The sequence below is a fragment of the Apium graveolens genome, chromosome 4 (assembly GCF_009905375.1).
Source record: "Apium graveolens cultivar Ventura chromosome 4, ASM990537v1, whole genome shotgun sequence".
In the NCBI taxonomy this organism is placed as follows: domain Eukaryota; kingdom Viridiplantae; phylum Streptophyta; class Magnoliopsida; order Apiales; family Apiaceae; genus Apium; species Apium graveolens.
In genome coordinates this window covers 304,518,778-304,590,866 of record NC_133650.1, presented here as the reverse complement: position 1 = coordinate 304,590,866, position 72,089 = coordinate 304,518,778, and the positions used below count along the sequence as shown (strand labels likewise).

The following is a 72,089-nucleotide window of genomic DNA, read 5'->3' as shown; positions in this document are numbered from 1 at the left end:
AGGATCATGATCGACAATTCGTGGTCGAAAAACCCACATTCAGGAAATAATGGCCCTTAATTCGGTCAATATTTGGTAAAGACTTGAAATCCTGACCGAACTATAGGCCAGGATCCTGATCGAAGGGAAGTGATCTAATTTACCAATGATCAGGATTAAACAAGCCCATAATTCGGTCAAGAATTATTGAAAAATAAAAATCCTGACCGAAGTAAAAGTTGAGATCATGGTCGAAGGCCTCTGATCGAATGAACCCACGACCAGGGTTAATTAAGGCCTTAATTCGGTTAGAACTCGAGTCAAACGCGAAAGTCCTGGTCGAAAGGTTCTAATTAAAATTCCCACGACCAAAGTAAACTAGCCCTTAATTCAGTCAGAAAATCATAAGTCAGACACTTGGATCCTGACCGAATTTCGGTCAGGTACCTGGTCGAAGTATCCTGGTCGATCGGTTAGGATCCTGGTCGAAGTATCCTGATCGAAAAATGTATGAGCAGAAAATATTGGAGGCTTAATTCGTTCAGAACCAAGGCAGCCAAATCCTGACCAAGATTCTGTCAGAATTCTGGTCGAAGACATCCTGATCGAATTTCTCATGCCTAGAAAAAGTAGGGGCGTAATTCGACCAGGATACTGGTCGAAAAAGAGTCATGGTCGAAATTACCTATATAAAAAAGAAAAAAGAAGAAAAGGGAAGAAAAGGAAATTTTCTGAAAAATGTAGAAAAATGAGAATTTCTGAAAAAGTTTCCTGAAAAATTGAAGAATGTCTCAGAAAAATTATATTGATTAGAAGTTATGGACCCCTCTTTGGTTGAAGTAATTCTTTCTTGTAACGTACCCATTTCGGTACTAAGGTTAGGTTGATAACCCATAGCGGAAGGCATTCTACCCAATAAGGCGGATACTTCAGATCCTGCTTGGACGAAATGGAAAATATTATCGATAAATAGAAGTATGTCTTGTTCATTAACATCTCGAAAATATTCAGCCATGGTGAGGGCAGTCAAAACAACCCTCATACGAGCTCCCGATGGTTCATTCATCTGATCGTAAACTAGAGCCACTTTCGATTCTGCAATATTTTTTTCATTAATCACCCCGGATTCTTTCATTTCCATGTAAAGATCATTTCCTTCACGAGTACGTTCACCTACTCCGCCAAATACAGATACACCCCCATGAGCCTTGGCAATATTGTTAATGAATTCCATAATGAGGATTGTTTTACCCACTCTACCCCCCCCCCCCCGAATAGTCCAATTTTTCCTCCACGACGATAAGGGGCTAAAAGATCTACTACTTTAATTCCCGTTTCAAAAATAGATAATTTTGTATCTAACTGTATAAAGGCGGGCGCAGATCTATGAATAGGAGATGTTGTGCTAGGGAATTTCTTATTATTCAAGTTATATTTAAGTGGTTCAATTCAAAAAAAGGAAATAAACATAAAAATTGGGTTACGCCATATATATGAAAGAGTATACAATAATAATGTATTTGACGAATCAAATACCATGGTCTAATAATTGATTAGTTGATAATATTAGTATTTGTTGGGAATTTTTTGAAATATTCCTGGAAAAAGTTTTATTAAAGCCTAATTCATGTCGAGTAGACCTTGTTGTTGTGAGACTTCTTAATTCATGAGTTGTAGGGAGGGATTTATGTCACCACAAATAGAGACTAAAGCAGGTGTTGGATTCAAAGCTGGGGTTAAAGATTACAAATTAACTTATTATACTCCTGAATATGAAACCAAAGATACTGATATCTTGGCAGCATTTCGAGTAAGTCCTCAACCTAGAGTTCCACTTGAAGAAGCAGGGGCGGCGGTAGCTGCCGAATCTTCTACTGGTACATGGACCACTATGTGGACCGATGGACTTACCAGTCTTGATCGTTACAAAGGGCGCTGCTACGGAATCGAGCCCGTTGTTGGAGAATAAAATTAATATATCGCTTATGTAGCTTACCCATTAGACCTTTTTGAAGAAGGTTTTGTTACTAACATGTTTACTTCCATTGTAGGTAATGTATTTGGGTTCAAAGCCTTGCGTGCTCTACGTCTGGAAGATCTGCGAATCCCCGTTGCTTATGTTAAAACTTTCCAAGGACCGCCTCATGGCATCCAAGTTGAGAGAGATAAATTGAACAAGTATGGTTGTCCCCTGTTGGGATGTACTATTAAACCTAAATTGGGTTTATCCGCTAAAAACTACGGTAGAAAGGTTTATGAATGTCTCCGCGATGGACTTGATTTTACCAAAGACGATGAGAATGTGAACTCCCAACCATTTATGCGTTGGAGAGATCATTTCTTATTTTATGTCGAAGCAATTTATAAAGCACATGCTGAAACTAGTGAAATCAAAGGGCATTACTTGAATGCTACTGCGGGTACATGTGAAGATATGATGAAAAGGGCTATATTTTCCAGAGAATTGGGAGTTCCTATCGTAATGCATGATTACTTAACATGGAGATTCACTGCAAATACTAGCTTAGCCCATTATTGCCGAGATAATGGCCTATTTCTTCACATCCACCGCGCAATGCATGCAGTTATTGATAGACAGAAAAATCATGGTATACACTTCCGTGTACTAGCTAAAGCGCTACGTATGTCTGGTGGAGATCATATTCACTCCGGTACCGTAGTAGGTAAACTTGAAGGGGAAAGAGACATCACTTTGGGCTTTGTCGATTTACTGCGTGATGATTTGATTAAAAAAGATCAAAGTCGCGGTATTTATTTCACCCAAGATTGGGTCTCTTTACCAAGCGTTCTACCCGTTGCTTTGGGGGGTATTCACGTTTGGCATATGCCTACTCTAACCGAGATCTTTGAGGATGATTCCGTACTACAATTCGGTGGAGGAACTTTAGGACACCCTTGGGGAAATGCATCCGGTGCCGTAGCTAATCGAGTAGCTCTAGAAACATGTGTACAAGCTCGTAATGAGGGGCGTGATCTTGCTAGTGAAGGGAATGAAATTATCCGTGAGGCTACTAAATGGAGTCCCGAACTAGCTACTGCTTGTGAAGTATGGAAGGAGATCAAATTAGAATTTCAAGCAATGGATACTTTGTAATCTAGTAATTCTAATTACTGTCCGTTCTCTTAATTGAATTGCAATTAAACTCAGCCCAATCTTTTACTAAAAGGATTGAGCCGAAAACAAATAACTTATTACATCCATTTTTTTTAGATAGATACATACTTATCTAGTCTAGATATAGAACAATAGATCAAATATAAGACTAAACAATTCAAATGTCTCTATTGGTGTGTTGGATCCACAATTAATTCGAGGGATCCTTAGGATTGGTATATTCTTTTAGATTCTTAATTTCTATGGATTGAGCCAAGTATCACAACTCTTTCTACCCATCCTGTATATTGTCCTTTTTGTTACGTGTTGGAATAGAAACTTATTACTTTTTTAATTAGTTAGTTATTAGACAAGATTTTATAAAAACAAAATTCCTATATAGTGAAGTGCTAATCTGGATTCCCACAAAGAATACTTTTTTTCAATACTCACACTCCTTATTAGATTAGTTAATAATCCTATTGATTGGATTTTGATGTTTATTCGGACAGGAAAAAGATATTCAAATAAATAAATAATTTTTCATCGAATGACTATTCATCTATTGTATTTTCATGCAAAGCAAATAGGGGGCAAGAAAACTCTATGGAAAGACGGTGGTTCAATTCAATACTATTTAAGAAAGAGTTCGAACACAGGTGTGGTCTAAGTAAATCAACGGGCGGTCTTGGTCCTATTGAAAATACCAGTGAAAGTGAAGATCCGAATAGAAATGATATGAAGAAAAATAGTCATATTTGGGGTAGTCATGACAATTCTAGTTACAGCAATGTTGATTATTTATTCGGCGTCAAGGACATTCGGAATTTCACCTCTGATGAAACTTTTTTAGTTATGGATAGGAATGGGAACAGTTATTCCATATATTTTGATATTGAAAATCATATTTTCGAGATTGATAGTGGTCATTTTTTTCAGAGTGAACTAGAAAGTTCTTTTTCTAGTTATTGGAATTTTAGTTATCTAAATAATGGATCTAATAATGACGATCCTCGCGATGATCATTACATGGATGATACTCAATATAGTTGGAATAATCACATTAATAGTTGTATTGACATTTATCTTGAGTCTCAAATCTTTAATGATACGTACATTGTAAGTGGTAGTGACAATTCCAGTAACAGTTACATTTCTCGTTCCGTTTGTGGTGAAAGTAAGGGGTCCGATATAAGTACCAGCACGAATGGTAGCACTATAATAGAAAGTTCCAATGATCTGGATGTAACTCAAAAATACAGACATTTGTGGGTTCAATGTGAAAATTGTTATGGATTAAATTATAAGAAAATTTTAAAATCAAAACTGAATCTTTGTGAACAATGTGGATATCATTTGAAAATGAGTAGTTCAGATAGAATCGAACTTTCGATCGATCCGGAAACTTGGGATGCTATGGATGAAGACATGGTTTCTTTGGATCCCATTGAATTTCATTCGGAAGAGGAGCCTTATAAAGATCGTATCGATTCTTATCAACGAAAGACAGGATTAACTGAAGCCGTTCAAACAGGCATAGGCCAATTAAACGGTATTCCCATAGCACTTGGGGTTATGGATTTTCAGTTTATGGGGGGTAGTATGGGATCCGTGGTTGGGGAGAAAATAACCCGTTTGATTGAGTACGCTACTAACAAATTTCTCCCTCTTATTATAGTATGTGCTTCCGGGGGGGCGCGTATGCAAGAGGGAAGTTTGAGTTTAATGCAAATGGCTAAAATTTCTTCTGCTTTATATGATTATCAATCAAATAAAAAGTTATTCTATGTACCAATTCTTACATCTCCTACTACAGGGGGGGTGACTGCGAGTTTTGGTATGTTGGGAGATATCATTATTGCCGAACCCAATGCCTATATTGCATTTGCGGGTAAAAGAGTAATTGAACAAACATTGAATAAAACAGTACCTGAGGGTTCACAGGCGGCTGAATATTTATTCCAGAAGGGCTTATTCGATCTAATCGTACCACGTAATCTTTTAAAAAGCGTTCTGAGTGAGTTATTTCAGCTCCACGCTTTCTTTCCTTTGAATCAAAATTCAATAGAGCATTAAGTTCCTTTTTTATTTGTAGCAAACAAGTAGTTAGTTTATCAGAATCCAAGTAAAACAAATCTGAATGGGGTTTCTTTGTTGACATAAGATCTAAATTGTAAAAAGAAATCAAAAGTTGCGGATAACCCCTTTTTATCTATATTCTTGATTACTAATTCAGTTAAGAGGCCTTTATCGACAAGAAAAATAGTGAATTCTTATTTTCGTTAAATATGTATATATAATCCACCTAGAATATAGAAACTATAGATATGATATATGCTTTTGTACCTTCTATACTCACTTAGATATATACTTAGATTTATACTAATTAAACTTTGAATTCTAATTATTTAATTCTTAATAAGATAAGATATCTTTATAATATATATATATAAATTAATAATAACAGGTACAAATAGTAAATTGAGGTATCCTTTATATGACAACTTTCGACTTTCCCTCTGTTTTGGTGCCTTTAGTAGGCTTAGTATTTCCGGCAATGGCAATGGCTTCTTTATTTCTTCATGTTCAAAAAAATAAGACTGTTTAGATATGATGGGCCCAACTCTGATCCATTTTTTTTTCAAAACAAAGACTTGTATCATAACGCAGATACCTATTTAGTGTAAGAAGGTATAACATGCGGCGCTTCCGTCGAAAAAGGGGCTCTTTGGCTTGTAGAAAGATGATATGGGGGTAAAGGAATTCTATCTAAAGGAATTCTATCTATTTGAAAAAATCTCAGGATCGCTGGATGGCTGAACTGTAAAATCGGCACATCTATATGTATATTGATGGGATCATACGAAGGGTATGTTTTTATTTTATATCTAACCAATTTGATAAATTACTCTTAAAGGTTCACATCAAACTAGTACTAGTTGATGAGAGTTACTTCGGAAACAAAAAGTCTAGGGTATTCTCTCAATTCCAATAAAACGAAACCAGATCAAGTATGAGTTGTCGATCAGAACATATATGGATACAACCTATAACGGGGTCGCGAAAAACAAGTAATTTCTGCTGGGCCATTATCCTTTTTTTAGGTTCATTAGGATTCTTATTGGTTGGAACTTCCAGTTATCTTGGGAGAAACTTGATATCTTTATTTCCGTCTCAGCAAATCCTTTTTTTTCCACAAGGGATTGTGATGTCTTTCTATGGGATCGCGGGTCTCTTTATTAGCTCCTATTTGTGGTGCACAATTTCGTGGAATGTAGGGGGTGGTTATGATCGATTCGATAGAAAAGAAGGAATGGTGTGTATTTTTCGTTGGGGATTCCCTGGAAAAAATCGTCGCATCTTCCTCCGATTTCTTATAAAGGATATTCAGTCCGTCAGAATAGAAGTTAAAGAGGGTATTTATGCTCGCCGTGTCCTTTATATGGATATCAGGGGCCAGGGGGCCATTCCCTTGACTCGTACTGATGAGAATGTTACTCCGCGGGAAATCGAACAAAAAGCTGCCGAATTGGCCTATTTCTTGCGTGTACCGATTGAAGTATTTTGAGAAATGAGCTGAGAGAGTGAATGCTTTTTCAGCAGGAAGGAAAAACTAAAGAATCCCCCTTTTCTATACCATACTATTTTCTATCAAAGCAGTTCGAAATACATAAATTTTTTTATTCCGGACTCTGCGTAGTCAGTGAAAATTTTTAAAAATAAAAGATATTTGATATAATGATAGAAAAGAATATTCATTACCTAAATAAAGCAGTTCTTTCAGGCAGTCATTGATTCGTCGAAAAGGGGGATACTTGCTTCGAATTTTACCAATTATACTATATCTGGAAACAATAGAATTTTGTTAACTCTTTGAATTCGAAGTGGATTCTTAATCTATTTCTGTATTCTTTCTACATTCAAAGACTAACTCCGAAATAACAAATAAAAAACAAAACAGTGAATAGATTCATAAGTTCGACCCTTTGTAATCGAACTCATGCATGAGAGAAATATTGGATGGCGTAGAGTCAACTAATGAGGTCGGTTCATTAAAAATTCATAGACGAAATGAAAAAATGTCAAAAAAGAAAGCATTCAACCCTCTTTTATATCTTGCATCTATAGTATTTTTGCCCTGGTGGATTTCTCTCTCATTTAATAAAAGTCTGGAATCTTGGGTTACTTATTGGTGGAATACTAGGCAATCTGAAATTTTTTTGAATGATATTCAAGAAAAAAATATTATAGAAAAATTCATAGAATTGGAGGAAATCCTTCTTTTGGAGGAAATGATCAAGGAATACTCGGAAACACATCTACAAAACCTTCGTATAGGAATCCACAAAGAAACGCTCCAATTAATCAAGATACACAATGAGGATCATATCCATACGATTTTGCACTTCTCGACAAATATAATATGTTTCGTTATTCTAAGTGGTTATTCAATTTTGGGTAATAAAGAACTTGTTATTCTTAACTCTTGGGCTCAGGAATTCCTATATAACTTAAGTGACACAATAAAGGCTTTTTCTATTCTTTTATTAACAGATTTATGTATCGGATTCCATTCGCCCCATGGTTGGGAACTAATGATTGGCTTTGTCTACAAAGATTTTGGATTTGCTCATAATGATCAAATTATATCTGGTCTTGTTTCTACTTTTCCAGTCATTCTAGATACTCTATTTAAATTTTGGATTTTTCGTTATTTAAATCGTGTTTCTCCGTCCCTTGTAGTGATTTATCATTCAATGAATGATTAAAAAAGGATCTACTAATATTATATTAATCCAATTCAATTCTAACGTTTCTTACTTTGTAGTTGTACAGAAGCAAAGCATGTAAAATCATACTTACTCTTTCTATTTATACCCATCCCAAAGATTTATTCTATATATTATTTATATTTATTCCAGTAAAATTATTCCAGTAAATAGCAGAATTGCGGATAGGGAACTAGGTTAGCGACCTACCAAATTTATTGTAGACATTTTTGGGCTCAATGGTTGGACCATGCAAACTAGAAAGACTTTTTCTTGGATAAAGGAACAAATTACTCGATCCATTTCCGTATCGCTCATGATATATATCATAACCCGGCCATCCATTTCAAGTGCATATCCCATTTTTGCACAGCAGGGTTATGAAAATCCGCGAGAAGCGACTGGTCGTATTGTATGTGCCAACTGCCATTTAGCTAATAAGCCCGTGGATATTGAAGTTCCACAAACGGTACTTCCAGATACTGTATTTGAAGCAGTTGTTCGAATCCCTTATGATATGCAACTAAAACAAGTTCTTGCTAATGGTAAAAAGGGTGCTTTGAATGTAGGGGCTGTTCTTATTTTACCAGAGGGTTTTGAATTAGCTCCTGCCGATCGGATTTCCCCCGAGCTAAAAGAAAAGATAGGCAATCTGTCTTTTCAGAGCTATCGCCCCAATAAAAAAATATTTATAATTTATAAAAATTATAAAATTTTCTGGAAATTAAGGAAAATTCCAGAAAATAAGGAAAATTCTTGGAAAATAAGGAAAATTCCAGTAAATAAATATGGAAATTCCAGAAAAATTTCGAAGATTTGGATAAAGCAAATCGTTGTAAATCTGTAGGTCGCTCCACACTTTGTGTTAAAAAGGATACCCTGGGAACAAATGAGCTTAACTTCTGCGAAATCTTTTACAATTTCCCAGAAGTTGGAGGGCAAATGATAGAGAGTAAAATAAACTCTGGTTGCGCAATTAATATCACATTAATTATGCACGGATTGGGCTGGCAATAAAGCCCATTTTAGGGCCCAAAATTCTGAATATTAATTAATTTCGTAATTAATTAATATGAGTAAAATCAGTTATTAAGTGGAATCCAAATAGGGATATAACTCCTTGGAAATTGACCTCCAAGAAACCCCATGAAACAAGGAATCAATTTCTTACATTATAAGACTCCAAAATCCACTCTAAATCTGAGACTTGGAGTCTTCTAATCCTAATCCAATTCAAAGCATCCCACGTCTATATAAGGGGTTTCACCCCACAAATCAGAACTACATTTTTTGATTTGATCAATGATAAACAACAAGGTACGTAGGCATGTAGTGAAGGCAAATCGAGTCACCAAACACAAAAGTAGTCAAATCGAGTCTCGAAACTCACGAACCACTGTATTAAATACACCCTAATTTTTTACCCATAGCAAGAGCCTACAACCTAAACCTTAAATCGGCGTACATTTTACTACTTTCTTTTTTAATATTTCTAAAATTGTTAAATTAAATGCGTATTTTATTCAATTTTTTAATATTTTTAAAATTCAAAAGGAGATTATTGAACTCCAAAAATTAAAAATTATTAAATTATGGTACATCATTAAATTTTAAAATATTTATTTTAAAAAATGACATTGAAAATATTTTATCTCAAAATAATGGTATTTGAGGCCCTTTCTCTTATTTTTATGAAAAGTGAAATACAATAATGAAATTCGAGGTCCTTTTTCACCGCGAAACTCTGTCCCCGACCACGACAAAAAAACCCTAATTATAGCTCCTTCCTCGTCAGCTGCTTGTGCTACCTTGCGCCCGCTTACCTTCCTTAACCTACGCACCCCACCTCTAAATGTTGTCCCCCTCTCAATGTATCATGTGTTTCCAACTCTCAGAGTACTAGGTTTCCGCACTTTCCTAAATCCCCCAAGGTAATAATACATACATACATACTATCTGTACCAAATTATATTCACCATAAATATATTCATCTCTCAAACGACGTCGTTTCAGTTTTGCAGTGTCACCAAGTAATTTGAGGTTATCAAGAACAATGGTGTCTTCAAAAGCTATCTCTAAACCCATAATTACCAAAGTAATTAATTAATTATATTTTACATTTTTTAATATTATCATTATTATTACTATATGTTGTTATATTTTATTGTTTCAGAGAATGTTTTGTTTGTTTGATTTAACTGTGATATGCTGGTTGTGGTTGGTAGGATGATGATTTAGAAGCTGAAAACATCGAAAATGATAGTGTTGAGAGTGATTCGGATAGTATAGAGAGGTTGTCGGTTGTACAATTGAGACAAAAACTAAGGTTTGTGCTTCGTGTTCCTTTTTTGCGTTTATGAATTTGAGGATATGAGATGTTTGTAATGAGTTTTGGTTTACTTTTTTGAAATGAAGGAGTCTTGGTGTTCCGGTGAAAGGGCGTAAAACTGAATTGGTGGAGGCTTTGAGGAGTTCTTTAAGCCTTCAACGCGATGGTAATTCAATTTTGACATGGGATATTGCTGCCGAGGGTGGTGTAGTTTTATGTTGTAGTTTGTTATTAATAGGAAGTGTTGGTTATTTTACTTTGATTTTCTTGGTAGTGCAAATTTTTGTCGGTTTAGATAATATTCTTCTAAATGCAGAGGATTGCAAACCCACGGAAACTAAACTGAATTGTTTAAAGGAAAATCTGAAAAGGAAGGTCGACGGTTCTTCTGCACAGATAGAGACTGAGTGCATCAGTACTACTGTTTCCAAAATTTCTGTGGCGAAACGGACTAAGAAAAGTGTGAATAAGGCACCAGTAGAGGAAACCATTGCGGAATCTAAATCCAAGCTAGTTGCAAAAAATAAAGTTACATCAATAAAATCCACCAAGGCAACAGGTTTTGTATTCGGAAACTCAATTTGTTTTCCCCGTTGCTTTTGATGACAACTGAAATGTTTGTTTTTTTAATCATTTATTATGAATCTAGTTAGTAAACCCCCATGTGGAAAGGAAGATGTTGCAGCTTTTATTGCTGAAGCTGATGGAGCATCGGAGATAGTTGATCTCTTAGGGAACCAGGGCGAGCCCTGGACTGTTCTTACACACAAGAAGCCACAGAAAGGGTGGGTATCTTACAATCCACGAACTATGAGGAAGCCTCCTCTTACTGCTGACACAAAACATGTTAAGATCATGTCTTGGAATGTCAACGGCATAAGAGCTTTACTGAAATTGGAAGGATTTTCTGCACTGCAACTTGCACAAAGGGAAGACTTTGATGTCTTGTGCTTGCAAGAAACTAAATTACAGGCACGTATTTTCTAATTTCCGTAGTCTCGATTATCCCAAGTACATAGTCTAGGGCATACTTGCTAATAGGTTGATGGGGTCAGGTTATCATTCTATCAAAGGGATGATTTGTGGCTCGAATTGACATTAAAGTAATCCCTGCTGCTTAGCTGTAGAATGATACATATTGAGATGCTTATGACAATATTCTATGTACTGATATAATTGAGGATGAACGTATAACTTCAAGAGCGAGCTCAATTTTATGAATATTTTCATTTTTTTTTAAAAATGTTCTTTTTGAATGTGCATGACATGCCCAATAAATGACCCAGTGCTGTCTCAATACATTTTGTTTAGCAGTACGGGTAATCATTGTTAGACAAAGTCCCAGTATTTTACTAGAAGAAAATGAGACCATTGTTACACAACATATGGATAAATACACAAATTATGAGATGCACGTCATGCAATATGAGTTACTTAGTGTTTTGTGTTTGAACCAACCCAAATATGAGTATATGACATTAAAGTTGCAATAATTGTTGTATCTGTTCCTGTGTAACATAAAAGACAGTTTTAGGATTTGATATTACATCTTGTGGCAACAGAACTTATGAAATTTAAGTAATCAAATCTCTCCTTTCAAAACAGGAGAAAGATGTTGAGGCAGTTAAATGCTCTCTTCTTGAAGGATATAAAGATAGCTTTTGGACATGTAGTGTCTCTAAGCTTGGGTATTCTGGAACTGCAATTATCTCAAGGGTACGACATTTTATGAGAAGCTTGTCTTTAAGCTGTTAGAACTTGTTATAATAGGTCATGAATAATTTTCTTGTCTGGTTTAAAGCTAGTATTGCGGCTTTGAGTTCATTCATATCTGTTTTTTATTTTTCTGGCCAGGGGATAATGACACCTTTGTAACCTACCTAATGTATTTGGCCTTGGGGAGAGGAGTTTTAAGTTAACACTTTGTACTTCATTGTTTATGCAGTAGCCTCACTTCAACGTTCTTTAGTAATTCTTAATAAGGCCATAAGAATGTTCTTGTAGTCGTTTAAACAAATAGTAACCCACAGTTGATCGATTAGGTTGCATTCACTTGGTGGAAGGAATAAAATCTGAAATGAATTGTAGACATTTATGAAAAAAATACTCATCTTTGTATATAATACTCCCTCCGTCCTTTCCAGTTGTTTACATTTTTAAGATAGTGTTCGGCACACATTTTAAGGTGCATAGAAAGTGTAATTATGTAACTTATTTTTACAATTTTCTTTTTCTGAATAAAAGTTAAATGTTTAAGTTTTTATACGGAAAAAAATGTAAAAAAAAATACAGAACTATTCTTTATATGCACCTTTAAATGCGTCTCGGACACTCTCTCAGAAATGTAAACAATTGGAAAGACGGAGAGAGTATACATTTAGCAACCATATATAAAGTTTCTTCCTTTCCAGTTAACATATAATGAAATAAATGATCTTCTCTTTCTTCCGCTTATATCTTTTAAAATTCTAATCATACGATTCACACTCTCATCTTATTCATCTCTTTCCTGTTTAATTTTTCTTTACAGTTTTTGTTTTAATCCCCCCTTACATCTTATTCCAACCAGTAAGTAACAGGTGCTATGCATGCTGTGGTGTCAGTGTTGTAGATACTTGATAGGTATATTGGCGGCTATTCATTTTGTTTCTTGTAGCCTTATTTGTGATTAATCATCTTAAAGACATATGCGATGTACATGTTCACTATGATCATTGACTTAATACTTAGATTCTAAAATAGAAGTTACCCTAAATGTTGTAATAAACATAATGGAACCGCCTTACCTTATTTTGGCCTTAAAAATAGATGCTAAAAAAAAAATAATCATGATAGTGCAAGATTTCATCTTAGTTATTGCATTGCATATTTCACGTACAACATGTTTTGTATGTCGTTCTGTGGTGTTGTCTGGACTTGTTATTTGAGCTATCAGTCAAAAGTTGTTTCTAAATATATATATCTTATCATCCTTGATTGTCTATTTTGATGCATCTGGCAGATAAAACCACTTTCAGTGAGATATGGCCTTGGCATATTGGATCATGATGGTGAAGGACGTCTTGTGACAGTAGAGTTTGATACTTTCTATTTACTATGTGGATATGTTCCCAATTCAGGAGATGGTCTAAAAAGATTGGTAAATGACATGGCAGTACTAGTTGATCCTTTACTTGGTTCCTTCTTTATTTTCATATTTGAGGCAGATGTAGTTCACCTTATATCCAGACATACTTTGTGAAAAAAGTAGATCTGCACTAATAATCTTTTTTCTCCTAAATCTAGTCATACAGAGTTACTGAGTGGGATACATCTCTGAGCAATTACATGAAAGTAAGTCTTGGCTTGAATTTTATATTTTATGAAAAGTTTCACATTTCTGCATACATGGAAATGAGTCTCTCGCTTCTCCCTCACATATGCGGAAGATTTGTAATATTTATAGTGTTTATATTTGTGACGGGTGTTTTAGCTTAGTCATGACCAATTTATCTTGTATCATATGTTAACTGACAGCTTACATGTGAGTTCTTGTAGAATATAAAATTTATCTTATAATTTTTTGTTTTCCTCTTTTCACGATTCTTAGAGTTTTAACAATGATACACAGATGTAGGAGAAAAGTGAAAATCTTGCAAAAGCTAACACTAATTCATTAAAAATAAATGTAGATCTTTGATTTCTCGATCCTTTAACTACTTGTTTTTTTCTTATTTGTCTTCAAATTCTGTGTAACTTGGGTGATTTAAAAAGAGGATTTAACACCCACCTGTTTCTCATGTGCTTGATCAACGTCTATGGTTAAATTAGAAAACTATGAACTTCTGTTATTTTGTTGATTTGATTTTGTATTGATGGCCTCTCTTACCTTGTACAGGAGCTAGAGAAGGCAAAGCCTGTCATTTTGACTGGAGATTTGAACTGTGCGCATGAAGAAATCGATATTTTTAATCCTGCGGTAAAGTTTAGAAGTTACAACACTGTTTGTTTTTATATCAGAAGGCAGATATTACCTCTATTGTAATGATGAGATGCATTCCACCTATCTACGTTTATGCAAATCCAGGTCGGTCATATCTAGTATTCCGAGCTACAAATATTCCAAATTTCACACATAATTATAAGAGTTACACATAAAAGACCAGAGTTCTTGCCCGTGCAATATACATAGTAGTAAAATTCAAGTGTTAAGGTGCATATCTTAATGGGTTACTGGCACTTTTAAAATGTGAGAGGCATAAAGAGCCACCATAGTATTGTTCTGAATAGAATTGGAAAGTTGAAAAAATTTGTAATTCTGTTCCAAACTGTATTGTCACAACTGTTTTTGGTAACTACCATAGTTAACTCATAAACCAGTTCATATCATTTATTGCTATATAGGGAAATAAAAGAAGTGCTGGTTTTACAATTGAAGAAAGGCAGTCATTCGAAACGAATTTCTTGAGTAAGGGATTCGTCGACACGTTTAGGAATCAGCATCCTGGTGTTGTTGGCTATACTTACTGGGGTTACAGGCATAATGGACGCAAGACAAATCAAGGTATTTTTAATTCTGTATTTTCTACAAGTCATTTTTCATGGAGAGCGAGCGCACACATAACACATAGGTAGGTTAAATGATAATTTACTTTAAGAACACTTGAACAACAAATTTAATAAGATATGAGTGAGGTAACTGTTGGACCATTTCCCTTTGATTGTTTTAAACATATTTTCTGCCCTGTGTTTGACTTTGTGTTTTAAACTTTATGTTCAATGATTTTGTAAAAGTTTTATGTTGGTAAGTAGACTTTATGTTTCAAGTAGATTGCCACAACCGCACTTGGGGTTCAGTAAAATTTGAAAGTTGCCAACACTTCCCTGACATTCAACTAATGGTTGAATTAATTAAGGCTTAGGGGAAAAACTAAAGCAGCGTCGTTTGGTAACAACACTATACAAGAGGAGATGTTAAGAAATTATCTTTACTCCCCCCCCCCTATAGCACCAGCGTGTTTTTAATGGAACTGCACTTAGAATGAGACCCTCTCTATTTACGATTCTTATATCTTCTTGAACTGTATAACAGGATGGCGTTTGGATTACTTCCTTGTCTCAGAGTCCATCTCCGACAAGGTTTATGACTCGTATATTCTCCCAGATGTCGGTGGTAGTGATCATTGTCCTATTGGTCTTATTCTTACTCTTTAGGTTAGATAGGATTATTTACTATTTAACTTCTTGGCTTATAATATGATATAGTGACCAAGGAGGAAAAACATATCATATCTGCTGCATTTCGTCGCATGACATTTTTGTGTAAACCATCCGCGGAATGAATATTTTGTTAAACCTAACATAGTTGTACATGTACTTGGATATGCATAATGCATCACCCATATGTGCTTCGGTTGGGATGAAGTACTCTCTGTTGTGCAAATTTCCGTTCAAAGCTTTGCAGTGGCATTTACCTAAGGATTAGTGAGCTAAGCTGACATAAAGCAAAGTATGTCGGGGCTTATACTCATGTCCCTCAAAAACTGGGGACTCAGGGAGAAAGAGTTTTCTTGACAAAACTTTGGCAGCATTTTCATTTTTTAACTTTGCAGGATAGCTGGATTGCATAAATTGGTCTTAAGTATTCAAATCCGCACTTTAAAATTCTGCCCCTGTTTCGGATCTCACCAGAAACTTTAATACTCTATTCTATTTCTATGTCTCTCTTAAACTCTTTGGCCATGTTTGTTTAATGGTATTAAGTAGGGGATAGGATTATAGTCCTTTAAATTTTCCAATCCCATGTTTGTTTTATAAAAAATTAGTGAAGGATTATCCAAGGATTATAATCCTTTAAATTATCTTATCCCATGTTTGTTTTGTTGGAGTAGAGGATAGGATTATAATCTCATCTAATGCTTGGTGGGAGGAGCTATTGTTTTATCCCCTCCTGCAAGTCATTTTTTAAAAGATTATAATCCCCTCATTGTTATCCCATATGAAACAAACATAGGATTGGAAAATTTAAAGGACTATATTCCAATCCCAAGTACTATCCCACAAAACAAACATAGGATAAAATTTTAAAGGATTATATTACAATCCTATACTTAATCCTTTCAAACAAACTTAGAATAAGATTATTTAATCCGTAGGACTAATTTTGATAGGATTAGTTATTCCCGGATTATTATCCCAGGATTATAATCCCATTAAACAAACATGGCCCTTGATCATAATATTTTATGAAAGAAAGAATTACTAAAGAATATATTATCATGCCATAAATGATATAGCAAGTAAAAACAATGCGAATTTATTTTTATCAGTTTTTTCCAATTTTGTATAAAATACGATCTGGCCCATAATTAATGAACTCCCACATCTAATTGTTAAACCTTTAGTGGAAACATAAGAATTGAAAATTTGGAACCGAATTATGATCTGTTAACTGTTAAAGTTTTAAATGATTAACAAAATCTATAATCGTGTTCATGTTTGACTCATTTGAAAAAATGAACTGTTTTTTTTTATTTGAACAATGAACTCTTGCTGAATTTATCGACTCATTTGCAATGATATGTGCAACCTGCCAACTAAAAGCACTAGTTAAAATCCGATTCATTAAATAAAATAGCTAGTAGGAAAATAAAAACTAGCTAAAAGCAAATTAATTTTAAAGTGAAGATAAAATTAAGATAAATATAATTATGATAAATGAAAACTTGCAGGGCAAGTAACTACATTTTGTTCAGTTTATACTTTATAACTTCTGTGCCGGTTAATGAGAATGACCTAAAAAGATACTAACATTTTCGTCAACGATGAGTCGTGTTTTAGCTCGTAGAATTTTAGGGTTAAACAATCTTTCCAGGTAATTTATACAATCTTGATTTAAATATTTATCAATTTTTTCTGTTGTTATTATAATCTATGTCGTTCACAGTGTTGTAGCTGTTAGAGTAGCCTGCAGGGCCTATTCACAAGCTGTGGAAATTGCCGCTTCCAAAGTAAGTGATTAATTATTTCTTATATTGCATTGGTTGATACTGTACTTTAATTATGGCGGTGTTTGGTTCGTGATTTACAGATTCGGTTAACGAGAATGAAAATAAAATTTGGTTTGTGACACTCCATCTCTGTCCAACAGATTTTTTCGATGCACCATCAGCATCTTCGAACTTATTTTGAAGGGAATTATCTCTGATTTTCTGTATGGTATATCAACTGTTCGATTAAATTTCAAAATGAGGCAGTCTTTTTTTTTGTTAATTTGTCATAGTAAAACTTTAATTTATGTCTTTTTAATTATTATTTTTGCATTGCTTGCATATAAATTGAAAAATAAATCACCATTCTAGAATTTTGAAACTTCATAATTGTATATAATTATAAATTGAAAAGATATTAGTAGTATTTTTGTAATATAAATTTTAATATTTCGATCTGTCTAAATATTTGAATTTTGTGATATAAATCTTTTGAATATTTCATTGTACTTGCGGGGAAGAAAATTATTTGTAGTTCTGATTTTTATTTCAGAGTGAATCCCAGAGTGAATCAAACAGCATGTTCTCATTTCAGCACAATCCATAGTTAGGAGAATCATTCCCATTTCCGTTCCCATTATTCACATTCCCGACGCCTGCATAAGCAATCCAAATGCCTCCCTTGTATCGTTTTGTTTGATGAATTGCAGTTTGTTGGTTTATAGGATGATGAACCGAAAGCTGGAGATATTGAGATTGATTTGAGGCATTCTCTAGGCTCTCATCACGATGGTAATTAGAATAATAATTTAATGTGATTATATCATGTAATTATATTTCTGCTTATATAGGGAGCTAGGTGAATGTTTAACGTGATTACTAATGTTCAGTACTTCAATTCTATCTATTTTAAGGATCAAACACCGGTGGCGGTCATGAGTATTTTGAATCATAGTTATATATGTTTGATATGAATGTGTTTTATCTACCCTTATCTGCAATCAGAAACCCCGCATAAATTGTTGTTACTATAATAATAGATATGTTTGAATCTCCGATGACACTTGGTGACTTTTATTAGTTCTCATATTATTCTGGTTCCACCTGTGGTTTTCATTTTATTTCAATATTTTGTTTCTCAGTTATAGCTCAGACACAGGCCGGCTGTGTTGGTACTACTGTTTCAAAGATTTCTGTGGCTAACCGGACTAATGAAAGTGTGTATCAGACCCCAGCAGATGGTCCATGGACTGTTCTTACACACAAGTGGCCACAAAAGGGGTGGAAAGCTTACAATCCTCGAAATATGAGGAAGCCTGCTCTTACTGCTGATATAAAGCATGTTAAGATGATGTCTTGGAATGTCAACGGCTTAAAGCGTTTACTCGAATCTGATAAAAATTCTGTTATGCAACTTGCACAAAGGGAAGACTTTGATATCTTGTGCTTGCAAGAGACCCAATTACAGGCACGTATATATTTCACAGTTCTCGACAGTTTGAATTAATTATCCTAACCATATATGCAGTCTTACCTACATGCTAGTAGCTACTCTTGTCTCAGGAATCTTGGAATTGTTGTTTGTAGTTAAAGTTCTTCATATATGTCTGTTCTTGATCTTGCTCTTGTTTCACCCACTGCTTTGCGGTTTCATCTTCTTCTCTATAATAAACACCTCTCTAGTTCCTCTTGGCCAGCGTATTATTCTCATTATTGGCTACTGAGGAAAGGATTTTAACTTTTTGAAATCTTAAATAGTTTCAGTATTGTTTTTAGAGAGAATACATTTCGAAATTATGTGCTTTATTTTAAAAACTAGAACTAATGCAAGTAATTGATTTAGTTTACACTTGTAGTTAAAGACTTAAAGTTGCAATATTCTTCGTATGTATGCCGGGTTTCTGTTCCACTCAGTAATGCTCTTATCTTTCCCTGTCTTCCCAATTTTTAATTGTCTGGACTGCAGACCACGAGTAAAAACTACAAAATAGGTGAACAAAACCGTGACAGTCATATATACCTAAGATCAAAATACAAATATTTTTAAAATATAGCAAGAAACAGTTGTCCTGTTTTGTATAAACAACTTACCAAGTACACCATTAGTTTTTGTTTTTATGTTTGTGAATACCACTAATCTGTTTGTTGGGGATTACAGTATAGGGATTACAGTATATTGAATCATTCCCAAATATTTATGAAAGGTTAAATATCATGAAAAAATTTAGTTTTCTATGGTTTGCACTGCTGATATTTAAGTAACCAAAATTCAAAACAGGAGAATGATGTTGAGGCAATCAAAAGCTCTCTTCTTGAAGGATATGAACATAGCTTTTGGACATGTAGCGTCTCAAAGCTTGATTATTCTGGCACTGCAATTATCTCAAGGGTATGATATTTTAAGAGAAGCTCGACTTCATGTGTTTATGCTTGTTATGATTAACATGTTGTAATTTGACATATATAAGTCTCTTGTCGAATTTTTATGATATTATTTGTGACCATTATATTGTTTTGTTGCTGGCCAGTGAGCTCCACACCCCCAGTGAGCTCCACACCCCGTCTTTAATGTTTAAAACCTTTTAACTAATTCTCCCTTGACCAAAATTGTTATAAATTTTGAACATATTAAGGTTTAACATGTATACATATATAACCATTAAAAATTGCCTAAATATTAACTTTTGATACCTGCTTCACAAGATTATTGCAAATATTGTTTTGGTAAATTGTAATTCTGAAAAATGCAAAGACACGACATCATTCCACCTTCCGCTAGCAAAACTGAAAGTGAGTGAAAGTTCTGCAGTAGTAAACAAGTTGGGAATGTTTGCTCATGATGAGGATAAAATTATTAGAATTACCAACAACCATTTCATCCCCCCCTACTACTAGTTTCCCCAGGATTCATGAGATCTATATTATATTGCTATCCACCTATCTCCTTTGTTATTCCCGAAGTGATGCATAACAAAGGATAATAATACTAATATGTCTTTATTTTATATTAGTTAGGAACAGATTTAATTGTAAATTATTTTAGAAGTATATATTATGTAAATTAGTAGCAATATTCTAGATTGACATTGAAAATGAAAAAATGATTTGTTTCTATTGTTAAGAAGCTTATTATTTGATGGCTAAGGCCTCATTTGTTTTCCACTGAATGTAGCTAAATGAAGCCGTAGCTGTGCGATTCTTACAATCAGCGTGCTTGGGGGCTAAATTTTTCTTTCTGAAACTTTCAGATATGGCTGAACCATTCCTCCAAAAAATTAAACGTGAATTATTTATAGTGTGTCATTGTTATTAATATGCCATTGTATTAGTATAATAATAAGAATAACTATTATTATTGTAATATTTTAATTTTTTAAAAATGTTTTATAATAGTTTTATATATTTTCGAGTTTTTCTTAAAAAATCATAAATCTTATAAAATTATGTTTTTCTAAATTAAAATATAAAGCATGACTACAATTTAAAATTCGTACATTTTTTTTTTGAAAAAATTAATCATGAAAAGAAAATTTTAAGGAAAAATACTTAAATCACTATATGATATCATTCCATTAGAGTATCTAAATTATTTTTCAACAAAAAAATTATTTTTTTTATTAAACATTGAAAATAAAGTCATTCAGATATTCTATAAATACATGTACCAAATGATATTATTCGATTCGTTCAGATTGCTATTTTATTCGGATTTTTAAAAATCTTAATCATTCAATTCAGATTTTACAAATGACCCCTAAGTTTTAGGATTTATTTTATAAAAAACTGTAATCTTCTTCATTGAATAGAGTTGAAGTATATCAAATAAATATGTAGGTTGTAATCAACAAATACACACAAAATCTGCAGTAATTTAACTCTATCCAATAATGAAGATTATAATTATTTATATAATAAATCATAAAACTTAGCCATCAAGAATGAATATTATTAATAAAGGAAAAAATTCATTCCTATTCTCTACCATAATCTAGGATTCTGCTAAATTTATAATAAAATTATAATTAATCTATTCATAACTAATAATATGAAATAAATACAAACTATTTTTATTATTTTTTCTTTCAACATCATTTTCCTCGTCTTTGAACAAACTCGTGCACGAGTTTTAAAATTTAAGATTCAACGAACAAAGAGATGACTTACAGTGACATTAAAATTGGACTACTTACGCAAGATTTTCGAAAATGACACATCCAAAATAAATTTTGTTGATGTAGTAACCGTTCCCAATATTGTCAATGCCTGAAATCAACATATTTCACCTTGACGATGTTCATGCGGTTTACATCATCTTGACTTTTAACAACCTCCTCTATCAATTCTTTTTCAATGTTAACACACCTAAAACCAGGAACTTTAATATCAAAATTTTCTTCAATAATCGATACACGATCATTAATTGATGCAATATACCCAATTTTTTAATAGTCTTGTCGAAACGTTTTCTTCATAAAAATCACCAACTTCAAGTTTCACATCACTTTCACCATAGGTTGATGTGAAGGCGGAGATGGAGGTTTTACATGTGGAGGACTTTGTTGCACACCAAGTTTATCTATAATTGTTCCTTGCTCATCTTGCATATAAAAACTCTAATCTTCATATTTATTTTCCAAATTTCATAATTTTATATTGTTTTGCCCGATATACGTATCAAGACGGTTTTTTGCTTTGTCAACATTGATCATTGTGTAAAAATTAAGGGCTGACTTACAAATTCTGAGGTTATTTTGTTGGTTCTGAAGTACTTTGGCAATATATATATACACAAATAAGATACTAAGATTAGGGTTTTTGCGTTTTTGGTGGTTGCTAAAGCAGTTTTTGGTGGCTGCTGGGATATTGTATGGCGGCTGTCAGTAGCCGTTGCTGGTTGCTGGGGCGGTGACTGTTGCTGGTTGCTGAGGCTGTTATAGGATGTATACGACTGTTGTCGACTGATGGTGGTTAGTGGTGTTAGGGTGGAGGATTGGTGGCTTTTGGTAACACTTGATATAGGACAAGGATAGGGAAAAGCTTTAAACGCAGGACTAATGGCCTATCTCCGCAGAAAATAAGCAAAAAACACACAAATCTTAATATAATTCAATTATATTAAATAATACTAGTTAATAATTAAGGTTACAATTTTTGATATAGTAAATCCTAAAACTTAGCCATCAAGTAAGTCGGACGTTAATTTTACACAACGATTAATATGGGTGAATTAGACCGTCGTTTGTTACATATATTGAGCAAAACAACCAGTGGTTACGAAATTTGGAGAACGAACTTGATGGTTTGATTTTTCAAATGCAAGATGTGCATGCAACACTCAAAGTAATTGTAGATACTCTTCGGGTACGGCATAATCTTCCAACCGGATATAAACCTAATGTTGAAAGGAATGTGAACTTTGAATTTGCTGAATTTCATGAAAAAATGACAAATAAACCTATCAAACCACATGAGCTAATGAATCACTTAGCAAACATGTTTTGACTGTTTAAGAAAATCGAATTGGTAAAGCTGTATTTATATTGAAATAGAATGGGTAAAAGAGGCGTTCAGTATTGAAGAAATAATGAATAAGGAGAGCGGTGGTGCATATTGATTTTCTTAGAGAAGACAAGATATTGAGAACTCGGGACAACCCACACTTTTTCAGATAGTCATTTCAACAGCGAAACTAATATAGTATTTCAAAATTTTAAAAATATAAAACCAACTTTTATAAATTCTTAAAACCAAAACCCCTTTATCGTAAAATTCTATAAATCTAGAAGTGAAAAATTACATAATCCAAAATAAACTAAATTTAGAGATGCAGATCCTCGACATCAAACAACTTAAAACTAGAACATTATTAAGAGACCTTAGTCCAATTATAATCCCATCTAAAAATAAAACCCATCGCTAAGCACGTGAAAATATGGAAATGATGAGAATTAATGAATTTAATGCTAAGACTTTAGAAACGTGGTGTACTCAAGAGGGCGCGAAGGCGCTAGAGAACCTGTTGATAATCATAAGGGATGGGATATCAAACACTCGTAAACAAATTGGGAACCTACATAAAAATGATTAAATGTACGTCCCTACTTGAAGCATAAGCATACGTGTTTTGATATATATCCTTTCTATACTAATGTGTTTAAAAGATCTCATTTTTTCTTCTTACTTCTGAAACTCGTGGATAATTTTTTTTCAATGGCGAGAATATTGATGCAAAACGGAGAATAATAATATTAGTTTGTATTTATTTTTATATTATTAGTTCGGAATAAAGTTAATTGTAATTTATTTTAAACTTATATATTAAACATAGAAAAAATGACACAAATAGATGATTTTCCATTAAATAATACCAAAATAACTAGTTTCATAAAGTTGGCCAATTTTGACCATTTCAACTCGCCACTGTCAAATACGTAACTAATATACCTTACTGTTACTTGCGTATCATGATGTAATAATTTTCAAAGTATATATAGATAATACCTCCTCAGAATACCCCGGCAAGGCTTGCATATCCTTTAATGCTCTAACAAGATTTGTATGTCCATCTCGCTCTCACGTTACCCCAACATCATTTGCGTATTTTGTATTACTTTAATAATTTTTATTAATAATTCGTAGTTTTAAAATATTTTTTCTAATTTCGTGTTAGAAATTTTTTCTTCGAGTTTTTAAAATATTTAATATTTAATTAAAATTGTAAATTTTATCAGTATTTCCTTTGGTGTCAAAGGGTTTAATAGTTCCCTTTTGGATTTTTGAAATATTTAATTTTGTAAAAAAGATGAATAAAAGCTAAGGCACTAGACCCTCGAGTCTAAACTTAAATTTAATCATAGACCCTAAAGTGTTCACGATTAAATTATTAGTTTTAAATTTTATCTATATTTCCCTTGCGGTTAAAGGGTTCAATAGCTCCCTCTTGGGTTTTAGAAATATTCAGTTTTATAAAAAATGAATAAAGGCACATCGATTTATCTAAACCCTATCATAACCCTTAATTTAATCGTGGACGTGTTGATAATTAAATTAATATTTTTGAATTTTATCTTTATATCCTTTGCAGTTAAAGGATTTAATAGTTCCGTCTTTGGTTATTTCATAAAAAAAAGGTACAGCCATTTTGGGTAGAGCCTAAAGCCTAATTTTAATTGTGGACCCTAAAGTGTTCATGATTAAATTAAGATTTTACAATTTTATCTTTATTTCCCTTGGGGTTAAATGGTTCAATAGTTCCATTTTGGGTTTTGGGAATCGGATTAGGTATCGATTAGTGATTAATCAGCAAACTGAGGACTAATAAGAGGGATTAATCGGAACAATAATCGGATATTTTTTCATAAAATTTAATACTTTACCCCTATTTATAATAAAATATAAATTTAAAAATTATTTATGTAGATACTCGGTTTTCTAAAATCAAATCGATAAATTAAGGTTTAATTGGGAATTTTTAAAAATTAAAAGAAATTACACATTACACCCATCAAGAATGTGAATTATGGTTTTTATATTTGAAAATATTCTACCTACATATGCGTAATCTGTTTAAATTTTTTTATTGAATATTACTCAAATGAAGAATGCTTGTTAGAATTTACATTTATAGCAGTGGCAGATGCGTATTGCAACCTTCTTAAATGACAATACTCCCACTTCTAATGTGTAACCAGCATTAGAATTGAAAAAAAGGAATACAGATTATACCGGTGAGGAATGCGTATTCAGCTTACCCCAATGCCAAATGCGTAACCCATCGGCTAAAGTTGGGCAACTAAGCGGAACCGGTTATTTTTGTCAAGTGTCTACCAAAAACCCACTAAACCTGTCATTCACCCTTAAATATACTAGCAAAGGTATTCTAGATTATGGTAGAGAATAAGAAAAAGATTTGTATAAGAATATTTATGAACTAAGTTTTAGGATTTATTATTTGAACAATTATGATTTTCATTATTGAATAGGGTTGAATTATATGAACTAAATATGTGGGATTCGTTGTGTTTCCTGCTGATTCTTTGCGGAGGTAGGCCCTTATCTACCTGTTTTACCGTGTCCCTCACTCTTGTGCTGCATTACCAAGCATCCTTTGTAAAAAAAAATCTTCAGAATTTTCTTCTCTTTCAGTGGATTATTTCCACTACTTATTGACATGTAGAACACCCATTTGGGAATGTATTAGCACATCAATGATTAGTTATATAGACTATTAATTCACATCAATGTAAGAAACGCACATAAAAATGCATGGTTTGACACAAACCATCTTATTTCTTAGCTATGATCAATATCCTATGAAGACATATGATATAAATGTTCAGTATAATCTTTGACTACACTTAGATTCTGAAGAGACTTTACTCAAGCTCTAATTAACTTAGTAAAACCACCTTACCTGATTTTTGGTCTCAAGGAATGGTGACTAATATCTAAACTTGATCAGGATATAGCAAGCTTTCATCTTGATTCTTGCATTGCATATTTTATCTCCAATTTGTTATGTTCATCAGTACTGTTATGGTCTCTGGACTTGTTATCTGAGTTTTCTGAATATATATCTGTTCGTGCTTGACTGCCAATTATGATTTATCTGGCAGATTAAACCACTTTCAGTGAGATATGGCCTCGGAATAGCAGAACATGATGATGAAGGACGTCTGATTACATTAGAGTTTGATACTTTCTATCTAATAGGCGGATATATTCCAAATTCAAGTACTGGTCTAAAAAGATTGGTATATGACATGGCAATATAATTCATTCATTTTTACATGCTTTTTCTTTAATTATATTTGATCACATCTAAAGCAGATATAGTTCACACATCTAGATGCACATAATAGAATAAACTGATCCGCGTCTGCTTTTTATCTCAGGCATACAGAGTTGAACAGTGGGATCCTGCTTTAAGCAATTACATGAAAGTAAGTATTTGTTTGTCCTTAATAATTAGCTATAGAAAGTTTTACATTGCTGCATGTGACCATCCTCACCATTGGTTTCAATACATCTCTTCTTTCTCTCACTCGGGTGAAAGGTCTATTACATATAGTGTGTACTTATATTTGTATATATGATGGATGTTGCATCTTATGAGTTATGGTCAATTAATCTTCTATCATGTGTCAATTGATAGTCTCCAATGACTTGTAAAATTCCTTCTTATCTTATAATTGGTATTTCCCTATTTTCCTAGCTCTTCCGTGTGGAATTGATAAGCATATGTAGAAAATGTGCATTATCCTTGCAAAATTTCAACTAATATAATAGAAAAAGATATATTTTTTTGTTTGGTTCTTTTCCATCTTTCTCTTGTTTGTCTTCCACTTTTGTATGCATCCTGTTAACTTTAATGTGCTCATCTGCTTGATCAGCTTCTGTTAGCCAATTAGAAAAGCGAGAACTCCTATTATTTAATTGATTTAATTTTGTGTTGATGGCCTCCCCTACCCTGTACAGGAGCTAGAAAAGTTGAAACCTGTTATTTTGACTGGGGATTTGAACTGCGCGCATAAAGATATTGATATTCATAACCCTGGAGTAAGTTAAGCAGTTATACTGTCAGCATTGATCTAGCATTGATCTTCCTGGTCTCGTTACTAACAATGTTTCTGCTATGTAGAGCAATAAAAGAAAAGCAGGTTTTACAATTGAAGAAAGGCGGTCATTCGAGAAGAACTTCTTAGATAAAGGTTTCGTTGACACATTTAGGAGACAGCATCGTGGTGTACTTGGCTATACTTTCTGGGGTTGGGATAATGGACGTGAGACAAATAAAGGTATTTTTAGATCTATCTAGCTCAATCACACACACACACACACACTCGGACTCACACGGGAAGGGAGGTTGAATTGATATTTAACTCATACTGCATCTTTTTTTAAATACTCAAACAGTCAGGAGAGAGAGGTAATCGTTAGACCAAAACCCTTTTATAAATTGTTTGAATCAATATATCTGTTCTGTCCTTTGACTTGGAATTTTCTAAATTTTAACAGATGTAATGCATATTTTAAGCTTTAAATGTTGACAGGTGGTATAGCATCACAGTGTTGTTAAACAACTGCACTGAACTTGCATCACAGTGTTGTTAGATAACTGCATTGAACTTGGTATAAAAACAGGAAGTGCTGAAACGTTTCTATTGACTAATCTTAATCTCTTCTTGAACTGTAAAACAGGATGGCGCCTGGATTACTTCCTTGTTTCGAAGTCCATCATGGACAATGTTTACGACTCATACATTCTCCCAGATGTTGCTAGTAGTGATCATAGTCCGATCGGCCTCGTTCTCACACTCTAGGTGAAGTAGTGCTAGGTCATTTTAGCTTATTGGATTATTTGGAGGGATATGTTATCATTTCTGCATCATATCCTCGTACCACAGTTTCATGTAAACATTGGCAGAATTGAATTTTCGTATCAGACATATATATCAATGAAAAATCGTCATTTGGAAAATGCACAATCGTTTTATGCAGTTAGAATTTCTGCTTTCATTCACTATGAAAGGACAAATCTTCTTGAACACAAGGTGCTGGATGGAAAATAGTAATAATAAAAAAACAAGTCTCATATTTCAAAAAAAAAAAAGAAGAGACAAGTCTCATTTTTTAACTTTTGATGGTAACAAGAGAAAGTATATATACACACACGCAATGATCCTATATTTTAATTTAAACTTTTTGTTAAAACAAATACAACAATGAACAATTAAAAAAATACAAAATTATTATTTCAAAAAAAGAAAATCAAATTATAAAATTATAATATATTCATGAATCTAAAGAACCCGAACGGCAAGTAAGAAAATTATAATCATCCGTTCCACTTCCAATGTCAACTAGCATAATAATTCGTGTATGATACCTGTTTTTTCTAGCAATACTTCGCAATTCAAGGTGTATAATTTTTATTTCAATTTGCGTAGGTTTTATTAAGAAAATGTATGTTCCTTCATCACTTACTTAAAGTATACGAAAATTATACTCAAAACAGATTTAAACTTAATAATTGTTTAAACCGTTGAGTTGAGTGATTGAAAATATTATGCAGTAATTATAGCTTTTTTTCGTTTTTTGATAATTATGTTTATGATATATATTTGGGCTTTTTTGAAAAATACCCAAATCTAAAAATATTTTTGCAAAAATACTGTCATTTTTTAAAAAAAATTGCAAAAATACTTTTAAATTGGCAAAAATACTATTTTTCAAAAAAAATTACAAAAATACGATTTTTTGGCAACTGGAATCAACTGCATGCAACATTTGACGAATTTCTGCAACTACATGCAACCTCAAATCAACCAAAAACACTTTATTGAACTAATTGCATATCTGGTTGATTTTGGTTTATTTCGTATTTTTCCAAAAAAAAAATCAAAAGATAGTAAAATCGCAAAAAAACTTAGAAATGTTAGTATTTTTGGTAACTTCTCTATATATTTTGGGTATATGTGATATTTGAGTTAAAAATATGTCGATACAAATTATAATTTGTGTAGATCCAATATTGTTTGGTGTAAATTAATTGAAACTTGTTGTATTTGAAATCGATAATATCTCTATCCAACTTCAGTGATATTGTACTTAAGTGCCCTTATAAGTTCGTTATATTCATGTCGGCGACCTGTAATTAGCAATTGCCAAATGATACAGATTAGTTATTGAATTGATCTTATAAAAAATATCAAACATTTTATTGATATAAGACATTAAGAACATTTCGCTATATATATTGATGACATATCTTATTAAATGAACTAAGTTTATGCAGTGAATCAATTCACATAGCCAAATGACGAATATTTTTCAAAAAATATGCCAAATTTTGAATTCAAGTTAAGCTGAAATATTTCCGTTTTTTTTTTAAAAAAATAGTTCAAACTATGATTTCAAGCTCAACTGAAGTGCATCGACTCTTTATAGTCGTGACCTATATAAATTTATATATGAGCGCTAGCGTGTGTGTATATATATTCAATTGTATTTTTAGTAAATTTTAATAAATATAGGAATTTGTTGAATTCAATATATGCAAAAAGGTTTAAAACACATTTTTAAACTTAAGAAATTATTAATAAATAAGGTCGTGATTTGTTAATGTATTATGTTTAAATTTATATTTAAATTTAATTTGTTAAAATTAATTCCATAAATAATTCAATTATTATATTTGAAATTAAATAAAATGTTTCGATATATAACGACATTCACAAAAATTATATGTATGATAAAAAAGGTCAGTGACAATTAACGTAAACTTAGGTTCGATTCTTGTTAACTTAATGCACATTAAGAGATGGAAACTTCAAATTTCACAAACTTCACTTCTTCTAACTATTTGTGTTGATCTAGTTCTATGAAATGATATGAAAATAACATAAAATGCCTGTTGATCCCAGGTGTGTTGATCCCAGGTATCACTAGGGAGAATGATCATCAATATCATTATGTTAAAAATTGGCCACAAATATCACTTTACATTTTTCTTTATCAAAAACGCTATCTCGTCTTCCGTTTTCCTATTTTTTTTTGAAAAAATTGCAAAACAAAACTTGAAAATATGTGTTGAGTTGCTAAAACTTTCCTGTTTGTGTCGGTCTAATTCTATGAAATGATATGAAAATAACATAAAAAGGGTGTTGACTTTAAATATTACTATTTGAGAGAGAATGATTCTCAATATTATTTTATGAAAAGTTGGCCCCAAATTTCACTCCAAAACGGGGTCTCGTCCATCGTTTACTTTTTTTTTATCACAAATGCTATCTTTTCTTCTGTTTTCCTATTTTTTTATTTTTAAAAAATTGCAAAACGAAACTTGAAAATATGTGTTGAGTTGTTAAAACTTAACTTGAAGTTCTGATAAGGCCATGGCTTTAACAATATTTGCCAAAACGCTACATATGTGACCATTGTGATATTTGCGAAATATCTTATGAGAATAAAATATAATTTTGGGAATTGTGTGTAATCTATTATTATATATAATAGAGCAACGGGGGTTAGATGAGACATTTTATTCATATTACAATTACTAAATTACCCTTTATAATTGTATGTTAATAATTATTAATTACATCAAAATTAATATGCATCTATTAATTAGTATGACTCATTATTACGTATATTTATTACTATTTCATTATAAAACTAATAATTATACAATTATATATATACATATATATTTATTTATTTTATTATGATAATACAGGTAACTATTATAATAAAGTATCGTTATCATAAAATGACGAAAACTAAATTTAAACGAAGATCAAACTGAATTTTTTAAGGTTAAATGTGATGTACTGTTAAAAAATTACCAACGTATTTAGATATAGCAAATATAGAACTTTTATTTCTATGAGAAAAACATTTGAACAAACTTGAAAATCATTAATATTACGATACATACTTCCTGTTCATGAGATCATCGGTTTCACAACATATACTTCCGTCAAGATCAACAATCATGTAACTCACTTATCTCGCTTTTAATAAAATACATTAGTTATTTTTTTAAAAAAAGTACAATTCATTCACATTCTCAACATGTGTGGTGAAAAAGATTATCAATCATTATAGCGAATATTGCAAACCCAAAATAAGAAATTAAGACAACTAAAGCAAATGAACTAATATTTTCTTAATCAATTAATATGATCTTTTCAAATAATTATAAATGTCCGTACTTGCTGGCACCAATTGTAGAAGTCCAAAATTCAAAACACTTCAAAATACATATTTTACGAATATTATATATGTTATTAAATCCAAAATTAGAAAAATGATCATCTCAAAACATAACATATATTTCATTTATGTAATATGAACACGGTCCACACGTGAATTTAGAAAAAATTTAAGTTTCGCACATAATATTGAAACATACAAATCGGAAAAACTCATACTTATAATTGAGGTAACTACATGTGAATTAGGTAAAGAGTATCTAAAAATGTATTGTTCCAGTTTGTTGAGTCAATAAAGTGTTTAAGTTATGATATGAAAATGTGATTGAGTCGGTTTGTTGTCGGGCCGTCTGATGGGACGTGACTCGTTATGTGAAAAGTGGATTTAATAAAAGTTTTGAAGTAGGAAATGGGTGAAGTATGTAAAAGTATGAAAGATAAAGAATCCTCTATGTATCTATATTTATTTGGATTCGAGTTTGCAAAGTTGTATCATTATTTAAAAATTATCTTTTATCTGATATATAGGCGTAACCAATTATCAAATATAGTTTATATGTAAAGGTATATGATACGAGATATGGTTGATGACTTGATGTTATTGTGTGAATATATGTTAATTGATAGATACGTGTGTGAATCTGTGATTCTGGAGTATTTAAATATTTTTAAAAGGGATTTACGGAGTGAAAATAAGGGTTATTTGATCTCAAAATACATTTGTAAAATTATTGGAGTATGATCAAAGTGTGAAATTTGTTTTATTATATCTGAAATGGTCCTAGAGACTTTTGAAAAATGAAAGTGGGATTTATTTTATTGTCCTGGTATTTTAGAAAAGTTTTTCAAAGTTTATCTCCTTTATTAGTGATTTACTAGTAAAATTCTTAGAAAATAAATCATACGCTAAAAAATTATTTTAAAAATATGGGGAGAGATATAATTTTATATTCTTTGTTATAAAAATAGAATTTAGATTATTCTTGATCTTTATGAGACTATTTTATATTATTAAAATTATTCTTATAACATTTTGTACAAAAGGAAGGAAAAAGAAAAAATAAAATCAAATATTATTTGTTAATTACCGTTTTACCCCTGCCTAACTCACCCTATATCTCCTCCCCCATTTTCCCGCAGGTGCACCTTCTCTCTCTCTCACACACACACTCGGTAACTCTCTCTCGGATTTTCTTAATTCTTGGCTAAAACTTCGATCCAAATCCAGATTTATGCTTCTATTTGTCTTGTATTCATGAATATATGGATGCATGTATGTATGGTTGTGTTTATCGGTGATATGGGGTGAAACCCTTTCGGTTTCTTTGACTAATTCGAGTTTTACATTCGAATTTTGAGTGATTAGTTCGGGTGATATTTGCATGCTGTTTTGTTGTTGAATTTTTTAGAAAATCGGTATGGTTTTTGAGTATGAGGTCGAATTGGGCAACCTCGAAGCCTTGGCGCCACCGGAGGTGATCTTCGATGAGCCGGTGATGGACTACGATGTCGTTACTGAGCCCTAGTAAATCATAAAAAGTTGTTTATCTACATGTATGTCGAATTATGTGCTTGATTTCGATTTTATGGTTTGAGTTTATGGATTTTAGTTCGAGTAATTATGAAATTAATATGTAATTAGTCGAATATGTTTAAGTCATGATTTTAAGGTTTTAAGAATCGTATCATTACTTTATTCAGTTTTTTAATTCGGGTTTTCGAATTACACGATTCGAAATATGTGATTTTATGATGTATGAGTTGAACTATGTGCTAGATTGGATTTGCCTGTATAAAATATGATTTTTGATTATAGAAATTAATTTATATTCAATTTAATAATGAATAAGGAATTGAGATCCTGAATTTGATTCTCGGGTTATAATTACGAGTCGATTTAATGATTTGTATAAGTCGAGTTGCATGCTATGTTTTTGAAATATGTCGAATTAAAGTCAAAAGTATTAATGGGTAATTGGTTAAGTATTAATGGGTAATTGGTTGATTGATTTAAAATGGTATCAATAGAAGTGTAAAGGTTATTAGTAGGTGGTGATTGTGTCTGGTTGATTGATTTTAGAGAAAAAGGGTTAGCGTATTTACGAATACGTAATGCCCGATTTTCGAAAGAAATTATGAAGGTATACAAGGAAATGCAGACGATAGGTTTTATCAAAAATTAGATATAAGTAAATCATATATGATAATGTGAGTGCGTGATTATTTGTTATGAGTACAGTTGGATGGATGGTCAGGGATATAAAGTATATAGAGGTGGTTATCTGTTATGTGTTCTGTATGATTTTAAATTGTAAATAGAAAAGGAAATGATATGATTGGTGTAAAATGATATGATTGGTGTAGAAAGTTTGACGTTTAGAGAAATATCAGTTGTTTGTAAGATTCATAACCGGGGTTTATTTGTTATTGTAGATTTGGAAAGTAAAGGCATTCATACTAGGAAAGGAAAAAAAGTTCTAGGTGGCAGTAACTTAACCCCTGTGAAAAAGAAAAGCTTTGTGAGTAAGGTAACTCTGCCTTTACTTGTAATTTAATCGTTGAGATTGTTATGATATGAAATGATGAAAAGAATGATCTTATTAGTACGGTTATTGAATCTTGTTGATAAACCCCGAAATTAATCCCTTTCTTTTCAAGTATCTATGCCATATTTCAATATGATAGCTTGATTTTCATAGCACCTTTGTCCGTATACAACCATATGAACCTTTTCCTATTCGATACCTTGTTAACCTAGATTTCCAGAATGTTAGACTCGTGCATTGTTAGCATATCGTTCCTTAAAATTACCTTGTTTGATAGCCTTGATAACTCGTATGCTTGATATTGATTGTTTTCCTAACTTACATTTCTTTCGATTATATTTTTGCTTATCTTACCTGAATTCTTGACTTGAATCTAAGAATGATTCTCGACTTTATAGAGTCCAAATGATTTCAAAGGCTGGTAATGTTTTAAAGGAGTTAGTTTGAAATTTTAATATTTTCCAATATAAAGCTTTTTTATGAATTCCTAAAGATTGGATAAAGACGTAAAAGGCTAGCGGGGCTAGTCCAGTCACGTAAGAGGCTAGCGGAGTTAGTCCAGTATTAGAGACTGAAATAATGTCGTAGGTACCATTATTATATTTAAAAGATGGATAATCCAATCAAAAGGGTTCTATATTGATAAAAGTGAAAGTAAAAGATTTTGATTGTGCTTTAAGCACTAGTTATTGCTTTTAAATTGAAATTGAAATTGTGTTGATTGAAACTCCTCAAAGTTGTCAGAATTTATTCAAGAACCCTGTTGCTTGATCTTAAAGCTGAATATATTGAAACTTGAATCTTGAAATCCTTGAATCCCTATCTCGAAATCCTTTCCTAGCTCTTTACTAGGTTACTGCCACATAATTTATTGATAGTAAGAACGCCGCTTATGTCTTGATATTTAGAACTGTTTATTAGTTACTTGCTGAGCCTTCTAGCTCACTTGTTTGCATTGATCTAACCTTGACAGTTAAGTAAAAACATGTAAGATTTAGGCGCACCGCTCGTAATAATGTTCCTAAAGGTCTTTTCCGCACAGTTAGATTGCAGGTGTCAGTTCAGGTAGATGCAGTGTGAGAAAACGTTGGTAGTTGGTGGAATGTAATAAATGGTTTTAGATACTTTTGGGTTATCTGGCGATTCCAAGTCGAAATCGTATTTTGAATAATTTATAAAAGGGTTGTATAATAATAAATTTTCTGGTTGGTAGTTGTAATATTGTCTCATACTTTATGCTGTTTAGATCCTTGTAGCTTTCGGGGTTTAATTTACTTCTGTTGTTATATTATAGTTATTATATCAGTGTTGTGAGTTCTCATTCCTAACCCCGAGTTTGAGGGCGTCACAACATAATTTAGCATTTTTGTAATTTTTTTACCTGAAATGCTAGATAATGTTATATTTTCAAGTTTAAAATGCTATTTTAAGGGTTGTTTTGTTCGTATTTTATTCATATATATAAATATTTTAATATTTTTAAAACCCAAATTAAGAATTAGTGAAAACATAAATGTTAAGAAATGTTAATAATTAGAGTTTAGTATCCCGAGGCCCCCTAAATCCTAGCTTAAATTAGTGTTTAGGGTGCCCGAAATCCTAAATCTCAAACCCTAAATCAGTGAACTTTTTATTAATTTATTTTTTAATATTTCTAAAATTCAAAAATGGATGTCGAACCCTAAAATGTTAAAAATTGTTAAATTAGATGTATTTTTAATATTTCTAAAATTTAAAAGGGAATTATTGAACCCTAAAAAATTAAAAATTGTTAAATTATGGCCCACGCTTGAATTTTAAAATATTAATTTAAAATTTTAATATTTTTAAAATTTAATAAAAAGGAATAAAATATGAAATGTAAATAAAAAATGAACAAAAATATATTTTTAAATTATATTTTATTGGTAAAAACATAGTATTAAGTGTTGTTTATAGTCAACTTAAACTGATGTAATTAATTTAAAAATAAAATAAAAAAAGGGAGTCGATGGTTGAAACTTGAAAACGGAAGATGACAACGGCACATGAAGTTATGGCCGGTTTGGATAGGAAAGAATGCTAAAAATACACCGGTTTTCAGTTTCCAGTGCCCAAAATGTCTGTGTGCGCGAGTTCCGCCCTAAATATCCACAGATTACGCATTGCACACATGCGTATTTAGGCTTTTCAAAAAAAGTAAAGAACACGCATTGCAAGAATGCATGTTTCTTTTTGAAATTATTAAGAATACGCATCTTGAAGATGCCTATTCGCTAAAAATCAAAAAAAGAAACACGCATTTTGTACATGCGTGTTCTTTACAAATTTTTAAAAAATAGAATCCGCATGTGAGCAATGCGTATTCAGTGGGCAGAGGCGGATCTAGGGGGGGTCCAGAGGGGTCCCTGGCCCCCCCTTAGTTTCAGAATATAATCAGAGTAGTATACTAATGTACTGCTTGTCATGGTAGCCTAGGTGGTGTTCACTCGTAGTGTTTTTCCTGCAGACCCGGTTTCGAAACCTCTCCTCAAATAATTCTATAACTTTGTTTTTTGTCTTCTATTTTCTCTTCTATTTTTAGTATGATATGTGATGCATACAATTATTCCGAACCTTATAATTTCTCACTAGTTTTCAAAATTTTCTCAAATTTTACTAAAATAAAAATATTTTTTTTCCTTTATTCCCTTGTGTTGTTTTAATTATGTATGTTCATGTGTACTTCGTTTTCTGTCTTCTATTTTTAACCTTCTTCTCCGTCTTTTTTCTCTTCTATTTTTTTCCTTTCTCCCCCCTTGTGTTGTTTTAATTATATATGTTAATGTGTACTTTCTTAGTATGATATGTGATGCATACAAATTACTCTGAACCTTCTAATTTCTCACCGGTTTTCAAAATGTTCTCAAACTTTACTAAAATAAAAATATTTAGGATTTAAACATCGGCGCGATAAATTTTTAGGACCCCCCTGAAAAAAAATTCTGCGTCCGCCACTGTCAGTGGGTATTTAGGGCGGAACTCCCCGCCAATCAGTATTTTGGGCAAATTTTCCTAAATGGTGGGTATTTTGGTTTTTCACCCGTAGGATAGCAGATAGCAGTGTTTCATTTGAAATGCAGAATTTGGATTAATTTTTTTGTTTGGATTAATCAAGTATTTAGATTTGGATTTAACCCAATTTTTGTCTATTTAAAAGTTAAGCCCACTTATTAGAATTTAAAATAACAATTTTATAGTTGTCATTTGAAATTTTAATCGGTCCATGTTCTCTGAGGGTGTTGGCCCCAAATATCATTTTTTGGGGTAAAATTACCCTCAATATCATTTTAGGAAATGACGACCTCAAATATTATTTCAAAACGGGGTCTCGGGTCCATTTCTTATAAATAAAAAACGTGATTTCGCATTTCGTTTTTTTATTTCTCTACATAAAAAACGTATATGCGTGCAACGTTTTCCATTTTTTTGGTTTTTTTAATGCTAAAGTGCTTTTGCATTTTCTTTTATTATTTTTTTTACCAAAAATACTAGATAATGTTATGCTTTTAAATTTAACACGTTATTCTAAGTGATATTTTATTCATATTTTTTTCATAACTATAAATATTTTAATATTTTTTAAAACCCAAATTGAGATTTGGTAAATCCTAAAATATTAAAAATATTTAGTAATTACAGTTCGGTTCCTAAACCCTAAATTGGAGTACGTTTTACTAATTTATTTTTAATATTTCTAAAACCCTAAAGAGTATTGTTAAATCCTAAAATGTTAAAAATTGTAAAATTATGGCCAATTTTTTAATATTTTTGAATTTACCAATTTTTAATTTAAATTTTAAAAATATTAAAATAATTATAAATATGAATAAAATACAAACAGAATATTCCTTGAAATAAAGTTCTGAGTTTGAAGAGATATCATTATCTACACGAGGTATGAAACAAAAATTGAGAAGACCCGTTTTTTGGATTTCTTTTCATAATTTGTTCCTATGGATTTATGAAATTACATTCGCGTCCATTCGGGGTCGTCCGGAAGTGAATCGGAGCTGACACGAATGGAACTCGGTTTCCGAATAATCGTAGTGGGTAATACACGATGTATGGAGCAAAGATTGGGCGTCCCATTTTTTCGAATATTTAAAATCATGAATCTACGTATTTACAACAAAACATGAATTAAAATTACATTTTGAATGTTAAAAAAATGGAAAAGCACCCGACACTTAATTTATTCGTACCGTATCAGATAACTGACATTTGGGGTTTTTTTTGTTCTCTCACCTGCCCTCTCAATATTCTCTTTTCCGACTCTCTCTCTCTCGTCACTCAAATCTCTCTCGCTCCTCGCTTTCTCTCCTCTCGACTCTCTCTCGGAAAGAATGGCTAATAATAGCAGCAGCAGCAGCAGTGGAGTGGCATCAGAGACCAGCAAACCCTAAGAACTCAATTGTATTCTTCCATATCACAATCGGTTCTATCCCCCCCAGGTCGAATTAAAATGGAACTCTTCGCTGATATCGCTCCCAAAACCGCCGAAAACTTCAGGTATATACACGTTTCCTATATCTATATCCCCTTTTTAGCTTCTTTTTTCCCATAGTGTAATTGCTTATATTACTTTCTGTATATATCTATAAATTGTTGTCAATTTTCTAATTAATACTTGTACTTTAGTTTAAGTAATACAATTCTCAATTCTTTTACTTTTAGTTTTTTCATAGTTGTAGGAATTGATTTTAGTGTTGTTCGAGTTTAGTTTTTAGGGTTTAGAATTTTTGTTAAAAGACAATCGTAATTCTGCTTTAGTTTGTAGCGAATTATTAATTTAGAGAGATATTGCTAGTTGTTGATTGTGAAATGCAGTTTTTGAGCTGTCTCATTTTTCTCATATACTTTTATGTAGAAATAGTCATTGTTGTTGTTGATCTTCCCTTTTTTGAGGACCTCTTTGTTTTTTCGGCTAAAGCTTCGAGGTGCTTAGTATCACTATTTAAAGTTATTGCTCAGTATAGAAGCTTCAAGGCGCTCAATATCACTATTTTTTTAGTTGTGTTGCTAAGTATAGTTAAGTAAGTCCTTGTTAAATGTATGTGCCACGCGAGATTGTTAATATGCGTCTATATCTTAGCTAATCAATTTAACAGTGATTATTTCTTACATTTTCGATCCAGATGGAACCTACTTCTTTATAACTCCTTTACAACTTTATTTTTGCCGTGTAGCATCTATAGTTTGCACTAACTCGTCGCTAACTCTTTTTTGTTTATTGATTTAGATTTTTAAGATTTTGTAATAAATTATATATTATTTTTGGAATGTGATTGTCTTGAAACAATTGCTGTAAGTTGCTTAGAAAATCTAAGGATAGAGAACTTGATTTTTTGGCAAGTTTATCAAGAACATGGAAAGACTGATTGCATTTTTGTTATTTGGCAAGTTATCAAGTTAGGTTATTTGGGCATTTCGGGTTTTTTTCCATGAAACACCCTCAAATATATACACACAGATTATACTTGCAAAGATCTAAAGAAATTAATGCCCAAGGAGTTGAACCCGATTTTCCCGGACCCGGCCCTGAATATGACCCGGGTTGTGGTGCTGGTGATGATAATGTGGTGGTTGAAATTTTGAAACTTGCTAAGAGTTTGCCTGAGAACAGGACATTAGGGGAAGTTTTGAGGCTTTATGAGGGTAAATTGGGAAAGACAGAGTGTGTGAAAGTGTTACTTTTGATTGGTGAAGACAAGGGTTTAGTGTTGAGCTGTTAGTATTTTTTCCAATTGCAAGAGCCTTCTTTGATTAGTGCCCGATTCTGATTTTCTGCGATAAATTGTTTGCTTTATAGTGAGTTTTATGTCTGTTTTGTTTATATTGAACTTAAAATTTGATTGTTGTTTTTAAAGTTTTTTGTTTTTATTGGTAATTGAATTGTGGTTTTATAAATTAATTGGTTTTACTAGTTTTGATATATTAGGTTTGGTTCTTTTATTGTTTTTGAGCATTTGCAAGGCAGTCTTAGTTTTTGGATTGGTGTAGACAAGGATTACTACTGTTCATGTATTATGCCCCAGTTCTTATAATTAGTTTGTTGTCGATATTTGCTCAAGTTGATTATAACTGATATTTCGTTAAGAAATTAAGCTGCAATAAGCGATAAAGTTTCCCCTTGGCCTTCTGGTGCTTAATTCTGTTAAACGGATGCCAAAGATATTGTCATCACTCATCATTCTCAGTGACTGGAAATTTCAATATTAAGCTGGAAAGCAGGGGTGCGGCACTTAGTTGCTGCACTACACTGCACTTGGTCATCTTCTCCAAGCTTGATGAGTGTGTAATTTTTGGAACCAAATTTATTTTCCTTTTGGGTCCCACTAACTATATTAGTGTGTTTAAAAAAAATTATATTAATGTGTTTATGATATTCACAATGTTATAATCCGTGTTTGCCAGTTCCAATCCCCAAAGCAAGTTTGGTAATAGTAGCTGTTGGCATCACTGCTGTGCAACCATGGTCTAGTCTTTTTACCTTTGAATTTATTAAACATGTTTTGGGATATTGAAGCTCTATTGGTTTTTGGTTAGCCTTATATCTTTTATTTGTTAAATTTATGTTAGCATGTTTACCCTATAATTTAACTATGATACCCTGTTATCCTTTGCAGGTAGAGAGTATAGTTTTAGGTATTATTTCAATGCTTTCGAGCCCAAACGACTAATCTGTAGCAAATGTAGAAGTTGCGGTAATGTCTAGTTACTTTTGCTATCTTTTTCAACTAATATTTTGATAGTTCCTTCTTTTTTCTTATTGATTTTAGAAGTAACTTTTAAAACCGACATGTATTTCGTTTTGGCTTCTGTACACAATAAGTATTTATATACTCTTTATTAATAAGCGAAATTTTATTTTATTGCGGCACAAAAGTACCAAAGTATCAAATTTTGGTACTAACCTAACACAAATCGACTTCTTTCTCTTTAAACTTTGTTTTCAGCACAAATTGACTTGTAGACTTTATTTTCTACTAGTTACTGTACATCCTAGCGTCAATTTACTTTTACATTAGAAAATATTATTTTAAAAATAATTAAATAATAGTAAACGACTTTAGTGACATTTTATTAACTTTTAAACTGAAAATCAAATAAAAAAATAAAAAAAAAACAAATTTACAAATATCCGAATCCGAATCTGTTTTTTTTAAATAAACAAATTTTATGAAATTTACAAATTTAAATAAAAAAAAGTGATAAAATGTTCTCCCAGACATTTACAAATTTTTACAAATTTACAAATTTACAAATTTTTATTTTTTATATATGTTATTACTTATGTTATTAATATTACTTATGTTTTTCTATATTTTTATTTTTTTCCATTAATATAACTTGATGCTATTTTTATTTGTTATTTACATGATTAATGCTATTTTATTTTACTTATATTATTAATATGACGTATGTCTTTCTATATTTGTTATTTACATGATTGATAATTTTTTTTTGGTTATGTATATATATTTTGATATTGGTAGTCCTTTGTCATTTTGTGTATATTTGAGGGGACCCCTTCCTTACTTTTATTTGTTTGCATTTATTTTTTTCAATCGGTTGCTTCAAAGTTCAGATGCCTTCCTATATATTGTCCCTTTTTCTACCCAAGGGGGTTTTTTTGGTCAACCTTAATATACTAATCATGTCTTCCATAACCTCATTACGATTCTACCATATTTGATTAATAAACTTAACACTTAACATTGTAATAATGATACATAAATCCTGAAATTTCATGTAACATTTATTTTGTTTCAAAACTAATTTTGTTTTGAACTGAATTAGATTTGTATTGCATCAATAATTAATATTTTATAGAAAAAAAAGAATTTATTAATTTGAAAGAGTAAAACAAAAAACTAAAAAGAATCAAGTTGGAGTTGAAGCAAGTAAAATTGTTATCGAATTTCGTTTGATTTTATTTTAAAATAAAAAGGACAGTTGCGAATTTTACATCAAATAATCTATTCAATATAGGGTTTCTATTTTTTTGTTTAAATCATGAATCTATAGAATATTCCTTTATTTTAGACTAAAAAGTTATCATTTATTTTAAAATTTAACGGTCCTTTATAGTAATAATGTATTACTACTATATTGATATTTAATTATAAATTCGATTCATACTTTTGATAGTTGTCTAAATTTTAATTGAGATGTCAACTAATTAGATCTAAATTTACAATTTAGTGATAAGTTAATATGTATATTATACAACTATGATATAAATTACACCAAAAAAAGTTTTATTATGATGTATTGCTATTAATTAAAATTATTATGTTTATAATTGTTATTTATTAATGATTTAATGTCTATTACGTACTTTTGTTTTAAAAAAGATAAAAATTACTTTTCTCCCCCGAGTCCCGACAATAATAAAATTATCATTTTACTTTATTTATCATATATATAAGATATACAATATACAATATAGAACAATAAGTACATTTTTAAGGAATATGAAGATAGAGTTAAACAATATTAATAGAATAGATTATTTGAAAAATTATACTAACAAAGGTGCTGTTATTTGTTTTCTAGTTTATACATGTATTTGAATATGTTGTTAGATTTACCTCAGAACACATGTATGTTATTTTGAACATTTATTTATCGTTATTAATAGTGAAACTAATGTTTTTAAATTATAAGTCAAAATTTCAAAAAAAGAAATATTTTTACGAGGTAAAAATAAAACTCGAATAACTCGATAAGAACCCGATAACTCGAAAACATGTTAAAAACTCGATAAACTCGTAGGCTCGATAAACTCGATAAGGACTCGATAACTCGAAAATATTTGAAAAAACTCGTTAAACTCGAAAACTCGTGAAAAAACTTAACTCGTTAAGTTCGAAAACTCGCGAACTGCTCGAACTCGGCTCGTGTATTACCCGAGCCAAGCTCGAACACACAATTCAGGCTCGATTATTTTCAGGCTCGGCTCGACTCGATAAAAAAAAGCTCGAACTCGACTGTAAAAAACTCGAACTCGGCTCGACTCGGCTCGAATTACAGCCCTACAGACATCTTTAAACAAGCCCCAATCATTTTGGTTAAAGCTAAAAATTTAGCATTCTCTAAGACAATCTAAGTTCTAAGGACATAATTGTATACTAAGTCACTAATGTAACTTGTGTAAGGATGTAGATTTGGCCAAGGGAGAAACAGAACCTTTTTTATGCCAAATAAGGGAGTAACAGAACTACACGAGCTTCTGAATAAATGCCTTTTGCTTATCTAAAATCTTCTGTTATTTGATTAAACGTACACTCTTTTCATCCTGCTGTCATACCCATTTAATACTGCCAGTGACAACTATAAATTGAACGCAAAGCTACTGACTAAAAGAAAACAGAGAACAACATCATAATTCGCAGACCTTTAGTGTAACTAATTCACAGAACAACATCCGCTTCTTTGTATATTGCAGACTTACTACTTAAATCATGTTGCTAAAACTGAAGGCCTGAAGCTGCACATATTCAACTATCTACTTATAAATCCAGTTCATATAATAACAGTTATATATTATATATCCTAATGATGTCCTTTCTGAAACAAATTAAACATACAAACACTAATACTTCTGCATAATCCATTCTAATTTAACATTACATACAAGATCCCCTAAATAGTTACAGAAGTATATGAAATCATTTAACTTACAGTGCGTTGGCCTGAAATAATTCTGGAGACATGACTAAGTTTAAGGAGTTTCTCCTCTTTACCCGAGAACCAAATCAAGACGGACTCATCCTGTAAGCACAGCGATGACCCTATTAAATTTCTTCAATTTATTCATTACTTAACAAACTTCAATATAGGGACTTTTAATAACAAGAATGAAAGATACATAGTATGCAATATCAGATGAAAATGCTAAACCAGATTTGCAGGCCTGCTTATTTTAGAAGTCCAAATCCCATGCAGTATCCCAACCAATAGACGCACCATCCTCTGAAATTTTTCCGATTGATTTCCTATAAAAAAAGTTGAAAAGTGACAACCATTTTATGTTTTTTCATCACAAGTGCAGCGTAGTTAAATAGTAAAAAAGTAAAACTTGCCATCCTTGAGTTCCGGAAGCCAATCTTTTACACACATCAAAGTTTCAATCGATTCATCATTTAGAGAAGAACGAGTGTCCGTTATAATCCTGCGACACTTACTAAAAGAATTTTCAGATGCAACAGAAGAAGTAGGAATAGCTAATATATCCCGAGCCATCTGTGCAAGGACGGAAAATTTAGGTCCGTTAAGTTTCCACTAATTAAGAATGTCAAATTCCACTTCTTTCTCCATCGGAAACAACTTTTCTTCTAAATATTCTTTTCTTGTATTTTCTCTCAAATTACTACTTGCAATGAATTCCTGAAAACCCCTGACCATTCTCCACCACCTGCACTTGCACTACCATAACTTGTACCACCAGAATTTTCTATAGAGCCTCTATTACTTCCAAATTTTTCAGAATACTCATTAAAAATCTGAACCAAGAACTCACGTATTTCATCAACATGAAAGTCAGCATTAATATCATATATACCCTTGTAAGCATAGGAAACTCAACAACTTATTGCATTCTTCCCAATACTTATCAAATTTCATTTGCATTTTATAACCCATTGCACTAATCTACTCATCAGAAGATTCAGCCCACGTTTTAATGCAACTACGAATTTGAATCACATCAATAAAGTACAGATTTGCAGTTGGATATTTTACACCTGAATGTTTTTTCGTAATATCTGAAAAAATCTTTAAACGATCACACACTTTCTTTCCATTTTCCCATTCTAGTTCTGAAGGCAGAAATTTAAACTCAGGATCTAATTCTTTAAGACGCTCAATGGCTGGTCGAAGTTCAAGTGATGCCGCAATCATTTCATAAGTTGAGTTCTAACGAGTGTCAACATCATAAGGAATTCGTCTCTTGGAATTAAGTTTAGTTTGAGATAATGCAATGGTAAATTTCTCATCCCTTTGGGCAGAAGATCCGATATATTTTGCAGTTTTTTGAATTTTTTCAACTAAATGTTCAAGCATCTCTAACCCACTTCTAACAATCAAATTAAAAATATGCGGCACACAACGCATATGGAACATGTCACCATTGTGAACAAGTGCTCTTTTTCCGTTTAACCAATTTTTTATACCTAAAAGCATCCCTAGATTATTAGAAGCATTATCAACAACAATTGAGGACAACTTATTATCAATATTCCACTCTAATATTCTCTCTTTTAGCCACGCACTCAAATTAACGCCACCATGAGGATAAGGCACAACACGAAAAGAAATAACTCGTTTGTGCAATACCCAATCATCATCAATATAGTGGCAAGTAACACAAAAATAAGATCTATTCTGATGCTTTAGCTTCCACCCATCAGTGGTGAGACTAACTCTAGAAGTTAAATTTTCAATTTCCTTATAGATTTTATCTTTCTCAGCCGCATACACCCCTAGCAAGTCAGATTTTACGGTATTCCTAGACCGAAACTTATAAGAAGGCATCACATAAGATATCCAGAGACGAAAATACTCATATTCTGCCATTAGAAAAGGCAAATCATGTTTAGCGGTCATTTTAGCATATAAAGCCCTCTCAACATTAGGATCAAATTTATGAACCCCTAGTTTTGCCCGAGAATCCTCACCACTGACTTGTTTTCCTAACATTTGGGATACATGAACTTTTATTAATCTCATTCAACACGTTTTTGTGTGATTTTTTAAATGAGTTGTACCTTGATCACTTGCTCCATTAAAACATGTGTGACAATACTTACAAATAGCATCAACTTTTTTAGTACCTTTTGTGTCGATTTCAATAAGATCAAAATGATTCCAAACTTCTGATTTCAAAGGCTTCTTCCTTTTGGCCGGTTGCTCTTGTCCTTGATCATTTTTGGCAACTAAATTATCTTCTTGTGTAACAATTATGCAATCCAAATCACTGCCCTTAGAAACACTTTCGACACATTTGGATGATACCATGCCAACTGAACTTGATGATACACTTGGAGTTGAACTTGAGGCATGACCTGTAATTTTAAACACACATACATTCAAGTATAAACACACACACATGAGCAGATAAGCTAATTAAAAGTATAATAAAAGTTTAAAATTCAGAAAAGGTAAAAAAATAAATTAACAATTCTACCTTGTTCCATCGAGAAAAACCCTAAGCACAAAACTTAAATCTGCAAAAAATCAAAGATTCGAAATCATATTAAATTAACAATCTTCATATCATTTAATAAATCAGGATTAGGGAATAAACTGGGCAAACAAACCTCTTTAGTAAATTTTGCTTTTTTAAGAGAGAGAGTAATGACAAAATCCAGATGAAACAGTGAGATGAGACTTGAGAGTTGAGAGAGTAACGAAGGCGGCGACGATGAGTTGGGCGGCGATGAAGTTGAATATGGAACGAGTGAACGACTAAGGGTTTTGAGCCTTTTGAGTTTTGACTAATTAAGTATAAAATAAAATGTTATAAGTTACTATCTATTATGAAGTTTAATTTAATTAGACACCCCAACAGCCCAACTTACTTTATTTTATATAAATATGATGATTTAATTATTTTAAATATAATATATAAAATTAAATATATTATTTATTTATTTATTTATTTTCGGATTCGAATATTTTCGGATACGGATGTGCCCATATCCGTATCCTAAATATTTGGATTCAGATACGGATAATATCCGTTTTATTTCGGATACGGTTAATATCCGTTTTTTCTTGAATAAGGATACGGATTTTTCGAACGGATATCGGATTTTTTGAATTTTTTTGACAGACCTAATTTAATCTCAACTAACACGAAGTGACTTATAATCTATGTAGACTTTGTTTTCACTTTAATTTTTATTTGTTAGTGTTTTGAACCTTACATTATATCAGATATCGACTTGTTTATTACTTAAACATGTAACAAACAACATGACCCAAAATGAAATTCTCACTGGTTATTTTCCAAGAGTTCAAACAAACAAGCTCTCTTCACTGGATTTTGCTTATACAAATTTCTTAAATTTCTCAGGTAACCTTTCAGCCTCACTGACTAGAATGCAGCTTAGAGGAGGCTATTTCTCAGGTAAGTTGATAAGAGAAGGGTGGAGACTTTGACTAAGAGAAGGGATTGTAGAAACAGTACGACGAACTATCAACAAATTTTTGGAATTAAATAACGAAACAAAAACTAAACTAGGAAGGGGATTGACAGTAGTCCAACAGTTGGACTTGGAACTAAAAACCTTAACCATAGTATTACTTCCAGACTTTCAATCCTTGGAATAACATTTTAAAGGAGAAAACCTTACAATCATTAAGAAGATCGTCATAACCAAATCTATAAAGAATATAAGAGTCATCAAACTAATAAACATCTACAAGAAGGTTTCTATATCTTCACGTGTTTGGATTCCACAGGAAAAGGAAAGATAATTAACCCTAAGCACGAACCAACAATTTCAACATTGCTACATGTTTTTGGGATAATTCAGATCAGTAGAACCACAAGAAGAAGTTTGATTGTTTAGCAATTGAGCCAAAAAACAGTTCTTAATCACAAACAATCATTAATCACATTGCTTCATGATTTTAACGTTGTCTCCCTTTAATGTTATTTTAAGGATTGGAAGTCTGGGGGTAATATTATTGTTAAGGTTTTTAGTTCCCAAGTCCAATTGACTGCTGTCAATCTCCTTCATAGCCTAGTTTTTGTTCCGTTTTTTGATTCGGGAAAGTTTGTTAATGGTTCGTTGTACTGGTTCTACGATCCGTTCTCTGAGTCAAAGTCTCCACCCTCCTCTTATCAACATACTCGAGAAATAGCATATAGTGTGTCACTACTACTGTTTCCAAGAGTTCTCCGGCTAAACGGACATAAAACGGCGTGAATAAGGCACCGGTAGAGAAATCATTGCGGAATCTAATTCCAAGCTACTTGAAAAAAAAAAGTATATCAATAAAATCTAATAAGGCAACAGGTTTTGTATTCGGGAACTCAATTTGTTTTCCCCATTGTGGTTGAGACAACTGAAATATTTGTTTTTCAATTATTTATTATGTTTCTAGTTAGTAAACCCCAACTGTGGAAAGGAAGATGTTGCAGCTGTTATTGCTGAAGCTGATGGAGCATCGGAGATAGTTGATCTTTAGAGAACTAGGGCGAGCCCTGGACTGTTCTTACACACAAGAAGCCACAGAAAGGGTGGAAATCTTACAATCCACGAACTATGAGGAAGCCTCCTCTTACCGCTGACACAAAGCATGTTAAGATTATGTATTGGAATGTCAACGGCATAAGAGCTTTACCGAAATTGGAAGGATTTTCTGCACTGCAACTTGTACAAAGGGAAGACTTTGATGTCTTGTGCTTGCAAGAAACTAAATTACAGGCACGTATTTTCTAATTCCTGTAATCTCGATATCCCAAGTGCATAGTCTAGGGCATACTTGCTAATAGGTTGATGGGGTCAGGTTATCATTTTATCAAAGGGATGATTCGTGGCTCGAATTGACACTTAAGTAATCCGTGCTGCTTAGCTGTAAATTGGTATATATTGAGATGCTTATGACAATAATCTATGTACCGATGTAATTGAGGATGAACGAATAACTTCAAGAGCAAGCTCCGTTTTATGAATATATCCATTTTGCAAAAGCTGTTCTTTTTGAATGCGCATAACATGCCCTATAAGTGACCCAACGTTGTCTCAATACATTTTGTTTAGCAGGACGGGTAATCATTGTTAGACAGTAGTCCCAGTATTTTTATTAGAAGAAAATGAGATCATTGTTACACAACATATGGATAAATACACAAATTATGAGATGGACGTCATGCAATATGAGTTACTTAGTGTTTTGTTTTTGAACTAACCCAGATATGAGTATATGACATTAAAGTTGCAATAATTGTTGTATCTGTTCCTGAGTTACATAAAAGACAGTTCTGGGATTTGATATTACAGTGAAATTATGAAATCTAAGTTATCAAATTTCTCCTTTCAAAACAGGAGAAAGATGTTGAGGCAGTTAAATGCTCTTTTCTTGAAGGATATAAAGATAGCTTTTGGACATGTAGTGTCTCTAAGCTTGGGTATTCTGGCACTGCAATTATCTCAAGGGTACGACATTTTATCAGAAGCTTGTCTTTAAGCTGTTAGAACTTGTTATGATAGGTCATGAATAATTTTCTTGTCTGGTTTAAAGCTAGTATTGCGTCTTTGAGTTTATTCATATCTGTTTCTAATTTTCTGGCCACGGGATAATGACACCTTTGTAACCTAATGTATTTGGCCTTGGGGAGAAGAGTTTTAAATTAACACTTTGTGCTTCATTGTTTGCGCAGTAGCCACACTTCAAAGTTCTTTATTAATTCTTAATAAGACCAAAAGAATGTTCTTGTAGTCGTTTAAACAAATAGTATCCCACAGCTGATCAATTAGGTTGCATTCACTTGGTGGAAGGAATAAATTCTGAAATGAATTGTAGACATTTATAAACAAAGACTCATCCTTTTATGTAATATACAGCAACCGTATCTAAAGTTTCTTCCTTTACGGTTAACCAATAAATGATATTCTCTTTCTTCCGCTTATATCTTTTAAAATTCTAATCATAAGATTCACACTCTCATCTTATTCATCTCTTTCCTGCTTAAATTTTCTTCACAGTTTTTGTTTTAATCCCCCTACAGTAACAGGTGCTATGCATGCTGTGGTGACGGTGTTGTAGATACTTGATAGGTGTATTGGCGGCTATCCATTTTGTTTCTTGTAGCCTTAATTGTGATTAATTCATCTTAAAGACATATGTGATGTTCATGTTCACTATGATCATTGACTTAATACTTAGATTCCGAAATTGAAGTTGTAATAAACATGATGGAACCGCCTAACCTGATTTTGGCCTTAAGGATTAGATGCTAAAATGAAAAATTAATCCTGATAGTTGCAAGATTTCATCGTAGTTATTGCATGGCATATTTCACGTACAACATTTTGTTCGATGTTCCGTGGTGCTATCTGGACTTATTATTTGAGCTATCAGTTAAAAGTTGTTTCTGAATATTTATATCTTATCATCCTTGATTGTCTATTTTGATGCATCTGGCAGATAAAACCACTTTCAGTGAGATATGGCCTTGGCATATTGGATCATGATAGTGAGGGACGTCTTGTGACAGTAGAGTTTAATACTTTCTATTTACCATGTGGATATATGTTCCAGATGCAGGAGATGGTCTAAAAAGATTGGCAAGTGACATGGCAGTACTAGTTGATCCTTTACTTGGTTCCTTCTTTATTTTTCATATTTGAGGCAGATGTAGTTCATCTTATATCCAGATATACTTTGTGAAAAAAGTAGATCTGCACTAATTATCTTTTTTCCCCTAAATCTAGTCATATAGAGTTACTGAGTGGGATACTTCTCTGAGCAATTACATGAAAGTAAGTCTTGGCTTGAATATTATATTTTATAGAAAGTTTCAATAGCTGCATACATTAACATGAGTCTCTAGCTTCTCCCTTTCACATGCGGAAGATTTGTTATATTTATAGTGTTTATATGCGTGACGGATGATTTAGCTTAGTCATGACCAATTTATCTTGTATCATATGTTAACTGACAGCTTACATGTGAGTTCTTGTAGAATATAAATTTATCTTATAATTTTTGTTTTCCTCTTTTCATGATTCTTAGTTTTAACAATGATACACAGATGTAGGAGAAAAGTGAAAATCTTGCAAAAGCTAACACTTATTCATTAAAAATAGATGTAGATCTTTGATTTCTCGATCCTTTACCTACTTGTTTTTTCCTTGTCTTCAAATTCTGTGTAACTTATGTGATTTAAAAAAAGATTCGACACCCACCTGTTTCTCCTGTGCTTGATCAACGTCTATTGGTTAAATTAGAAAACTATGTACTTCTGTTATTTTGTTGATTTGATTTTGTGTTGATGGCCTCTCTTACCTTGTACAGGAGCTAGAGAAGGCAAAAAAACCTGTCATTTTGACTGGAGATTTGAACTGTGTGCATGAAGAAATCGATATTTTTAATCCTGCGGTAAAGTTCAACAGTTACCCCACTGTTTGTTTTTACATCAAAAGGCAGATATTACCTCTATTGTAATGATGAGATGCATACCACCTATCTATGTTTATGCAAATCCTGGTCGGTCATATCTAGTATTCGGAGCTACAAATTTTCCAAATTTAACACACAATAATTATAAAAGTTACGCATAAAAGACCAGAGTTCTTGCCCGTGCACTATACATAGTAGTAAAACTCAAGTGTTAAGGTGCATATCTTAATGGGTTACTGGCCTTTTTAAAATATGAGAGGCATAAAGAGCCACCATAGTATTGTTCTTAATAGAATTGGAAAGTTGAAAAAAAATCGTAATTCTGTTCCAAAAACATCATTGGATTTAGTTTTGTATTGTCAGTTGACACAACCAGTTCATATCATCTATTGCTATGTAGGGAAATAAAAGAAGTGCTGGTTTTACAATTGAAGAAAGGCAGTCATTCGAAATGAATTTCTTGAGTAAGGGATTTGTCGACAGGTTTAGGAATCAGCATCCTGGTGGTGTTGGCTATATTTACTGGGGTTACAGGCATAATGGGCGCAAGACAAATAAAGGTATTTTTAATTCTGTATTTTCTACAAGCCATTTTTCATGGAGAGCGTGCGCACACATAACACATTGGTAGGTTAAAATAATAATTTACTTTAAAAACACTCAAACAGCGAATTTATAAGATAGGAGCGAGGTAACTGTTGGACCAAATCCCTTCGATTGTTTTAAAACATATTTTCTTCCCTGTAAAACTTTGAGTTTTTGATGATTTTGTATAATTTTTATGTTGGTAAGTAGACTTTATGATTCAAGTAGATTGCCACTACCGCACTTGGGGTTCGGTAAAATTTGAAAGTTGCCAACACTTCCCTAACATATAACTAATGGTTGAATCAATTAAGGCTTAGGGGAAAAACTAAAGCAACGTAACAACGCTATATCAGGAGGAGATGTTAAGCAATTACCTTTTACTCTCCCTGGTATAGCACCGCCGTGTTTTTAATGGAACTGCACTTAAAATGAACCCTCTCTGTTTACGATTCTGATATCTTCTTGAACAGTACAGGATGGCGCTTGGATTACTTCCTCGTCTCAGAGTCCATCTCCGATAGGTTTATGACTCGTATATTCTCCCAGATGTCGGGGGGTAGTGATAATTGTCCTATTGGTCTTATTTTTACTCTTTAGGTTAGGTAGGATTATTTACTATTTAATTTCTTGGCTTATAATATAATATAGTGACCTGGAGGAAAACTTTATCATATCTGCAGCATGTCGCATGACATTTTTGTGTAAATCATCTGCAGAATGAATATTTTGTTAAACCTAACATAGTTGTACATGTACTTGGATATGCATAATGCATCACCTGTATGTGCTTCGGTAGACCCTCTGGATGGGATGAAGTACTCTCTGTTGTGCAAATTTTCCTTCAAAGCTTTGCAGTGGCATTTACCTAAGGATTAGTGAGCTATGCTGACATAAATTATGGACGTTCAATTTGCGGTGCAAAGTATGTCAGAGTCTTATACTCATGTCTCTCAAAAACTGGGGACTCAGGAAGAAAGAGTTTTCTTGACAAAGCTTTGGCAGCATTTTCATTTTTTTTGAACTTCGCAGGATAGCTGGATTGCATAAATTGGTTTTAAGTATTCAAATGCGCACTTTAAAATGCTGCCCCTGTTTCGGATCTCACCAGAAACTATAATACTGTATTTTATGTCTCTCTTAAACTCTATGATCATAATATTTTATGAAAGAAAGAATTACTAAAGAATAGATTATCATGCCATAAATGATATAGTAAGTAAAAATAATGCGAATTTATTTTTATCAGTTTGTTTCAATTTTGTGTAAAATATAATCTAGCCCATAATTATTCAACTCCCACATTTTATTGTTAAACCTTTATTGGAAACACAAGAATCGTAGGTAGTGTTACAGACTACAGTATATTTCAGATAACATTCTCTTCTTTTTTTCGGCTTATCCATATTATATATCTACTAGCTTAAAACCTGTGTTGTACGGATCACAAAGATTTTTTTTAATATTATATTATTTTGTGAAAAAATTTGAATTCAATTCCTAATTTTGTTCATTTAAAATTTTAAATGATATGACTTCATAATAATTATATTAGTGGACATATATGTTCATAACTTTCTTGAACATTTAACTTATTTAAAATGATAGCATTGATAAGGAAAAAATGAAATGTTGTTATAATGAAATTATATTTTATTGTGTGTAAAAATATTATGTCTCCATTATGGTCGGACCTTAAAAAATATTATTTTAGCATGGTGATTACTTAATCGATTATCTATAATTCTATAAAATATAATTGAAAAAGACTATACGACTGATCGAATGATATAGTTTTATTGATAATTCTATGTGTATTTTAAAAAAAATATATTTATGTTTAAATTAAAATTTGATTTTTTAGTTCACATAATAGGATACGAATTATACTTAGTCTATTATTAATTTGATTTATCTCAAATCAGTGGTTTACATTATTTTATTTTAACTCGATGCTTAATACACCGACCAAATCAAACTAATTATATTTAGTTTAATTTTAATTTTTTTAAAGTGTGGATTAATAAGATAATTTTTTTAAAGTGTGGTTTACATTAGTATATATGATTTTGTTTTTATTGGTCGAATTTTATTTTTATTTTAATTTTGTGTTAGTCTGAATCAATTGTATAATGTATTTTTTTATCCTGGATAAATAAAATATATTATTTTGTTTATCCAAGTTCATTAGTATAATTTTTTTAGGAGGATGGATACTATTATTATTTTATCTTAGCCCGATTCACATGATATATAAACTAAATCCTAATAATTATATTTAGTTTGCTTAAATTTAATTTAGTCCGAAGTAACAAATTAGAATAATATAGAACTCGATATAAATTAAATTATAAATTGGTAGAAAAAGTTGAATTTAATATAAATTATAATGATATAGAGTTTGATATAAAATAAAATTGAAATTGGTAAAATAATAGAGTAAGTTGACTTCAATATCAATTACAATTAGAATTAGAATTGATCGACTTAATAATTAGAATTAGAATAATTAAGTGAGGGTAATTAAGTAATTTCAGTAAGTACCGACCAACCGACTACCAAATTTTTAATATTTCGTCTATTATAATATAGTTAAATTATAAATTGGTAGAACAAGTTGAATTTAATATAAATTATAATGATATAGAGTTCGATAAAATAGAATTGAAATTGGTAAAGTAACAGAGTAAGTTGACTTCAATATCAATTACAATTAGAATTAGAATTGGTCGACTTAATAATTAGAATGAGAATAATTAAGTGACGGTAAGTAAGTAATTTCGGCAAGTATCGACCGACCGACTACCAAACTTTTAATGTTTCGTCTATTATAATATAGTATAGATGAGCCGAAATTTGAAACCGAATTAGTATCGGAAAAATGTCTAAATCATTTACAAATTGAACCGATTTGACTAGGTTGCCTCATAAAAATAGAAAATTATAAAAATATATGTTTCTCGTCCCGATATATATAATAAACAAATATATATATATATATAATATTAAAGATGAAACATTAAATGTTTGATTGTTGGTCATTGATCACTCAATCAAGAGTCGTCAGATCAAATCGATAATAACCGTTAGATTTATTCTTTAAAAATAGTATTATTTAAAAGATATAAAGTTCGAATCCAGCCAGCAATATATTAACATTATAAAAAAATACTATTCTTTATGAGGTATAAGGTTCTAATCTTACCAACAACATATTAAAATTAGAATTTACAAAATATAACGATAAAAACAACCGTGCATCGCACGGGTTATATACTAGTATATATTAAAGACGAAACAATAAAAGTTTGGTTGGTAGTTGGTCTGATCACCGTAATTATAATAATATTTAAAATAAAATACTCTCATAAATAGATTAATATTCACAATAAAATTATATAAATACAAATAGAATTATGGTTTTGATTTAAACAAGATATTATATAATATTAAATAAAATTATACTATTGATTCAATCCTAAATAAAAATTAAAAATAAATTACGTACAATTTGTTGGATTTGCATCGTCGGATTAAAATAAAATAATAAAGACTGATAAAAATTTTAAAGCAAATTTGTTTGGTCGATATAATGCCATTAGGCTAAAACAAAAAAATAAACAAACTAAAACAAAATAAATTGTAAGTAAATTCATTTGGTAGATATAATGTTATTACACTAAAATAGGCAGATATAATATTATTAGACTAAAATAAAATTATACATATTATCAATTCAGTCTAAAACATAATAATATTCATTTTAGGCTAAAATGAAATTAAACAAAAAATAAAATATAATTAGTTGGAACGGGTACGAGACTAAAACCAAGATTTGTTATCTCAGGCTAAAATAATATAATAAATACTACCAATCAAGCTAAAAAATATTTTATCAAACCGTGCTACAACATAATGCATTGGTCGATATTATATCATCATAATAAAATAAAATATATTATTTATTCGGTTTACAATAAAATAATATTTAACTAGAGCTAAAATAAAATTAAAAATAAATTAAATGTAATTATATGGTTGATATAACGGGCCTAAGGCTAAAACAAAATAATGCATATTTTTATCTATGCTTAAACTAAAATTTAATTCAAACTAAAGGTAATTATTATATTATTGATCCGTGTTAAAATAAAATTAAAGTCTGCCTAATTCGTTGTTAGATAAAATATAAGTTCAGGATTGTGGATAACGGGGATCCGAGCCTCATAGCCAGAATATTAAAAGTTTGATTGCAGATCTGTGTGTAAAATATTTGGATTTATATAAATACGGGTTTTTTAATTTCTCTAATATCCAAAACTATTTTAACAAAATAAAAATAGAGATGATTCCTTAGTTAGTATAATTGTGTCAGACTAAAATAAATCAATACATGCAAAAAAATTATACAAATGATTCGTGAAAAATTAAAATAAAAATAAAAAATAATTATACCAACTAAAATAAAATAATATGTATTTGTATTCGGGTTAAAATAAATTTTTTATTATTGATACATAAACTTTTTATCATTGATCCGAGTTTAAAAAATTAAAGCATAATAAATTTAAATATAATTAGTTAGATTTGTACGGTATACCAAAGTAAAGATAATTCGTTTACTATTTTGTGAGCTAAAATTTATCTTTCAATTAAAACATAATTATTTTTTTGTAAACACACCTATAAATTTTAACAAAACTAAACCTTTTAATCAGTGATATTTTTTCAAAAACTAAAATTTTACTAAATTATACACATGCATATTTAAAATAATTATCAAATTATGTTATCAAAAATTTCTAATAAATAAATTTCAAAAGTTAAAATTTCCACTTTAAAACTAAAATAAAAAATTATATGATATTAAAAAGAATCCGTGTATCGCAGGGGTTTTAGGCTTATATATATATAAGGGTGAGGTATGAGATCTAATCTCCACCGCATAAATTTAAATTCACTTTTAATCTGGACCACTCATTATATATTTCATTATCATCTCTAACTATCACTTCCTCCATCATCTCCTTTTTACTTACCACCGACCACTACCTCCAGCCACCATTTCTGGCCGTCGCCGACGACCACCACCACTGGCAGCCACCGGAAAATCACCATCATCAAATATAAATCACCACTGTCAAATCAAAAAATCACCTCCGGAAAATCAAAAATCAAAGCCAGAATACAAACTATCACCGTCATCAACCTAAAATCACCACATCCCACAACTATTTATGTCCACTAGATCCGACTACCAGCTCATTTCATAAACTCCGACCACCAATACCGGAACGAAAATCATCATATTAAAATCTAAATCACCAACAAATAAACTATAAACACCAAAACCGCACGCAAGGATTGACTCAGTTGGTTAAAGAGGGGATAACTATCATCTTGGTCACATGTTCGAATCCCACGGGAGGAGAATTTATAATTATGACTCCTGAGCCCGAACTTGTCGTTTAAATGCGGTTTACCTTCGTTCACGTGATTTGCAGGCTATTGCGTGAACCCGTAGGGTTTACCCAGTGCGCACACCAGAAGGGTAGCGGCTGCGGGTTAACTACGATAAAAAAAAACACCAAAATCAAATCACACCATCGAAAAATCATCAGACGACCTCAACTAATCCCAACAGTCATCATAATCTCTAATTAATCTAATTAAAACTACAAAGATGCTACACAACACAAAATAAAATTTGTGATAAATCAGATCTGAAAAGGACGAAGGCTAATGAAATTATTGTGATGGATAAGATTAATCGAATGCTGTGTAAATCTCTGTAGTCGTTGGTTTTCAAGTGAAAGTGATCCACAATTATTCCGGCCAACAAGAATATTTCATATGACGGTCATGGATGTCGACAGAGGTAAGTGATAAAGATGGGAAAAGGGGTTAAATATCAAAGTGGTCACTTAACTGAAGGCCATATATCAGTTTGATCATTAAATTTATCGGAATATCATTTGAATCACTAAAGTCATAATAAATATCGAACGAATACCTCAATATAGGTGCTCGGGAATTAAAAATTATTTTTATAGAGTTCTATATATTTTTCTTGAATTCTATTATAACCAAATGAAAATGTATGAATTCTAGTATTTTTGATAATATAGTGAGATTTTTAAAAATTGATCTAATATTTATTTTTAATTTTATAGTTATATTTTTTGATTTAAATAAAATAATTAGTAGATAAATTTTTAAAAATCTCACTAGATCATCTAAAATAATAGGAATTCATAACTTTTCATTTGGTTGTAATAGGATTGAAGAAACATGTATAAAACTCCATAAAATAATTTTTAATTCTCGAGCACATATTTTGAGGTATTCATTTGATATTTATTATGATACTCCGTTAAGTTTGTTGATGAAACTGATATATGGTATTTAGTTGAGTGACCACTTTGATATTTAACCCATGGGAAAAGTGTGGAAAGAGAGAGGGGAAGAAGGGGGAGAGGGGGATGATAGTCTGACGGGGCCGTTGGCGCAACGACGACAACAAGTGGCGGGCGGGAGAGGGACAGTGATGTCGATTAGAGAGATGGGGATGATAAGAGTTTGGTAAATGGGTGAGATAAGGCAATGCACAGATGAGATTAAAAGAAAATTAAAAAAATATATAAAATGAAGGGCTAAAATTAGATCTCATATCTTCTTTTTGGATGGATTCTCATTTGAGTAATTCCCCCCTGTCTCAAATAAATTTTTATAATTTTTTTTAAAAAATTATAATAATTTTAAAATGATTTATAATTTTATTGATCAATTTTTTATATTAGAATATAATATATATTTTAAACTTGTCATTCATTTACATCGTAAATCCATTTTTTTATCGTAGGTAACCCGCAGCCGTGTGCACTGGGTAAACCGTACAGGCACACGTAATAGCCTGCAAACCAGGTGAACCAAGATAAACCGTATTTAAGCGACATGCTCTGACTCAGGAGGCATAATCATAAATTCTCGTCCCGTGGGATTCGAACCTGTGACCAAAAGGATAGTTATCCCCTCTTTAACCAACGGTGCCAACCCTTGTGGGGTAAATTTTTAATATGATTTGATATTAAAAATATGAGATATTATCAATACTTTTAGATATTCCGAATTAGTAGTTTTTTTTTATTTAAAAAATATACTAAAAATACAAAATTATTATTTTTGATTATTTCCCGCTCCTCGTGAGAATTACCGTTCCGGCGAGGATCGTAATGAAAAGAATCCCATTTAGGATTCAAATTGTGTTCGGGGATCAAGGGCGCGAATAGTACTCCCCAACCCCGAAGTGACCCTGATGCATATCCTTACAAACAAATTTCAAATGTTTTTGTTATGATGATATAGTTTTGACCTTTTTTATTAATTAGGGTCATATAACTTACAATAAAAATCTAATCTCAAAATTCTCGGGATAAGTTAAAATCGAACTCTATGATAAAAGATAAGTTCTCACCACTTAAGTTATCTAATATTACTCTAATAATATGTGCGAAAAGAATAAGAAGTAAGACAATCGAGTGAAAGGTTAAAATAATTATTTATCGTATTCAAAAATTATTTCCGTATAGGTACAAATTCGTTCGAAATAATATTTTAATATATATGAGACTCGTGTCTCACACGGCTTTTTACGCTAAGGGGGCGTTTGGTTCATGTCGGGGAAACTAATTTAAATTGAGAAAGGGAAAACATGAGAAAGGAAAGCAATGACCCATAATTATTTTACGTGTTTGGTTCAGATCCAGAAACGGAATGAAAATTTATATGATTATATTTATTTTTGATTTTTTAATATTAAGCAATCTCAATATAGTAAAATATATGTATATTACAACAACCTAATATATTAGCATTATAATAAACAAACATATTTAAATATTTAATAGAACCATTAATTTTTTTAATAAATTAATATATAAATTTATATCAAGATTATTTTTAATTTATAAAATTTGAGAAATTTAGGGTAAACCTACTAGTAAAAAAGGGGAAAGGAAATAATTGTTTTTACTAAATAAACATCAACAAAAAGAATGAGCCTAATTTTTTCCATTTTCTTTTGTTGAATAACTCATACCAAACGCCCCCTAATTATTTCTTGAGTCGGCTGACATGCCTTGTATATTAGTCATTAGACGCGGTTGAATAATAAGTGGTAAGCAGTTTTCGAAATCTAGTATGATTTTGTACCTAATACAAAATCTTAAAACGTATATCGATTTATCAAGCAATTTCCTTAAAGAGTAGGTTTTTTTGCCTTTGGTGCTTGAATTCCAATTCAAATTCTATTTTGATAGTTGTCTATATCCTTCTAGGGTTTTAGTTTTTTTTATATCTTTTCCTTCTCTATATAAAGATCACAACTCCTCTTACAATAACATATTGTCACAGTTTTACGAAATCTCTTAGAGAGAAAATTCTGCTCTGCCTGGTGAGGAGAAACAATAACATGGCTTCAGCATCACAAGCTAACCTTCTTCTCCAAAAACAGCTCAAAGATCTCTGCAAAAACCCGGTAGACGGCTTCTCTGCTGGCCTAGTAGACGAAACAAACATCTTCGAATGGAGTGTTTCGATTATTGGACCAGAGGGAACATTATACCAAGACGGTTTCTTCAATGCTATTATGAAGTTCCCTGAAGATTACCCTTGCAACCCTCCGACCGTTACGTTTACTACAGATATCTGGCATCCGAATATTTATCCGGATGGGAAGGTTTGTATCTCGATACTTCATGCTCCCGGGGATGATCCTCATGGCTATGAGTCTGCTACAGAGCGCTGGAACCCTGTCCATACTGTGGAGAGTATACTTTTGAGTATTATATCCATGTTATCGAGTCCTAATGATGAGTCTCCGGCTAATGTGGATGCTGCTAAAGAATGGAGAGATCGAAGGGCTGATTTCAAGAAGAGAGTTGCTCGTTGCGTGAGGCGCTCGCAAGAGATGATGTAATCCTGGTGCTCTGGTTCTCTCTAAATTGCCCAATAATGCTAGTATCGTCACAAAACTTATGAATCTTTTTTACTATCTGCATTCGGATTTGATTTTATATGTGTTACACAAATACAGTATTTTCTTTTAATCTGTTTTATGTTTATTGTTTTAAGACTTAAAGCCTCGTATCCTATATATGAATTCTGGTGTTTGGTTATAATGATTGCTCTTATTAGAAAAACTACAGAGATGATTAGAATGTGATAACCCCAATGGCTTGAACTTGTATGAATAGCGATGAATGATCTATTGTCCTTCCAACAAACCAAGTCAGGACACAGTCTAAACTATCGACAGCAGATTATATAGGATTGAAAAAATCACCCATCTGAGCCGAAAAGCCAATTTATAAAGTGATGGCAGTGGGGAAATCATCATACATTCATCCCCATAGAGCCAATTTTGGGATTTGAAGAATGAGCTGTTCACAGCCTAGCTGTACCTCTTTCTTGAGATCTATCAATTCTCTCCCAAAGGGGTTGGATCTTATGTGAACACCAAAGTTTTTTTCATTGTTATGATATCACAGTAGGATTTTTGGTTTGATAAATAGATTCGATGTCAACTTCTGTAAAGCATAGCTACGTTCAAGCTTAGATCCAATTAATACTTGTGGAAAGACAGCTGCTATATTGAAAAAATAATCATAGTTCAGAGTTCAGAAAACACTTGCAGCCATAACTCATGATGATCTGAAAAGGCATCCGAGCTTTAATAAGAGGTGCTTACCACCAAGCTTAATTTTACATCTTCGCTCGCACAATATCTAGGCATGCTCACCGCAAACAAATTATATAATAGCTTTGTTTAGGGAGGGTTAGATACACGCAAATCTTACCTAGTTAGAAAGCGAAAAAAAGAACTCACTGATTAGATATAAGCTAAACTGATAATATCAACCAGATAGTCAACGTGCTAATTAGTTATGCAACATCATATGCAAAATTTATTTGAGTCAGCAGCACATGTTGTGTGCACATAAGATAAAATATACGTTTTTATGACAATTACCTCCTCAAATTTAACATAAGAAGAATGCAATGAAAATGCTAGAAAGATGGGTGTCAAACATTACAATAAGTTGGTAACAATTGTTTTCGTTTTCTACCACCATGTCCAAGACAAACTCTATGATAAACATGTTCTACTTTATGAAAAGTGATTCTCAAGACATCTCGATGCATCCACATCACAATCAACTACTTAGTTTCCCTCATACTTTGGTTCAGCCATCACAAAATGGTAGGCAATTACCGAAACAAATATGAATATGCCAAGAAAATTGGCAAAAAATCCCAAGTCCTGATCGTTAAACATCTGCAACGTAAAATTCAATTCATTAGAAAAAAAGTACACTATTAGATGGAATAAATATTTTAAGAGTTATCATGTCTAAAATAAAACTCTGACAGATATGCATATATATTGCAACCACACAAGTCATTCAAACTAGAGTATGTCATAAAAAAAATTACAATTTATAGGCTTTAAACAAATTGAGATATTTGTGCACTAATGATACCCGAACAAAATATATATTGGTGTAAATATTCTTCAGCATTCAAATTTGGAAGCAGCAGTTGAAATCATTGTTGTAATGTCGTTTCATACTCAAGTTGGCATCTAGAAAAACTCTAACCAAGTACTACCGCCATTAAATTGAGAGGAAGAAACAAAAGAGATATATATTACTGTTGTGTTTGGTTATGATGAATGAACCTGGAGGGATTAAAATCAGCTGTAATTTGAAATATAATATGGCTAAAGGTTGAAAAAATATATTTCTAGCAGTTTCAACTAGAACTCAAACTCCCCTACCTTTCCTCAATTACATTCCTAAAACATCAACTAGAGCTCAAACTCCCTCCACCTCTCAAACACCCCCGGCCTTTTATTGTTTCCCTCATTGTATTCCATTCCATTCACCCCAACCAAACACAACAAAAGAGATAGACGAACCGTCTTCAAGTCAAGATACTTACGATACCTTCACTCGACTGGATGCAAACTCTATTGACTAATAAGAGACTCTAGCAATATCAACCAAACACCAACCACCACAATGATATTCAACCGCGACAATGATATTCTTTTGGAAAACTTTTACACTACTATCTTACCAAACTACCAAACATTACCCCTGCGAAAATCCAATCAAATGCATACATGCCAAGTAAATTAGGAATTTAAAGAACCATATAGCAGCCTAAAAGACACTCGAATGCATAAGATCGGATCGTTGGTGGAAATCGGGAATGAATAGAAATCAATCGAAACTCGTGTGTTAAAAAAGGAACGAGTTACCCTGTTAATGAGAATAAGGTTAATATTCCAAAATAAATAACAGTCACATTTCGATTTCCGTTAACCGAGTTGAAATCCCGTAAACTGAACGCTCGTCGAAATTCGTAAAGATAAACGACTCTCAGTTAACATACAAATAAAGGGTATCATATCAAGAAATACTAAAATTCAAGAAGTCTCAACAATAAATTCAAGAATTAAAGAAAGGTGAAATAGGATAATATAGATACAGCGAAAAATGCAGGATAAAAAGACGAAATACACACCTTTTTGGTTTCCAAGAATTGAAGCTTCTTGTCGGAGGAGAGTGAAATTGCAAATTTTATGACCCGTTGCACTTGCACAAGACAGGTCAATTGTCAAAAACTCAAAAGAGTTAAATGGCGAAAAGATCACCCAACTCACGCTCAACTTATGAGTTGGTCATTTAATTTAAAAACCTTATATTTAGATCATCTCCGTAAGGGTTGTATTCAATTAAGATTTTAAAGAATTTTTTTGGATTCATGAAATCAAGAGCTATTTAATTTGGATTTTAAAAAATATTTTGAAATCTGATGGTATTGAAAAAGTCTTTTAAAATCTGAGTGTATTCAATTTAGATTTTAAAAAGTCTACTGAAATCTATGGGTATTCAATTTGGATTTTTAAAAGTCCATTAAAATCTGATGATATTCAAAAATCCGTGGATTTTTTTTTTGATTTGAAAAAGTTGTGGATTTGCTAGTTCATTTTTAATTTTTTGAAATCTCTTTAAAATATATGAAATTTTGAAGGATTTGTGGAAAACTTCACAAAATCAGCAAGACTCTACAAGATTTTTCCATCGACTTCGTAAAAGTCCACGAACAATCAAAATCAACGAAAATCTTCCAAAATCTATGAATTATTTTCAATCCTTTAAAATTTAAAATGAATATACCCCCTTAAATCAAAATATAAAGAACATGTCAAAAAATTAAACTCCAACAAACTCCTAATGTCTCTCAAAAATCTTAAGAGTCTCTCCTCTATTTTAAGATCCACTAGATAGCTCTTAACTTATTTTTATTAATAAAATATTCACATGCACATGTTTAATTTCAATTTGAAATATGAATAAAATATAATTTAGGAGGCAAAAGAAAGAGTATTGTTGGAATTGACACAATCACACAAAAATTTATGTCATTACTTGCTAAAAGTCACATTATTTATATTATATTTAAGAGTCTACTAAGAGATAGTTAGAAATGCTCTTAAATTACTAAACTATTCAAAAGTTTCATTAAAATCCTGGCCGTAAAATATGTAAAAAATATAACAAAAAACTGACGTGTAAAGCTAATATGCCTTTTTAACGGAGAGAACATAGAGAGAAAAGAGAATTTTAAAATTTTCTTATGAAATATGTTTTTGAGATATTTTGTGAGAGAAAAAAATGGTTCGTAGAGAAAATTTCTTATATTTTTTTCAAAAATTTTCTTCCCAACAATGAAAAAATTTCAAAAGATTTTTTTACATGTATGTCTTCTTTTTATTTCCTTTATGTCCATAATTACGCAAACTCGGTAGCACACGAAAGATTCATTTTTTTTTTGTTATTTATTTTTTTTCTTCTCTCCCATCTCATTCTCTTCTTTCTCAAAAAATCTCGAGAGCACACCATTGAATTGAAATATTATTTAACGTTTTTTTATAATTATAACACACACACTTGATGTTCGAACTTATAACGTTCCTCAGGTAAACAAAAAATTTATTATATATATAATACTCACTTGATAAAATAGAGAAAACAACATAGTATAATCATGTCTAACTGGACTTATATTTAATCTAATATTTATTTAGTATTGAAAGATGCAATGCTTTTGAATTAATGTGATTAACTTTTGTTGATATAGTAACTTTATACATGTAAGTTATAGCGGGATTATTAATATTATTTGTTGTGTTCGGCCTATATATAATTTAATATTAAATATAATAGTCATATAAAACAAAATAATTCAAGATATGGGTAACTAGCTCAATTTGATATACAAATTTTATACCCATGGGTTACAGCGGAATTATTATTATATTTTAGTAAAAAAAATTGTTGTGCTCAGCCTATATTTAACTTAATATTTATAACTTTATACCTGTAAGTTATAGCGGGGTTATTAATATTATTTGTTGTGTTCGGCCTATATATAATTTAATATTAAATATAATAGTCATATAAAACAAAATAATTCGAGATATGGGTAACTAGCTCATTTTGATATACAAATTTTATACCCGTGGGTTACAACGGAATTATTATTATATTTTAGTAAAAAAATTTGTTGTGCTCAGCCTATATTTAACTTAATATTTATTTTTAAATTAATATAAGATAAATGATTAAAGATTTGGGTGATTAACTCATGTTGATATATCAACTTTATACCTGTGTGTTACAACTGGATTACTACTAACACCATTATCTAGATGCTCACTTTTTTATTTTTTAATAACATTAATTATTGAGCTAGATGATAATTTACTTTAATTTTGAACTTACAATTTTACGCCTGGATTCAGATAATTATTTAGAATTATTGTTGTCATTGGGAATTAAACCCAATATATATACGTTTAAATTACTAACATCAACCAACTTAGTTATAGGTTCAATTATTTACCTTTTAATAACATTAACTATAGAACTAGATGACTATTTATTTATATTGGGTGTCTCAACCTATATTAAATTTACCATTTATTTTAGTACTTATATAAAATTAAATAATTCGAGACTTGGCTAATTAACCGTTTTCGATATACTAAGTTTAATTCAAATTTATAGTTGATCAATTTTAGGTCATTAAAACTAACGTATAATTTATATATGTATTATATTATAACCAAATAGTTATGTTTATCCCGACGGGAGTAAAAAATTCACGGGTTGGGCGATATAAAACCAACTCAGTTCTCTTTTAGTCATCTACAAGAGGAGATCATAAAAAAATAGATTTAAAATTAAAGAATTGAAAGAGATTATTTTTTATGTCAAAATGTATGTAAATTTAATCAAAATCTTATAATAAGAGCTAATGATCTTTTTCTATCAGCCGGTAATTTTTGCAAAAATGTGAACATTAAATAATATTTATGAATATATAATCCTGGAATCACTTATACTCATAATCAAATTATATGTGTTGTAGTCTCTAGTATGCCCATGAATTGCACGGGGGAATCAGTCTGCTGATAGTGTAATATGACGGAAACATAAAAAAATAATGAATCTCTTGAAACGACAACATGATTATAATTATTTTTGTAATTTACATAAAATTCTATTATCAATTTTTTTTCATATTTATATAAAATAAAATGATTTAAGATTTGGATTATTAGCACATTTCAATATACTTACTTCATGTACGCCAATATGATTATAATTTTTTTTTAATTTACATAGAATGTTAAAATCAAATTTAGAATCAGACATGCATACATTAAATATATAATTTTTTGATAATAATAATAAGTAATAATTTATTAATCATAGAGAGTTGAGTGATTAACTAATCTCGATATACTAACTTTATACTCGTGCACAATAATATGATTATGATCATTTTTTAAGTTATATAGAATTTTATTAACAAATTTAATCATAGACATTCACACATTAAATAATACTTTTTCGATAATATATTACTAGTAAACTATACTTTATTTTTTTTTTGCCACCGTAAACTATACTTTATTAATCATGCTATTTTATGTTTCAACCTTTGTAGTTTAATAGCCTCTATAGAAACAAATCACTGACTTAATAGTAAATTACTATTTTCATTTATAATGCTACACTCTAAAATCTACATTAGCGATATAATATAACACTACAAGGAAAATAGGATGTAACAACGATTTATGTCAGTTATCTGAGACCCTCAAATACTGTTGAGTATCGAGATGCTGTCTGAGACCTATATCAAACAACGGTACGCAATCGTTATCTGAGATTCGGTAAGACACCAACAATGTATTTAAAAAGCATTGTAAGAAGGTTGGATGCAACAATAGTTTAGCACTACTGATCATTGTAAATCATCTAATTAGTCAAGTATTTTTAGGTGATTATCAATATGTAATCTCCGTTACTACAATGTTTTCAAACTACAACCAGCTTTGCGTGTCTTCCACGGAAACAACACTAAGTTCTTTGAGAAATATAGTAAGAATGTTAGAAATATAGTAAGAATGTTGATCGTCAAATAACACTCCAATACTACTGACTATTGAAATACATCTACTTACAACTCATTATTAGATGATTAACAATAGATTATCAACCTTAACACAAGATTTCAGGTTATATCAATCGTTGTATATCGTTCACTAAGACAACGACGTGTTCTTTGAGAAACGTTGTAAGAAGGTCGATCAAACAACACTCCACTATTACTGATTATTGTAAAAGATCTACTTAGTCAGCTTATTGTTAGGTGATTAACTTATAAATTCAAGTATATTCATCGCTGCATTAATCGTTCTAACTTGAACCACAAAGTATCGTATTAGTAACACGAAAATCACTAATAATTTTTGTCAAAATAGAGCTTGCACGGGTAATAGAGCTAGTTCAAACTAATACACCAACACACAAAACACAAATATTATTCAACTTTGACCTTACTTTGCAAATGAATCATTCAAACAAGACACCAAATTCTTTGTTTAATTTATTTTTATTTGAAATACTTGTTTCGATTGAGGGATAAATTTATTAATTTCAAAATATTATATTAAACAAATAAGAATAATAATACATTTGATTAAAATAATTAAAAAATATTTTTTGATGATAATAATCTATGTGGGTGGAATTATTAAGATATTTCTTAGGTTATTTCTTAGGTGAAACTACATATTTAGGTTATTACTAGGAAATGAAAAAATCTTTTAATGTCTAATATTTTCCGTGTTTATTTAAATAAAAAAATAAAAAAGAAAAAAATATATGTTATTTTGATAAATTAGATCTGTTAATATTAAAATTAAAAATTAAGATAATGCTTTTATGTAACAATACGGGTGACTTATACTCCTGATGTCATTGTCGGCCTGAACGGATAGCCCGTAGCACAAAGATCGAACCTCTCTGCCCATTATCGGATAATACCGACTAGTTTCGTATTCCCACCTCCGAACCTCTTGCCATTATGGAATAATACTATATATGAGAACCCGGTTCAAATACCGAATCTTTTTCGAAAATAAGATTAATTCCTGATTTCGAGTCCGAAATAAGCTGAAGCCTACTGGCCTAAATGCATCCAACTTGGGTAAACAACAAGTTCACCACAAGCCCTCAAAAGATCATGACTCGTTGGTGCATTTAATAGTAGTACTTTACCTTATAAACTGAACAGCGGTTCTAAATATACTCGATGTGGGACTGGGATATTACATTTTATATGTAATTTATGATTTATTTATAACTTAGTTATTGGTCTTCAAATTTATTTTTTATGTTAAATAATAAATATTACGATTTAATATTTATAAATTAAAGTAAAATATCTCATTAGTCGACCCACATTTTGTTGTTAAAAAATGATATGCCACTCTCAATCAAAAGAATGAATTTAAGAGCGCGATAAGATATTTCAAATGATAAAAACTAATCTCTTGCTGTCTCGGGTTCTGGATTCGATTATCGCTCACCCCGAAATTTGTTAGAACATATATTCAATTATAATACATATAAGTCTAATTAGTCAAAAATACTAAATTATGTGTACACGAGATAAACACGAGCAAAATGAGATAATGACCTACGTTAAATTGCAAATCATATCCATATAAACACATTTTAGCTGAATTAGCGTTCATAACATTTTTCATGACTTTTCATAGTATTATAAGAAATTCAACAATATTATAAGTCAAGAATACAAATGTATTAGAAGTAGATGATGTATAAGTTGTCTCTGTAAATCATACTTATACACCTTTATTTTAACTGTTTTAATCGCCGCATGACCAATTATGAAAACAGTCTTTTACCAAAATCAGCTCAAAGAAAAAACTCCAATAAAATTAATATAAGTTTTACCTCATCCAAACTATAAGCCAAAATGCTAACTGTTCTTGAAGTTAATTTTACATCACCGAAAAAATAATAAAGTTTAATAATGCCTCTTTTTTGTTTGACATTCATGCCTCTAAAATACCGCATATACTATATCCTTAACTACCTTCTGTTGCTATTTAAAACTTAGTTATCTATGACAACTGACAACACATTTTTTGAATAAATTTGTAAGAGGTAGATAAAATATGTGAAGTGCATATTCAGAAAAAGGTTAAATGACTATTTGATCACTGAACTCACACTCAACTTACAAATGGATCATCAAACTGAAAACCTTGCATTTGAATCACTAAACTTAAATAAATCTGCAATGAGAATATTAAAGTTAGCCAAAAAATTTAGTGCATTAAGTAAAATTTAATTTTAAAGGGAAGTTGTTAAATCGTGCCATATCACGTCCGACTATGGGCTTAAAAATTTCAAAGTTAACTTGAAATATTTTTCTTAAATTAAGTGAGTTTTAAATATAAAGTTAATGCTATTTTTGTAAATATATAGAAGTTAATTCTATTATTACAAAAATGTCGTTTAACTTTTAGAGAAAAATGCCCCTAAGTACGTACTTCCGGACTTACATGAGTATATAGTGTATCATTAATGCCAGAATTGTAATTTTATAAATAAATGTCGTAACTACAATAATACCTCTCGTGTATTTACATTAAAAAAAATTTTGTACTCACCTAAGTCATGTGAGTACGTATTTAGGAGGATCAAACTCTAACTTTTATATGCAAAATCATAATAAGCAAGTCCAATCAAATTTTCACATATATTTAACATTTTTAACGGCTTAAACCAGATTGCAAGTTTTAAACAGAATAATGATAGAATGCAAGATTTTTTTATTTCGATGACCCACTTACAAGTTGGCTATCAGGCGAGTGACCAAATAGCTATTTAACCCATTTTGAAAATAAAGAAATCACGAGACTATAAAATAAATTATTTAATTCTCTAATATTGTCATGCCTTGTCACGACCCTTATATAAGAGTAGCCGAAATTATTTTTACTTAAAGCCAACAAGATACTTATATGCTAGTTATTCCTCGATAAATTTAAACTCTTGAGTAAACTTTTATAAATACGGCTAATATAAAGATATTCCAAGTAGTGAATTCATTTTGAGGACAGTCTCTTTTGTAGATAATATCAAATCCACATACAAGGGTCATACTAGCTTTAAACTCGTGCAAAGCACGAAAAACTTTATATATATTATAGATATACTTTTTATACATTATTATCATCATAGGGTAACTATTTTATTAACATTTATCATTATTATTTAAATTATTATTGTAGTTTACATGAAATTCTACAATTATATTCCAAGCTTCGACAATAGGTCCAAAAATAAATTAAACAAACCAAATATGCAAAGATTCTTCGATGAAAGAAAATATTATTGAAAGAAACAAAACAAAATAAATTATAGAGTTTGAGGTTTTTCACCAGATAAATTGACGACCCCCACCCCCGAGAAGGTGACTGATTTTTTAGAAGAGGCTGAGATTTTGAGAGGAGGATAGGGTTTACAAAATATATTTACTAGTAAATTAAAAAAATGTTACTACAGTTAAAGTTTCTTAGTAAACTCAAATTTAAGTTTTCCTAAAATGAAACCATTGATATAAAACTAAGATTTTTTGCCCGCGTCGCAAGGTGCTAGTTCTAATATTTTCTTTTCAATGATTTTTTGTTAATAATAATAAAAATGTATTTCAACTGCACGTAAAAAGAGTATAAAATAATTTTAAGATTTGTGATTAATGGGCATGATATTACAAATATACAATACTCCTCATCCGTTCTCTCAAATATCCAACAATCGTCATCTAGTGCAGCTGCAAGATGATTAATCTCTTATTAATATATTTTGTCCATAATAATCCAATCAACATAGACTAAAAAATTTTCCGCACATTATATTTTTTACAAAATAAAGTATCACCTGTAGTAAAAGAAATCAACACGTTACAAACTCTCTCTATAACTTAAACTGAAAAGCCCTTGTAAACATTAGTAATAACCGAACACTTTATGCACATTTCAAACTTCAAAATAGGGTGAAGTTAAAAGACTATAAAAATTAAATGTGCCAAATAGTTCAATACTGAATATATAATAAATTAGATCAATATTATTAGATGTTTTTACCTCCAATAAATTAAATGTTCTCACCCAATCGGGTATATCACCATTCCAGTTTGCTACTTTTCCAAATTTAAGAGCTCGTTGACCGGTGTTCAACTCTAAAAGAACAACTCTAACTCTGAAAATATTTGTCTTCTCAGAGGACTATCATATTGAAAATATTCAGTAGCTATATGTCTCATTGTGCCCTTGACGGCTATAGTGATATGTGAGTCCATGTGGTTTAATAACTTTGCCAATCTAAAATTTCCTATCACACATAAAATTGTTAGTCTACTCTAATAGAATTTATCAGTTATAACAATTTGTGAAACCATATATGCACACACACATAAATTTATAAATAAAATCTTACAGTTGCGACACTTGATTCACATACATGTACTGTGGGAAAACATGATAATAAACTTCTAAGATAATGAGCTTCTTATGTTAATAATATGGAAATGAGAAAATGAAATATTAGCTTTTTACGGTAAACATCATGTCCAACTTATACAATGTTGGAATGTTCATGCGTAGATCTCTTCACTGTTGTGTGATCATTATCTGTTAAAAGAGAAGAAAGTAAGTTAAGGCCTACTGCAAAAATAATGTCTAACCTTTGTTTTGACAAATTCAACAATGTAATCCATACATAATTTTTTTATTACATTCCTCGCTCACATCATTAATATAAAGATCGGTGTGGCGTCCAAAAAGGCCAAATGATAAAAGATGTAGGTGTAATTAATTTAATACCTGGAGTGTTATTGTTACTCACTGATTCAAAAAGGCCAAATGATAAAAGATGCAGGTATAATTAATTTGATCTTAGTAAACATTAAAGAAAATAATGAAGAATTTGTAACAGGTTATCAACTGTTTGGTTGCTTATCACTGTCACAGTCGATGAAAAAACAGGTAGAGCAATTAAGGATGATGTAATGATAAATTCACACATTAAACCTTTCATTTCAGGAACAAAATCAGGAAGAAAGGCTACCATAGTAGTGGCTGTATTTTCACCTACATGGCCTCATATTTGAATTAGATTTTAAAACCGTATATAGTTATACTTTCTTCGTGGACTTACATATTTGGTCGATCAAGCTTGGTAACAGATAAATGAATTATAAATTTCAATATTAATTAATGGTAACTACCCTTGTAAGAATCTATAATCAGAAGCATATGGACAAATAGATCAAAACTCAGATTGATCAAATCCTGATTCATCATAATTTGCTGACTGCTGCAGAATCAGAATCTGCTGACTGTGCAAATACTGATATGTTATCAGGATTTCCATGAATCAGGATTTGCTTAACACAGCAAATA

The 72,089-nt window shown here is 31.3% G+C and overlaps 5 protein-coding genes and 1 pseudogene across 9 annotated transcripts; 4 read left to right on the top strand and 2 right to left on the bottom strand.

Moving 5' to 3' along the window:
• Window positions 1–9,575: 9,575 nt before the first annotated feature.
• Window positions 9,576–15,569, top strand: LOC141721507 (DNA-(apurinic or apyrimidinic site) endonuclease, chloroplastic-like). Of its 2 annotated transcripts, XM_074524454.1 has the most exons (12): window positions 9,576–9,794; window positions 9,877–9,958; window positions 10,089–10,189; window positions 10,279–10,358; window positions 10,509–10,751; window positions 10,842–11,164; window positions 11,798–11,908; window positions 13,194–13,331; window positions 13,478–13,525; window positions 14,070–14,150; window positions 14,576–14,735; window positions 15,264–15,569. In XM_074524454.1, the coding sequence occupies exons 1-12, from the start codon at window positions 9,733–9,735 to the stop codon at window positions 15,383–15,385; spliced, it is 1,551 nt and encodes a 516-aa protein (XP_074380555.1). In that variant the 5' UTR covers window positions 9,576–9,732; the 3' UTR covers window positions 15,386–15,569. The 2 variants fall into 2 exon arrangements, with proteins under 2 accessions (XP_074380555.1, XP_074380556.1); XM_074524455.1 differs by lacking the exon at window positions 15,264–15,569 and having other exon boundaries at window positions 14,070–14,258; window positions 14,576–14,712.
• A 1,347-nt stretch (window positions 15,570–16,916) lies between these two features.
• On the top strand, window positions 16,917–27,640 carry LOC141717285 (DNA-(apurinic or apyrimidinic site) endonuclease, chloroplastic-like). The gene is made up of 10 exons (XM_074519374.1): window positions 16,917–17,045; window positions 17,118–17,181; window positions 17,886–17,952; window positions 18,303–18,628; window positions 19,439–19,549; window positions 25,776–25,913; window positions 26,055–26,102; window positions 26,638–26,718; window positions 26,801–26,957; window positions 27,361–27,640. The coding sequence occupies exons 1-10, from the start codon at window positions 16,996–16,998 to the stop codon at window positions 27,480–27,482; spliced, it is 1,164 nt and encodes a 387-aa protein (XP_074375475.1). The 5' UTR covers window positions 16,917–16,995; the 3' UTR covers window positions 27,483–27,640.
• A 10,016-nt stretch (window positions 27,641–37,656) lies between these two features.
• Window positions 37,657–52,357, top strand: LOC141721506 (DNA-(apurinic or apyrimidinic site) endonuclease, chloroplastic-like; annotated as a pseudogene).
• Window positions 43,015–45,937, bottom strand: LOC141721504 (uncharacterized). Of its 4 annotated transcripts, none has more exons than XR_012574766.1 (5): window positions 45,766–45,936; window positions 45,633–45,672; window positions 43,531–45,510; window positions 43,317–43,443; window positions 43,015–43,219 (listed from the first exon to the last, which is right to left on the bottom strand). XR_012574766.1 is itself a non-coding variant. In XM_074524453.1 (5 exons), exons 2-4 carry the CDS (start codon window positions 45,640–45,642, stop codon window positions 43,343–43,345), a joined length of 342 nt encoding a protein of 113 aa, XP_074380554.1. In that variant the 5' UTR covers window positions 45,643–45,672; window positions 45,766–45,937; the 3' UTR covers window positions 43,015–43,219; window positions 43,317–43,342. The 4 variants fall into 4 exon arrangements, 2 of the variants coding, with proteins under 2 accessions (XP_074380554.1, XP_074380553.1); XR_012574765.1 differs by having other exon boundaries at window positions 43,349–43,443; XM_074524453.1 differs by having other exon boundaries at window positions 45,280–45,510; window positions 45,766–45,937.
• Window positions 52,358–59,382: 7,025 nt separating the features above from the next.
• On the top strand, window positions 59,383–60,328 carry LOC141717284 (ubiquitin-conjugating enzyme E2 14-like). Its single transcript, XM_074519373.1, has one exon. It carries the CDS (start codon window positions 59,637–59,639, stop codon window positions 60,141–60,143), a length of 507 nt encoding a protein of 168 aa, XP_074375474.1. The 5' UTR covers window positions 59,383–59,636; the 3' UTR covers window positions 60,144–60,328.
• An 836-nt stretch (window positions 60,329–61,164) lies between these two features.
• Window positions 61,165–61,502, bottom strand: LOC141717283 (dolichyl-diphosphooligosaccharide--protein glycosyltransferase subunit 4A-like). Its single transcript, XM_074519372.1, has one exon. It carries the CDS (start codon window positions 61,500–61,502, stop codon window positions 61,389–61,391), a length of 114 nt encoding a protein of 37 aa, XP_074375473.1. The 3' UTR covers window positions 61,165–61,388.
• Window positions 61,503–72,089: the final 10,587 nt, after the last annotated feature.

Bases quoted from the DNA above. Each gene is read 5' to 3' on its own strand.
- LOC141721507 (XM_074524454.1), top strand. From the start codon at position 9,733: ATGTATCATGTGTTTCCAACTCTCAGAGTACTAGGTTTCCGCACTTTC. The intron at 11,909-13,193 runs GTACGACATTTT...TGCATCTGGCAG, and splicing joins GAACTGCAATTATCTCAAGG to ATAAAACCACTTTCAGTGAG. The intron at 13,332-13,477 runs GTAAATGACATG...TCCTAAATCTAG, and splicing joins GAGATGGTCTAAAAAGATTG to TCATACAGAGTTACTGAGTG.
- LOC141717285 (XM_074519374.1), top strand. From the start codon at position 16,996: ATGAGTCGTGTTTTAGCTCGTAGAATTTTAGGGTTAAACAATCTTTCC. The intron at 25,914-26,054 runs GTATATGACATG...TTTTTATCTCAG, and splicing joins GTACTGGTCTAAAAAGATTG to GCATACAGAGTTGAACAGTG. The intron at 26,103-26,637 runs GTAAGTATTTGT...TACCCTGTACAG, and splicing joins CTTTAAGCAATTACATGAAA to GAGCTAGAAAAGTTGAAACC.
- LOC141721504 (XM_074524452.1), bottom strand. The intron at 43,444-45,279 runs GTACTAAAAAAG...CTTTTTTTATAG, and splicing joins TATTGAAATCGACACAAAAG to GAAATCAATCGGAAAAATTT. The intron at 43,220-43,348 runs GTTTAGCATTTT...CTGTGCTTACAG, and splicing joins TAAGCAGGCCTGCAAATCTG to GATGAGTCCGTCTTGATTTG.
- LOC141717284 (XM_074519373.1), top strand. From the start codon at position 59,637: ATGGCTTCAGCATCACAAGCTAACCTTCTTCTCCAAAAACAGCTCAAA.
- LOC141717283 (XM_074519372.1), bottom strand. From the start codon at position 61,502: ATGTTTAACGATCAGGACTTGGGATTTTTTGCCAATTTTCTTGGCATA.